This window comes from Pongo pygmaeus, chromosome 7 (assembly GCF_028885625.2).
Source record: "Pongo pygmaeus isolate AG05252 chromosome 7, NHGRI_mPonPyg2-v2.0_pri, whole genome shotgun sequence".
In the NCBI taxonomy this organism is placed as follows: Eukaryota; Metazoa; Chordata; class Mammalia; order Primates; family Hominidae; genus Pongo; species Pongo pygmaeus.
In genome coordinates, this window is record NC_072380.2 from 18,450,784 (window position 1) to 18,522,872 (window position 72,089).

At 40.1% G+C, this 72,089-nt stretch overlaps 1 protein-coding gene and 1 pseudogene across 1 annotated transcript; one reads left to right on the forward strand and one right to left on the reverse strand.

Moving 5' to 3' along the window:
- Positions 1–68: 68 nt before the first annotated feature.
- Positions 69–948, reverse strand: LOC129043090 (large ribosomal subunit protein uL1-like; annotated as a pseudogene).
- Positions 949–8,353: 7,405 nt separating this feature from the next.
- Positions 8,354–18,292, forward strand: NAT2 (N-acetyltransferase 2). The gene is made up of 2 exons (XM_054499655.2): positions 8,354–8,417; positions 17,082–18,292. The coding sequence occupies exon 2, from the start codon at positions 17,088–17,090 to the stop codon at positions 17,958–17,960; it is 873 nt and encodes a 290-aa protein (XP_054355630.2). The 5' UTR covers positions 8,354–8,417; positions 17,082–17,087; the 3' UTR covers positions 17,961–18,292.
- The last annotated feature ends 53,797 nt before the right edge of the window (positions 18,293–72,089 follow it).

Below are 72,089 nucleotides of genomic sequence, written 5' to 3' on the forward strand. Positions count from 1 at the left end.
ATGAAGGAAAAATTACTAAATCAATAGTTATGATTTAACTGGCCGAGTGTCATATGAAAGCAGTTTATTTTGACTGTCATCTTCTCCCAGGTCTGAAGATAAAGCTTTGGTTAACTTGAATTTAGTGTCAGATAACAGGGTTGACATTTAAGATTCAATAGAAGTCAAGTGTCCCTTTTTAGATGAGATAGGTGTACCCAGGGGTCAAAGCCTCGTAATTTAACAGCACAAAGATTAGTTAACGAGATTTGATAGAGTTTTTTTTTTTTTTTCTGGTAGCAGTAGAGTTCATTCGAATGTGCCTTAATATAGGCGCTGGGGCTTGCCCACGGTGCTTTTGATATATAAGGCCCAGACATTCTGCCAGTTTTTCTTGAGCAATGACACCAGGAAGTTGACAGCCAGGTGAATGTTTTACACAAACTCATCGTCTGTCATCTTCACAGTGGCCAACAGTCACAGCCAGATACAACACCTTCTTCATTTGGAACTTGATTGTGGACTTCGCCTCATCCCCTCTGGCCACCATGTTTTCGTGGTGTGTGAGCAGAGAAGGGAACTTTCCTACCTTATTTAGGCCTGGGCCGAGGATTCGTGGGATCTGCTTGATCAGAGACTCTGAAGCCAAAAATGCATCATACTTCTTGGCCAGCTTTTTGACCAGTTTCTTATTCTCGTTGAGTTTTTTCATCATCTCGATGTTCACGTCGGGGATACCCACGGCCTTTGCGTCGTCACAGTGCTGCTGGTCCCCCAAGGAACAGAGGGAGAACTTGGAGTGCGGAGTGGACTTAAGACTGAGAAGCATTTGTCCTTCTGGGGATCATAGTTCTTCAAGCTGATCTGCAACTCCACCGTCTCCAAAAACATCCGGCACTTGTGCTGGTTCCCTCGCAGGACTCTCTGCACTGCCTGGTACCAAGTGTCGCCAGAGACCCTGCTGTTCATGGCTTCTCGCACAGCACTAACCAGAAAAGAGCAAGACCTCTTTTTCATGGAGGGAATCTCTCAAATGATATCTAATCATCCAGCTGAAGGTGGTGATATTGGAGTTTATGACTCATTTGGAAGCTGTAGAAAGATTTTGTAACCTCAGGGTGATTCATTTTTATAATTTTTTGGGGGGCACTACAATCTTTGTCTCTTTGGAGAGTCAAAAGACTTTTATTTACAGCTTTATTATTATTTACATGCCACCAAAATTCATCTGAGTTTAATCAATTTGCATTCATGCTGATTGCCCATAGATTTGGATTTAATTCTTCCAACATAGTTTGTATCTTACATTCACCTCACTTAGTTCCTAGGTTTTATTCTTTCTTTCTCTCTGCCCTCCTGATGGATTGAGATCTTTCTACCTCATTCCATGTTTTTCCCTTTTAATTTATACTGTTTCTATCTTTTGGTGGTTATCTTAGAATACCCATATTTAAATACTAATTTTTATTCCTTACAAATAAAACACCTGAGAATAATTCAATTCCAGCCACTTCTATAACTTACGTATCATATTGTCCAATATTCTAGATATACCTTGATTTTTAAGCCAACAAATTACAAAACATCGTTTTACACCAGCATTGACCAATAACTTTCTTTGATACATAAATGTTCTGTATCTGTGCTATCCAATAGGTTAATCACTAGGGCTACTGAGCACTTAAAATGTGGCTAATACAACCCAAGAACTGAGTACTTAATTTAATTAATTCAATTTATTAAGTGATAAATAATTTATTTATTTTGAGATGGAGTTTTGCTCTCTTGCCCTGGCTGGAGTGCAGTGGTGTGATCTTGGCTCACTGCAGCCTCTGTCTCCCAGGTTTGTGATTCTCCTGCCTCAGCACCCCAAGTAGCTGGGATTACAGGCGGCTGCCACCACATCCAGCTGATTTTTCTATTTTTAGTGGAGATGGGTTTCACCATGTTAACCAGGCTGGTCTCAAACTCCCGACTTCAAGTTGATCTGCCTGCCTTGGCCTCCCAAAGTGTTGGGATTACAGGCATAAGCCACCGTGCCCGGCCAATTTTATTTAATTTAAATAGCCACTGATGGCTGCTGACTACCAAAATGAAGACCAGTTTCATGCAATGGGCATGTTTAAATTCAAAACATCCCCCTTGTCTGTGCTCACCATTTCTTTGTAAAATCATCTTCCTTCTTAAGTTTCATTTTCTTAAGAGATAGGATGACACAAAGGGATTTTTCAGCAAGCAAAAATAATTAACAACTGACACTCAAAGTGAAAAATATTTACAGGGGTATTGAATTCTAGACTTCTTGCTTCCTCAGTAATTTTCATTTTTCCAGCTTTCATTGTTGCTGTTGAGAAATCAGCTGTCAATCTGTCTTCCTTCTCAAGGTACCTGTTTTTCTTCTCTGGCTAAGGATTGTAAGATTATTTGATCCTGTTTTTATGTTCTGCAGTGATGTGTAGATACCCCAGGGTGTGTGTTTAAAACTTACTTGGAAGTTGTTGGAAGCTTGTCACTTTCATTCCTCCAGATTCAGAGACTAAGTGACGAGTGTAAAAGGGCTATCAAGGGCTAACACCTGTGAAAGACAAGGGCAGGAAGCAGAATGGCTCACACCATGATGCAGAGTGGACAGTCTCAAATAACTCACGGGGAACCATGGAGCAGTCTGCCTATTAAAGGAGCGCTTAGTAGCTGGGTGGAGGCCACCCACACAGTGCATGTCCTTAGCTCAATGGCTGAAGCAAATGCAGAAGGCAATGGTCTGGACTGTCAACAATCTACACTCCTTGTAGCTGAATGGCCAGTTATTTCTCAAAAAAGATCAAGAGGTGCACCTCCATGGCTGCCACAGGTTTCCCACATCTCAAGACTGTTGTTCTCTTTCACCAAGCTGGGAAAGTCTCAGCCCAGTCATGTCTTCATTTCCCACCAACCCAGTCAGTTGTTAAATAAATTCTATCAAGCATTTTCAGTTCAGCCACACCAGAGAGGCTTCTGAGAACATCTAGCATGCTACAATGCCAATTAGAAGTCTGTTTTAAATTGTGTACCCTGGGAAAATTACCCATTTTATTAAATATTTAAGGAGTGACGGGCCTCATGTGTGAATAGCTGCTCAACAAGTGTGATTTCCTCACTCCAAGACACTTAGAAAACACCAGCTACAATGGACCACTTCTGCAACAAAGCACTCACCTGGGACAGAAGCCATCTGACATCCGCTGTCTGTCCTCACCTCTATCCCTCTCATTAGGTAACAGCAAACTTCCCTCTACCCCCACTCAGCTCCACCCTCTGCCAGGAAACTTTTCCTTCCTGACTCCAGGAGGGTAGTGAGGCATGACAGTCACTGCCCCACAATTGGAGCCAGCAACAGGTTCAGAGGTGGCCATGTGGCCCAACTTACATCCACGATCTGGAAAGGTACAGCTCCCTTCCACCCTTTGAATTTTGAGCTGCGGAATGCTGCCCAGGGCTACTAAGGCAGAGAAAAGAATGAGACTCAAACAGGCAGAAGTAGCCATAGTGTTCTGTCCCGGACACACGGTGCCTGGATGGGCTCCAGCTTCTCCCGAGTGCCAGGTGAGCATGCACCCCACCCCGGGGTTGTCCTCCCTTCCAGTGAGTTTTGGACTAAGGCGGATAATTGGCAAAGGACATTCTCTTCCTGTCCTGTGACCCCTGTGAACACGGGCAGGGGAAGAAGGGCCAGTGACGGTCTCACCCCAAACTCCTTCCAGCCACCCCTACCAACGTTCCTCTTCTCTAACTCTGCAAACCTCTGGGAAGCTCTCAGGCCTCACAGAGAAGACGGAAGGGCCGGATCTGGTTCACTCTTTCCCTAGGGTCTGAAGGATCTGCACCCTGTGTTCAAGGACGACGCTGAAACATTCTTTTCTGCGTGCCTGATCTGAGGCCTCACAACTCAGGTAAGCAAGACTGTGTCCCTTTCACATGGAGAAGCCGAGTTCCACAGAGGCTGAGTGAGGAGCCGGCATCACACAAGGACTCGGAGGGGCTCCTCGAGACTCTCAGGACAGAGACGGCAGCCCCAGGTGGGAAAGGCCCAGGCCAAGGACACGCTGGGCCTGGGGTGGGGGAAGGGGGAGCCCTCGGGCGCCCCCACGAGGCCGGCGCGCTCCAGGTCCTGGACTGGATCGGACGCTCCTTGCAGGCCCAGTGCAGGGAGCGCGGGGCGCTGGCCGCCTTCTTCCTGCGCAGGTTTTGGCGCCGCCGCTTCTTCTCCACCTCGTCCGCCCCGCGTTCCTCCCGCGCTTCTCCCTGCGCCTCAAGTCCTAGGGCAGGCGCTAGACGTTCCAGATTGTCGCGCCCTCCGCCTGGGTCGGCAGGTCTGCCCGCGGCCGCTTCACATTGGCCTCCAGCTCTCGCGCCTTCCGCTGGTCCCGGCCCCGGAGTTCCGCAGCGTCCGGAGTTCCGCAGCGTCCGGAGTTCCGCAGCGTCCGGAGTTCCGCAGCGTCCGGAGTTCCGCAGCGTCCGGAGTTCCGCAGCGTCCGGAGTTCCGCAGCGTCCGGACTTCCTCCCTTTCGGCTGCGCGAGGCTCCCCCTTCAACTCCTGCCTCTTCCTCCTCTTTGCGCCTTGCTGGCCGGCTCGTGCTCATTCACCTCCACCTTGTGGACGACCAGCCCCGACGGCTCCTGCGGCTCCTTGCAGGCCACCTCTGGGTGGGTTTGGTCGCTGCCCTGGCCCTCGGCCCTTTCGGCCTTGGCCTGTGCTGCCTTCCCTTTTTGCCGCAGCTCTTTCGCTTCTTCTTCCGGTCCCGCTCCTTCTGTCGTCGCCTTTTCTCCAAAGCGCTTGGCCTCAGCTCCTTAGCATTGTCCTGGCCCCGGGCCTCCTGTATTTTCTCCTGCAGTCGCAGTGGTTTTAATGTATGGGGGAAAGAGAACCATTCTATAGTCCTTTGATGAGGTCGCTATCTTCTAGTGAGCATTTGCCCTGGGATGGGACCTTCGAAAGTGCTTCTCAGCATCCATTCCCCCCTCGCCTCCACTTAGGTCTGAGACAGGAATGCTAGAGGGGTTGGAGTTGAATGTTTCTCTTACCTCACTTCAGTTAGGCCCTTGTAATTTCCCTTAAGGGAAGGAGGACCAGAATGCTCTGGACTTATATCACAATGGTTATTTTTCTCCACCTTCTGCCAGGAGCATGAAGAGACTCTTCTCCAGTATGCACAGTGAGAACTTGGTGGGCATCCTGGAGGTAAAACACAAAAGCGTGAAGACCTCCTGAGACCGAGCACCCAAGAGTTTTAAACTGTCAAGCTTGTCTACACTGAGTCTCAACAATTCATGAATTATTACGTGTTTGTATGTTGCTAAAAATACTGGCTTCATCTGTGGTCCTCTAAACCTGGGCTTTAGTTCCTAGAATTGAGAATAAATTGTGATTATCTGTCTTTAACTGTTTGTCTCTTTTCAGGACAGCACTTTGCTGTGTTACTTCAATTCTGTCATGGATCTGAGAGGATTTATTTTCAGTTTGTTTAGTTTTCTCATTGATGAGAAGATGGGAGGGATTATCCCAAACTTTACTTGTTAAAGTGAAAACCAGAAGTTATGCTAAATGTTAAAATAGATCATAAGCAAAAAAAAAAAAAATTAGCTTGGATATAGAGCCCTTCTTCAGACAAGATCAGGAAAGGAAGAAGATTTATTTCTTTCTCTGCAAAAATGTAAGTTTTGTTGTTAGCAAGGAAACAGAGTCAATTATCAAACTTTAGAATCTTGACATAAAAGTGAGTTAGCACATGTGAGAATCTGTAAACTGGACATAACTAACTCTAATGCTTTTCTTTAAAGACACAAACCACATGCTTTCTACGTGTATAAGTCACAGTGAAGAAGGAGCTTTTCTTTATGGTATCACTATTGTTGCCCAGCCCATCTCTGTATCTCTTACTTGTATGGTGAGGAAGTACTCAATGACAGCTCAGGTATTCCCCAATTCTGCTCTTCTTCCACGTAAAAAACTTTGATGAAGTCGCATTTTGGCTTGAAGGTCTTGATGACCACCCTGTGGGAGGCTGTAGGGTACTGTCAAACTCTCTGACATCTCAAACCCCCAGCCTCAGGTGTTTCTTCCCTTGGCCACCAGGATCCTTGACTCTGGTCTTACTCTCCCTTAGTCACAAGTCTCCTCATCTCATAGTTTCCCATGATGGTTCTTGCTGGACATCCTCAAGGATCTCTGTCAAACTGACAATAATTAGAGGCAATCTCAGAATTACACATGTGCCAATCTGGATTGTAACATTTTAATTCCAGGTCTCAAGTTTCCAACAATCAAGGAGAAAAATGACCATAATCTATTGACAATTCTTCTCCCATACTCGGTCAAAAATGGTCCAGATCACAGTCCTACATGCTGGAATTATTTCCTCTGCTTCTCTCTCACCCCACCTTGGCCAAAGATTTTCTAGCAAGATCTGAATTTTAATCCATCTCTCTTTGCCTGTGTGTCCTGACTAATTTGGCAGAAGGAGTTCTTTCTTAAAACCTTGCCATTTAATTCACAAATGGAAATGTGAAGGGTCAATAGGTATGCGAAAAACCTATTCACCCGTATTCACTGAGAATCAGAGAAGTGAAAATGAAAAGAACACTGAGCAATCATCTTAGATACATAAAACTGTCAAACATTTGAAGGTGGCTAACACCAAGTGTCAATCAGGATATGAGGAAAGTAGGAATTCTTCTACACAAGAGGACAGAAATCTGGCAGTGCCAAAAGAAAAAGTACATCTATGATCTGCCCCTCTGCAGATCCCATTCCTAGTACATATATCCCAGCGAGTTCTGCTAATCTACAGAGGATGTCTAGAAAGGCATTCATCACATCAGTGTTTATAATAACCAGGAGTAGGAGGCAGTCAAATGTCCTTCACAAGTGGAACTGGTAAGTTAAAGAGACTTAGGTTGGGTTTCTCTAAAACCAGGCCCCAAGACAAAGATTTGTATTCCAGTGGCTTATTTTGATTTAGGAGATGATTTAAGGAATCACCAGTGCAGGAGTATAACAGTGAACCCAGGACACCTTGAGAATCAATAAAAAGGTGCATTGTTGGCAGGTTGCCTGCAAAGAAAGGGAGCATAATCCCAGTAGACAACATCAGGAGGCAGTTTTGTACATGCCTAAGAGTGATCCCACCTTAGCATGCAGAACACAGGATATTTAGTCTCCAATTCCCATCATGTGGGCTGAGTGGTGGTCCCAGGTGCTTTAATTTGTAGTCCATCTGCCCAAGCACAGGCCAAAAGAAAGCTTCCCACAGAGAGTCCCGACTTCATATGGCAGGATGCCAGAGGTATGTACTGGAACAGTAGGTGCTGAAGGCAACAATTACATCATGAAAACTGCAGATCTCATACGTGGAATCTAAAAATAATTGATCTCATAGAAGTTAAGAGTAGAATAGTTAGAGTAGTAGAAATTTAAGAGTTGTTACTGGAGAGAAAAGAGGGTATGGAAGCTAGAAAAAAAGCTAGAAGGAAGGATTTTGAATGTTCTCATGACAAAGCGATGATAAATGTTTGAGGTGACAGACATGCTAATTACCATGATTTGATCTTTACACAATGTCTGCATGTATCAGAACATCACGCTCTACCAAATAAATATATACAATTGTTATGTGTCAAAAAACATTATATACAATGTTTATATTTTAGATTAATATTAATGTAAATAAAAATTTACACAAATCTTTTCATTGAAAATGGTGTGGATAATTATATTATCTGATGATACCCATGCCACAGGCTAGGAGAAATAAAAATTTACATTAATGTTAATTAAAAAACAAGCAGAAACAAAGCCATATGATACATGTGACACTTATACCACATGCATAGAGTTATTTCAGACACATTGTGTGTTACCTTTGGGTAGAAAAGTGAATGAGAGCAAGGATGAGAGATGAAAAGAGGCAGAAGAAAAAGAGAGGCCTTACAGGAACTGATGAAAGTGTGCCGTAAACTGAGAGTGTGACTAAAACCTTTCATCTTCCTCTTCTGCCTCTTCTAAGTTATTGGTTCTGCTTTTCCTTGACCTATTTCAAGCTCTCACCTTCCATATCACACATGGGAAGTCTGGCATCAGACTTCCAGAGAGCAAGAACTAGGTGAAATACAAGGGCACAGCTTGTACCATAGCACGTGGCATGGGTATCATCAGATAATATAATTATCCACACCATTTTTAATGAAAATATTTGCGTAAGACATTCACAGAGGCAACCTGAGGCCCTGCAACTACATTTCCCAGACATCCCTGAGGTGATCCTAACTAGACTCTGGGGTCAGGGTGATAAGGAATTCCAGTGAGATCACTTCCCTTGCAGACTTTGGAAGGGAGAGCACTTTATTACAGACCTTGGAAGCGAGAGGGTTGCATTCAGCCTAGTTCCTGGTTGCTGGCCAAAGTAAGTAGAACTTTGAAAGTAATTTGCGGTGTGCTTTGAAAGTAGGGTATAAATCAAAAATAAAATCAAGTCCCCCTACTGACTGAATGGATCCCCTCTTGTCCTAGGCGACCCCAGAGAAACCTGGAAAACTAAATTCCAGGCCATAATGGAAAGGGAGGTCAGACACTCCTCATTATACACTCCCTTTTGGAGTTCAGGCACAACTGACTGGCATTAACATTGAAACAGTGATCATAAGACTGGCAAAATGGACTGTTTGTGGGAACAAGATACCAAATTCCAATCTGACTCTGGTTTAGCATCACATGACAAGAGCAGACCCTGAAGGAAATCAATATATTTAATCCCCAAAATATAATTCTTTGACACATATTGAAATGGTCTTGCAAAACCATCTTTTTGGGGAAATTTGCTGGTTTCTGGCTCTGCTCTGATTGAGGAGAGATTAAATGAGAGTCTGACACCTTAAAAATCTGAAAAGAGATATTTACCATCTGTTTTCTCTAAGGCTGCTAGCTGGAGGTTTCATCAACATGACATAAACCATGGTTCCCACAAGCCCCTTTAACTCAAGCATTTCATTGTACTGACTGCAAGTCTGTAGACAAAGCTTAACTCTTCAACAAATTGCCAATCAGAAAATCTTTGAATCCACCTTTGTCCTGTAAGCTCTCGTACTTCAATATGTCTGATTTTCAGGCAGAGCCAATGTATACCTTATGTGGGGGCCACAGGCTGTTGGCCCCCTAACGCTTCACTAAAAGTCACTGACATGTGACAGGTTGATTAATAGGAGAAAGGGAGTACAAATTTATTTAATGTATATACATGGCCTATTAGCCAGGACCCTTTAGAGGGCCAGAACTAATAGGATAGATGTATACATAAAGGGGAGTTTATTAAGGAGTAGTGGGTCACATGATCACAAGGTGACATCCCACAACAGGCCGTCTGCAAGCTGAGGAGCAAGGAAGCCAGTCCGAGTCCCAAAACCTCAAAAGTAGGGAAGCCGACAGTGCAGCCTTCAGTCTGTGGTCAAAGGTCCAAGAGTCCAAAAGCTGAAGAACTTGGAGTTAGATGTTTGAGGGCAGGAAGCATCCAGCACAGGAAAAAGATGTAGGCTGGGAGACTAAGCCAGTCTAGTCTTTCCACATTCTTCTGCCTACTTTCATTCGGGCTGTGCTGGCAGCTGATTAGATGGTACCTACCCGGATTGAGGGTGGGCCTCCCTTTCCCAGTCCACTGACTCAAATGTTAATTTCCTTTGGCAACACCCTCACAGACACACCCAGGAACAATACTTTGAATCCTTCAATCCAGTCAAGTTGACACTCAATATTAACCATCACACTTGGGAAACTTGAGAATGAAGACCCAACTTCCTAATAAGTTACAGAAACTCATGTACTATTCCGAGGCCACAGTAAAGAGTGGAGACTCAAAGCATGGCCAGAAACACGTAAATTAGTTTTAGTGGCAACACAGGTTAAGAGAGAGAGGAACGAAGAAGCTTGGCTAGCAAAGGTGGCCTTGTTATGTGGACGAACCTTTTCTCAGAAGCAATAGATGGTAAATGTTTCTATCCAGATCTTTAAAGGTGTCAGACTGTCAATCTCTCTGGATCCTGGGAAAGGCTTAGAAACAGGAGGGGGCATGGCTGCATTAATAGACATTGTCCACAAACACAAATTTTCCTCAGTTAAGACAGTTCTGCAATGCCACTTCTGCTTGTTGGCCAGTGGCAACCATTTTTAAATATGTCAAAGAAATATATTTGAGGGTAAAATATTCTGATTTTCTTCAGTCCCCACTTTGAAATTTAAAACAAGTTTCACATACTAAAAGCCAAAGTAATAGCTTTGGAGAGATTTGGGTTAGAGGTATTTAGATAGAGACAATCACAGCAGTGGAAAAACACATTTGGGATATATATAAATGAGCAAATTTAAATATATCATTCCATATCTTATTTAGGCAGTCTCTTGGTTTTGAGGTGAGATCAGTTCAGTTAAATATCTATGTCCCATTCCAGGAGGTGGCACTGAAAATGGTTTAGGCCTCTAGACATAATGCAGGCAATCAGATTTCTAGTAGGAGGCATTTCTATAGAAACAGGAAAAATAAATAAATACACGTTACTATCTGGAGTAGTCTATATATCTAGAAAAGCTAGTCTATAGTTTTTTCTCTGACGCATCTTCATATTGCAGTGGCAAACTCCCAGATTTCCCTGGAAGTTCAAACCAAGTGTTCAAGTGAACTTTCTGAGAAGGCCTTGCATCACCAGATATGCATGAAGGTTGTTTATAAGTTACTGTTACTTTCTCCTGATACCTTCAGTTTGCAAGACTTTAAGAAAACCCCAGTTTTAATTTCTAGTAAATTCAATTAAGAAAAATGGGAGAAAACATTGAAAATGTTATTTTGGAGACGTAGCCAGAAAAAAATTCAGGATTTGATCTAACTTGTAAAAAATAATAAAAACTGAAAAAACAATGGACAAGGCTAGAAGATAATAACAGATATATTTTAGTTTTTGAAATAGATTTTTTCTGCTTCCAGTTCTTCAATTTTATGAAAGACATAGTTTCATGCACGTCCGTGTGAAGAGACCACCAAACAGGCTTTGTGTGAGCAACATGGCTGTTTATTTCACCTGGTACAGGCGGGCTGACTCCGAAAAGAGAGTCAGCGAAGGGAGATGGGGTGGGGCCGTTTTATGGGATTTGGGTAGATAAAGGAAAATTACAGTCAAAGGGGGGTTGTTCTCTGGAGGGCAGAGTGGGGGTCACAAGGTGCTCAGTAGGGGAGCTTTTGAGCCAGGATGAGCCTGGAGAAAGAATTTCACAAGACAATGTCATCAGTTAAGGCAGGAACAGGCCATTTTCACTTCTTTTGTGGTGGAATGTCATCAGTTAAGGCAGGAATCGGCCATCTGGATGTGTACGTGCAGGTCACAGGGGATATGATGGCTTAGCTTAGGCTCAGAGGCCTGACACATAGTAGAACTGATTTATTTGCAAAATAAGTTTTGTTACTATACTTGGTCTGATTATTTGCATAAAGTGCAGCAAGAATAATTATTTACTATATAGACTCCTTTTTAAAAAATGGCTTTGCTGGAACATTCTCTTTTATAAAGAATCTCAGATTAGACCTCTTAAAAGCATCCTGAGCCCAACCAAGGATTTATCTGTTTCTACGAGATACCTGTATGAATTAAGTGAATTCCCCCTCAAGGTCGCAAAATAACTTGGGGCTCCTGGGCCTGTCAGAATGTGACCTTCTTTTACCCATTACAGGCCAGAATCCTGTAAAGGAACCTGTAAAGGAACTGCATAGACAAGGTGTGAGGCCAGTTTTATCCACAGGGCTATTATCAGCTTTATAAAGTCCCAATGTCAATTTCTTAAAAATATGCCATTCCTGTCAAATCCTTGATTTTTGTCTCCACTTGTGTCCTGTTACAAAAGAAAATAGATTCTAATTGAATTTATGCAAATAATTATATTTCCATAAATTAGCAATAATCACTAAGAGTTTCCAAATTTCAGAGAAATCAGGCAGATAGAAGGAAATATGCTTCAAATTTTGCTCACAAGAGTATACTTTACACAAATATTAAAAGCTGTAAAAGTCTAAAAACAAAAAAATTTTCTTGAAAAACAAAAGTAGCAATGTCTCAACAAAACCCATAAAAAGATTATTTCAGTCTTCTATTAGTTCAGTCCATGCAATTAACTCCTATTCTGTTAGATATTGGGTGAGCAGTCCTCATGAACGTATTAGTTGTCCATGAGAGTCCTGGGAGTTTTTCTTTCTCTATACCAGTGGCACAATCTCCAAAGTTATCATAAAGCTTCATTCAAAAGCACCCCTTAGAGTCCTATAGCTAATTGCAAATCACCTTTTTAAAAGCATCAAAGTAGAACAACTGTCAGTGACAGAAGTCTTAGGACAGCCATGGTCAAGGACACACTTAACAAGGAAATTTGGTTATTTCTGTGGCATATAACAATTTAACTATATGTTATATATGTTATTATAATACTAATAACATATATGAAGACATCAGAATGATAGGAATATCACACGATATTGAAAAACATACAAGTAACAGGTTTGATATAAATGTAGCCCAAATAAATTTGAACACCATTTCGTATTTGACAATGTTTCCTATATGATTTTAACATGCCAAATACACCGAATGTGTCTGTTTTTGGCTTCAGGGGACTTAATATCAAAAAAGATAATGAGGTCAACAAGACTGAATTTAGAATTTGATTTTGGAAAGTTTGATTTTCTTCAATCCCTACTTTGAAACTTAAAACAAGTTTCACATATTAAAAGCCAAGGTAATAGCTTTGGAGAGATTTGGGTTAGGGGTATTTAGATAGAGACAGATATCGCGGTGGAAAAACAAATTACAATCACCAAACAGGTCATTGTAAAATAAGTCATTCATTTAGGCAAAGTGATAACTCAAAGATTTCAAAAAGTAAAAATCTTCACTCTTTGAGAGAGAAGACTCACTTTCACAAACAATAAGGCCTAATAAAGACAGCGTGAGGCCAACTAAATTTGTCTCTCTTCCCCAACCCCTCTTTTTTTTTGCAGTTTTCTCAAAAGGTAAGCAAAAATCTTTCACTATCTCTTAATATTAAAAGAAAATCTTATTCAAGAGAAATCTAAATTTTATCATTGCATAGCTTATTATTAATGCTAAAGTTAACATTAATAAAATCTTACAAACAAATTTACTTAATTTTAATTAGTTGTAACACAAGCTAAGATTTTTATAAATCTTTTACAACATTTTATAATGTTCTATAAAAGAGCAGATTAGTACTCTAAGAAAACCCTAATATTTTGACATAAGGGCCTAGATTCTGGCCCTGCATTAGTATGCTTTTTATTTTAAGGTTTAATTTATGCAAAAACTAAATAATCCCTTTCAAATTTTAGCCAGCTGGCTTATATATATAATTCCTTTTACAAGATCAGTGATCAATCTTTCATAAACCTTTAGTTTTGTCCACATTTTTAACTTAAAACAATCTTTAAAATCTAAAAAGCTTTTTTTGTTTTGTTTTGTTTTTTGTTTTTTTGAGACCGAGTCTCACTCTGTCAGCCAGGCTGGAGTGCCTGCCTCCAGGGTTCAAGTGATTCTCCTGCCTCAGCCTCCTGAGTAGCTGGGATTACAGCTGTGCACCACCACACCCAGCTAATTTTTGTATTTTCAGTAGAGACGAGGTTTCACCACGTTGGTCAGGCTGGTCTCGAACCCCTGACCTCGTGATCCGCCCACCTCGGCTTCCCAAAGTGCTGGGATGACAGGCATGAGCCATTGTGCCCAGCCTGTAATTTTTTTAATAAACAAGACTAGCTTAATATTGTTCGTTTCATAAAAACGGCTAAATCTTGAGCTATCTGTAAAAAAAATATGTTTAACATTAAGGTTTATACTTGGGTGAACATCTGATATTCACAGGCTATAAAATAGCAAGGAAATAACTTTAAATGTGACTACTTTTGTCTAATGTCTCAGTTCTCAAAGCAATCTAGGTAAACTGCTAACAATGAATAAATTGAATAAATATAAATGGGATGGATAAATGCTTGTTGGTAAACTTTTATGTAATTTAAAATCTTAAACTTATTTCGGATTAAAGAATAGCTACTCATTAATAGTTTGGCTCATTTCCAATTAACTAGAGATATGGAGAAACCTAAAAATTGTAGAGTGATTTCATCTATAAAGTACTAATACCTGACATGCAGTTTAGGATTTCATGTTTCCTAGGTTTAAGGTCACTAAAAATAAAAATTCCACTTAATATATAATTCTGTATATAAAGTCTGTCAAAGACATGTTTTTGATGAAAAAAATAATATAAGACAAATAGAAAAATGTGTTCTAATTAAAAAGAAAATCATTTTTGTCTAATTCAAAGGTTATTTATGAAACAAAGTAAAAAGGAACCAGTAAGTAGGGGAAAGAGATGTAAAGAAAGTTATAGATATAAAGATGTATTTGTGATAAGAGAGATTAAAAAGAAAAGAGAATTATTTTGTATGATAAATAATTTTATATTTTTTTCTGAAGTAAGATGACTGGTAATCTAAGAAAGAGGGAAATTTAGGATACAACAGACAGTCCAATCATGTTGGAAGTGGCATATGATTCTTTTAATCAAATTCATAAAAGAAATTTTGTTTGTGGTTATGTTGGCTTTAATTAAAATTGAACTATTTATAGTCGTCTTTCTGGAAACTGAGCTTTGACCAAAAAAACACAATACAAAACCAAAACATTGATTAGAACAATAAGGGTTTCTTAAAGTATTGATTTGCTCTTCATTAAATTCCAAGAAGTTTTAATGTTTAACGCTATTTTTTTCTTTTTGAAACTTCTCAGATAGATATCTCAGAAGTTCAACTTCTGGTGTATCCTGCTGCTTTTAGCCTTTTCTTCATTTGAGAGAATAGCTGAGATGTTAACTCTCTCTTTCAACTTTTTGTTGGCTCTGGCAACTTTTTTTTTCTTCAGGTCTAAATCTGTTGCTATAGCCTGATGCTGAAGTGTTTCATCTTAAAGCTTCAAAAAAATCAATGTTTTCTTCCATTATAACTTAATTCTGTGCTGTTGGCTTTTCTTCCTATGAGTAAGGGCCAGAAACCCTCTGAAGGATTACTGAAAAATCAACTCACAAAAGATAGATCAGTTGAAGAGAAGGCATGCAGATTTGTTTGGAGTGTGTATGCTGGAGTCTTCAGAATAAAGATTCAAACACACAGGGGAAATTGTCCTTTTTATGCTTAGGTGCAACAAGGTATGGGCACATATAAAAATATGACTGAGCCAAAAGGCATAACCTAATGCCAATAGACTGGGGAAACCCAGCAAGACCTGTCTGTCTAGATTCCTCTTGACCTCTCTGAGCATGTACTCCTTCCTTCTGGGTATAGGGATCTTATGATCTACAATCCAACAAGGTAAGTTGGATAATTTCTTTACGGCTAATTCATACACAGAAAAGGAGACAGCAAATTAGAGCAATAGTTTTAGGCTTTGTAGCTGGTTTTGAGAAAAAGGAGTTATGATTTCTAGGTTCTGCCTTGGGCAAAGAGATTCTAGTTTGTATGGCCAGCTTTGAGGAATAATGGGACTGAGAGGAGGCCAGGAGAAGGCCAAAGAAAAACTGACTTCTGAAGCTTTTACCTTGTGGCACTGTCTTCTGAGCTACAACGTATATTTAAAGTCTTCAACAAAACCATGAAACTTCCTATGCTGTTACTAAGAGTCACATATTCCCCTGCTCAAGCTACTAGTAAATTCTTTGTTAGTGTTGTTCTTCAGTGGATTCTCCCCAGTAGCTTTGGGTTGATATCCTCCCAGCTTCTAGCCTTGCAGCAGAATATATGTGCTTAGATTTAAGCAAAAATGCCTCAATAGAGTTTCATTGATCTACTTAGGTCACATGCCACCCATCAGCCAAGCTTTGGTCGTAGAGCTGTTATGTTTGAATTGGTCCTACATAGTTCATGTGACTGCCTGTAGAGCTCAATATGGGCAGCCTATTGTCCACACAGTAGCTAGAGAGATCACTTTGATTAGGCAAACACTGTTCCCCTTATAACCCTTTTCTCATCCTGTCTCACTTTGATTTCTCATCTCGTTTGGAATAAAAGCCAAAATGTAAGCATTGGCTCCAAGGCCACTGTTACTTGTCAGATCTCATCTCAATCCAGTCCCCTTCTCACTGACTGTGCTCCAGTCACCCTGGCTTCCTGGATGTTTCCTGAACACTCGGGAGAGGTTCCCGCTAAGGATCCTGGTACTTTCTGTTCCACTGCATGGAACAATCCTCCTCACACATATCCACAGAACTTATTCTCTAGCATCCTTAAAGTCTTAGTGAGCCTTTCTTTAACCACCTTATTTGAAATCAGTGCTCTCCCTGTGCACCCACTAACCCCTTTTTTTGTTTTCACCAGGCACTTACCACAATCTAACAGACTGCATGTTTTATCCATTTATTCAGTTTCCTATTTGTGTCACTTCAACTCCCATTAAAATATAAGATTTTTGAGGGCAAGCAAGCACTAGATCAATAGGAAACACATCAAGAGTATTCTGTAAACTATTTCTTGAATGAATCAGTGAATGAATGAGTTAATCAATATATTTTTTGAGTGAGGAGCTTTGTGTTAGGCACAGCTAAATGGGAAATCAAGTGGGTCATGTACCATGAATACCATATACTCTATTGTATAATTCTCCTGCTTATATCAGAAACTGTTTATAAGCCTATTATAATTGATACCAATTGGAATCTCTTTTTTACTCATCACCAAGAAAACCACAAACAAGTTGTTTACCATTTGGCTCCTTATTTATTCTGGATTTCCAACTCCTCATGCTTGAAAGATGGAAGATACAATAATACTTTCCTTAGAGGGTTCTGAGACTACTAAGTGAACTTATGCATATAAAAGGGATTCATGTAGTAGAAATACTAACAAAAGAATTACTATGACAGATACTTATAACCATTGTGTTTTTACGTATTTAAAATACATTATACCTATAATTAGCCACACAAGGAAATCAAGTGCTAAAGTATGATATGTTTTTGTTTTGTTTTTCTTGCTTAGGGGATCATGGACATTGAAGCATATTTTGAAAGAATTGGCTATAAGAACTCTAGGAACAAATTGGACTTGGAAACATTAACTGACATTCTTGAGCACCAGATCCGGGCTGTTCCTTTTGAGAACCTTAACATGCATTGTGGGCAAGCTATGGAGTTGGGCTTAGAGGCTATTTTTGATCACATTGTAAGAAGAAACCGGGGTGGGTGGTGTCTCCAGGTCAATCAACTTCTGTACTGGGCTCTGACCACAATCGGTTTTCAGACCACAATGTTAGGAGGGTATTTTTACATCCCTCCAGTTAACAAATACAGCACTGGCATGGTTCACCTTCTCCTGCAGGTGACCATTGATGGCAGGAATTACATTGTTGATGCTGGGTCTGGAAGCTCCTCCCAGATGTGGCAGCCTCTAGAGTTAATTTCTGGGAAGGATCAGCCTCAGGTGCCTTGCATTTTCCGCTTGACAGAAGACAGAGGCATCTGGTACCTGGACCAAATCAGGAGAGAGCAGTATATTCCAAACAAAGAATTTCTTAACTCACATCTCGTGCCAAAGAAGAAACACCAAAAAATATACTGCTTTACGCTTCAACCCCGAACAATTGAAGATTTTGAGTCTATGAATACATACCTGCAGACGTCTCCAACATCTTCATTTATAACCACATCATTTTGTTCCTTGCAGACCCCAGAAGGGGTTCACTGTTTGGTGGGCTTCATCCTCACCTATAGAATATTCAATTATAAAGACAATACAGATCTGGTCGAGTTTAAAACTCTGACTGAGGAAGAGGTTGAAGAAGTGCTGAAAAATATATTTAAGATTTCCTTGGGGAGAAAGCTCCTGCCCAAACCTGGTGATGGATCCCTTACTATTTAGAATTAGGAACAAAATAAACCCTTGTGTATGTATCACCCAACTCACTAATTATCAACTGATGTGCTATCACATATCCTCTCTACCCTCACATTATTTTGAAGAAACTCCTACACATCAAATAGTTTCATCCATAAAAATGTCAGCATTTATTGAAAAACAATAACCTTTTAAAGAAACATAAGGACACATTTTCAAATTAATAAAAATAAAGGCATTTTAAGGATGGCCTGTGTTTATCTTGGGAAGCAGAGTGATTCATGCTAGAAAACATTTAATTTGATTTATTGTTGAATTCAGAGTAAATTTTTACTCTAAATGAATAAAGAATATTGCAGAAAAACTCATCATCTCTAAAGTACATGAAAACATTGTTGGCTAATAGATTGCGAATCAAAATTTTTCTTTAGATGACTTAGGATATTATGGGGCTAGGCATTTTTTCCTCAATAGAGTCTTCCTCTCATCCTCTTTCTTGTCTCCTAGTTACGTTCTTTTACTTCCAGTACATACTTTGCCACAAGATAAGGAACATGAGCTTTGTTGTGTAGATCTGATTTGAAATCCTGTGGACACGGGGTGAATTACTTTTAAAATCTGTGGCTCTGATTCCTCAAAGATAAAATGCAAATAATATTTATATAATTCACTGTCAGATATAAATTTTCAAAACTATTTATTATATGGATGAATAACATCATTAATATTTTTGTTATTGGGCCAGCATTTACTGAAAGTTCTCCTTCCATCTTGCTTTATTTTCCTGTAACTTGAAATTCTGGTCCTACTGTCATCTGCCTGCTTCTTCCTTAATTAAATATTGATAGGATGTCAGATGTCCCGGATCCGAGAATGTGCCTTGTGATTCAAAATCTGAATCTTTACTTATCCATAAGTCAGATTTTCTGTTTGTAAATTCCAGTATCAGGGCTATAGTTTAAACTGCAGATTTGTTCTTAACAGTATTCTCCCTCTTCGACTTGTGATGACTATAATAATCTTAAGAGAAAAGCAGACATTAGAATGGATAAATATTCATTAGCAGAATAAATTACATTGAAGCACTAGTATTTTAGGCAGCAGTGTAATAGTTGGGAGATACTGGTGAGTGTAGATATCTTAGGAAGCGGCGGATAGGAGATCTGGCCTCAGTGGGAAGGACAAATGAAACACATATATCAATATTTGAAAGCTTGTCATCTTTCTTACCTATTGGCCTTGTTCAGCTCTGCTGCTATCTTGTTGCAATGCCAGGCCACCACTGGTGCTCCTAGGCAGACCCAATTTTCTCACATTCTGACCAGGATCACCTCACAGGAGGATGCGGTGGCAAAAAACAAAAATGAAAACAAAACAGTCAAACAAAAACCAGATAAAAATGTGGCTCAAGTATGATGATACAGTTGTATACAAATGAGTCAAGTAAATTATATTGCGCAGTAAGTATCCTGAAACCCAATTCAGTTGTTTTGTTCTTGATTATATATAGTACATAATGGAAAAAGCAAAAATATGTTCAGAGAGATTCAGAAATATACAATTTCATCATTCTCAGTAAACTATTGCAAAGACAAAAAACCAAACACTGCATATTCTCACTCATAGATGGGAATTGAACAATGAGAACACATGGACACAGGAAGGGGAACATCACACTCTGGGGACTGTTGTGGGGTGGGGGGAAGGGGGAGGGATAGCATTAGGAGATATACCTAACGCTAAACGACGAGTTAATGGGTGCAGCACACCAGCATGGCACATGTATACGTATGTAACTAACCTGCACATTGTGCACATGTACCCTAAAACTTAAAGTATAATAATAAAAAAAAAAGAAATATACAATTTCGCTTCCAGGTTGAAGACTTCTGCTCTTGTTATGCAATGTTACCTTTTCTCTAATGAAATCTAAATGAGTGAAGAAGAATCTCACCAATTGATTTGGCCAGAGATTTTAAGGTGCCTCTTAATTCTTTGTGTTTGTCCAAACCCATGTCTCTGTTTTTGGTGGCCCCCTGGAGAGTAGGATGTGGCATGTCTTGTTAGAACTCCGAGATAAGTAAGGTAGAAACCAAACCTTCTAGACCTAACTGGGTAGGTAGGGTGTTGGATGTATATTGCAGTTCTTCTGTTTTCAAAGTGAAGCTGAGTGTGTGTGTTTATCTGCCACTCTCTCTGCTGTAAGCCAGGGAGATTATATGGGGCAAGTACCTATACTGGTGTTCAGGCGGCAGCCTCTGATCCTAGGGAGATACCTATTGGAAGTAAGCCTATGGCATATCCACCTATTTGTTTTTTGTGGCCTAGGGACATTCAGGAATGGAAAGCCCCACTGATTTCCAGAGCTAGGTCATTAAGAAGATAGTGCCTTTGGTGGGAGCTATATAAGTTGTGGCTCTTGGTGTGTGAACTAACTCCTTCAAGGAAAATGAATAGGCCTAGATTTATTACTGGGGTGAGCTGGAAGAAAGGCTCAGGAAGTGCCAAGCTGTGGCTCAGATTACTGGAGGGCTACTATCTGCTCACCAATGCAAATTTATTAGAAGCAAGTCTGTCAAATAGTCATGGAAAGAATGTGCAGGAAAATCCTTCTGGAGGGAAAAATGGGAGCTGTGCATTCCAATATTTTTTCTGCACTGCACCCAGAGGATGTAGCCCCTGGAAGTTCTTAGATGCCCATTGAAAAGCACCTCTTTGTCCTATAATCTAGAGAGACTCACACGTGACTTCTTCCATTCTTTGAGCTAGAAGGTATTTAGGATTCAGTTAATCATGGTTGCTATAAAAGTTGCAGCACCTAATGCATGGCATAAATCCTTTCTGGGAAGAAACATGGAGCTGCATTTTTAGAATTCCCTCTCCACACTCCTCCCATAGTATGAAGTCCGTGGCAGTGCATGCAGGCTCATATAAAACTGCTTTTTCTGTGGCCTAGAGAGATTTGCATATGCCTAGTCCCCTCTACCCCAGAGTTGGGAGGTTTAGGATGCAGTCCTAAGAGTGGAAAGAGTGGACAAACTCTTTTCAGGTAGGATTAATAGACCTGGAGTTATCACTGGGGTTAGCTAGGGGAGAAAGCACGGGAAGAGCCATCCTGCTTCTCAGGCTGCTAGTGGGATATTTGTCTGTCTCCTTTCTCCCCAGCGCATGTTGGAAACCAGGCCACCAAGTAGCCACTGGAACAGTGTGCCATAAACCCATTCCAGGAAGTGACAGACAGCTGCATTTTAAAGCCCCTTCTGTACATTGCTTCTGGGGGATAAGGCTCCTGGAAATGCTTATGCACTGTATAAAATCACCTTTTTCCTGTGGTCTGGAGAGACTTGCATATGTCTAATTCCCTCTCCTCCAAGAGGTAGGAGGTTGAGGATGTAGTCTTAGGTGGAAGCAGTAATAGTGGGAAGCTCATCATGTGGACAAACTCTAGGAGGAATCAGTAGACACAAAATTATAGCTGACTAGATTGGGAGAGGCAGTTATCTCATCTAACATACAGAAACTAACATAGAAGGTCAAAGAAAATGATGAAACAGAGATATATATTCCAATTAAAGCGCAAAATAAATCTCCGAAACTGTACCCAAGTGATGTGGAGATATGCAATTTACCTGACAGGGAATTTAGAATAAAGGTCATAAAGATGCTCACTGATCAGGTGACCAATGTAGGAACAAAACTGAGAATTTCAACAAAGAGATTTAAAAAAAGTTTTTAAAACACCAAACAGAAATTATAGAACTGAAAAATACTCTGACTAAAAAATCTAATAGAGATGTTCAACAGCAGGCTACATCAAACAGAAGAAAGAATCAGGGAACTCAAAGACAGGTCATTGAAAGTTATCAAGTTTCTGTTTCAAGAACCAGAAATAGCATTTGACCCAGCAATCCCATTACTGGGTATACACACGAAGGAATATAAATCATTCTGTTCTAAAGACACATGCATGGGTATGTTCACTGCAGCACTATTTGCAATAGCAAAGACATGGAATCAACCTAAATGCCCATCAATGATACACTGGATAAAGAAATGTGGTACATATACACCGTGCAATACTATGCAGCTATAAGAAAGAATGAGATCATGTCCTTTGCAGAAACATGGATGAAGCTGGAGGCCATTATCCTTAGCAAACCAATGCAGAAACAGAAAACCAAATACCACATGTTCTTACTTGTAAGTGGGAGCTAAATGATAAGAACACATGGACACATAGAGGGGAACAACTCACACTGGGGCCTACTGGAGGGTGAAGAGTAGGAGGAGAGAGAAAAGCAGAAAAAATAAATAATGGGTACTAGGTTTACTACCTGTGTGACAAAGTAATCTGCAAAACAAACCCCCATGACACTAGTTTATCTGTATAACAAACCTGCACATGTACCCCTGAACTTAAAATAAAAGTTAAATTAAAAAAATAAGATTAATATCTGCATATAAATCTTTGTTTACAGCTTGTTATATACTGAATTATGTCCGCTCCCCCAACATTCATATGTTGAAGCCCAAAGTTATTGTATTTGGAAATAGGGCTTTTAGGAGATACTTAAGGTTAAATAAGGTTATAAACGTGGAGTCTTAATCTGATAGAATTGGTGGTTTTTTAAGAAAAAGAGATTGCTCTCTCCCCAGTGCAGGTACCAAGGAAAGGCCATGTGAGAACACAGCAGGAAGGCAGCCATCTGCAACCTAAGGAGAGATATCTGTCAAAGGACAAAATTACAACAAATGTAAAGATCTCAATTGGCTTTACTTGTGATTCTGGAATCAGGCAACACTTCATTTCATAAAATAGAATTAGTGCTCCAATGGGCTGAGCAAAAGGGCTTGTTAATTTTATAGACAGAGAAGGACAGAAGAAAGCAGAAATAAAGAATGGAAAGTAGATTGGTCAAATTTACTTTCCTTTTAAGGCAGAAAAATAGAACAATAACTATTCAAGTAATCTTAAGGTTACTTCAGGTTAAGGGTTAAAATAGAAGGAACTTTATCATCATGCTGATTGAAGATTCAAACTGGCCTGTTTGAGAAATTGGCTGTTATCTCTTTCTATCTTTTGTTTTAAGAGGCTTCCTCAGATACCATGCTGGTGGAAGAAGGGGAGTGCCACCTTTCTACTGCCAGGTGGATATAAATATCCAAGTTCCCCATTCAATCTCCTTGCCATTCAAGGCAGGGTGACTTGTTACTGCTCAGTGGAGATGAAAATTTCTGATTTCTCGGAAGGTCAGGTAACAACTTAGTTTTAGTTTAGTGATGTTGATCCTCAGCCTGAGTGACTCCATTGTGATTTTTTAGTCTGGTCTGTTGGGGTGTGGTGTAGAATCTTAGTCCAAAACAGCTGCCTCCTATAATTTTTAATTTAACAGCCCTCACCAGGTAGTGACTCTGCTGGCACATTGATTTAGACTTTTTAGCTTCCACAACAGTGAGAAAATAAGTCTCTGTTGTTTAAGTCAAAAAAAAAAAAGTCACCCAGTTTGAGGAGAGAAAATAGAAAATAGTGAAGCCATTTTAAGAGACTAATGGAATACCATCAACTGACCATCATATGCATTATCGACGTTCCAGAAAAATACAGAAAGTCACATTAAGCCAGAAACTTCTCAAGCTTTTAGAAGGAAACAGAAATCCTGATTTAGTAAGCTCAAAGATGCCAAGTAACATTAATGCACTGAGAAACATCATAATCAAATTGTCAAAGTTAAAGAAAAACAGAGAGTTGTGAAAGCAGCAAGAAAAAAACAAATTGTTATGTACAAAGGAATCCCAATGACATTATCAACAAATTTTTCAGCAGAAACCTTGTAGGCCAAAAAGGAGTAAGATGACATTTTCAAAACTTTGTGGGGCGGGGTGGAGGCGGGTAGTGGGGTGGGAATCCAATTAGGAATACTCTACCCAACAATTCTGTCTTTCAAAAATGAAGGGTGAAAAAGACTGACAAACAAAGGCTTAGATTATCACCACTAGACATGCATTGTAAAAATTCCAAAGGCAGTTCTTCAAGATGAAGGAAGGGGATGATAATTAGTAGCATGAAAGTATAAAGCTTACTGATCAAAGTAAGGACATTTTCAAATCCAAGACACTCTAATACTGTAACGGCAATGGGTAGGTCAATTTAGTATATGTTGAAACGATTTAGTATATGCTCTGCCATTAATCTTTATTGTTTTAACATATACTAAATTGACCTACTCATTGCTGAGGGTTAAAGGTTAAAGGCATAGCCTTTAAACTTAGTATAAAGACTAAAACTCAAAACTATTAAAAATAACTAAAGCTGCAATAATTTAAGGGATATGAATTACGAAAAGAGGTAAATTGTGACATCAAAAGCATAAAACATGGGGGGAAGAGGAGTAAAACTATAGAGTTGGTGTATGTGGAGAGATAGAATGCAAGACAAGAATAGTAGGAGACTTTCACATGGCTTTATGGCAGAGCATGTGATCAATCTTAAAGAATGTTCCATGTGCAGATGAGTAGAATGTATATTCTTTGTGTTTGTTGGCTAAGGTATTCTGCAGATATCTATTAGTTCCATTTAGTCAATTATATAGTTTAAGTCCAGAAGAAAGTTAAAACTGTCAAAAGTTAAAGACAAAAAATAGTCTTGAAAGCAGCAACAGAAATGCAAATTGTAATGTACAATGGAACCCCAAAGACATTATCAACAGATTTTTCAGCAGAACCCTTGTAGGCCAGAAAGGAGTAAGACGATATATTCAAGACCTTGTGGAAAAAGGCCAGCTAAGAATAATGTAACTATATTAAATAAGAACCAAACAGAACTGCTGGAATTGAAATATTCACTACAGAAATTCCAAAATACAGTTGAAGGTTTTTAAAATAGACTAGACCAAGAGGAAGAAAAACACTAAACTTATGACTTATTGTCATTTCTAGTAGAGAATAAGAAAATGCTACTTGGAAAACATATTTGGCGGTGTAATTCAGGAAAATTTTTCCAATCTTGCTAGAGAGGTAGACATGCAGATACAAGAAATTTAGAGAACTCCTGTGAGATACTATACAAGATGACCATCTGCAAGGCACATAGTTTAGTATCTGATATAGTGTTGGCTGTCCTCTCCAAATCTCATGTTGAAATGTACTGCCAAATGTTGGAGATGTGAGGCTTCTTGGGAGGTGATTGGATCATTAGGGCAGATTTTTTCATAATGCTTTTGCACCATCCCTTTGGTGCTATCCTCATAACAATGAGTGAATTCACACAAGAGTTGGTTTTGTAAGTGTGTGGTATCTTCCCCCTTACTCTCTTGGCCACACTTTCACTGTGTGACATGCATTGTACTGCTTCCAACATGAGTAAATGCTCCCTGAGGCCTCCCCAGAAGGAGAGCAGATGGCAGCACCATGCTGGTTCAGCCTACAGAACTCTGAGCCAATTAAATCTCTTTTCTTTATAAATTACTCCATCTCAGATGTTTCTTTATAGCAATGTAAAAACGGCCTAATCCACTATACAAGGTAAATGAAAGAGAAAAAAAAAACGTAAAGACAGCTGAAAAAAGGGTCAAATTACCTATAAAGGGAATCCCATCAGAATGACAGTGGACTACGCAACAGAATCCTTTCTTTCTTTTTTTTTCTTCTTATTATTTATTTTTATTATTATTATTATTATACTTTAGGTTTTAGGGTACATGTGCGCACCGTGCAGGTAAGTTACATATGTATACATGTGCCATGCTGGTGCGCTGCACCCACTAACTCGTCATCTAGCAGTAGGTATATCTCCCAATGCTATCCCTCCCCACTCCCCCCACCCCACAACAGTCCCCGAAGTGTGATGTTCCCCTTCCTGTGTCCATGTGCTCTCATTGTTCAATTCCCACCTATGAGTGAGAATATGCGGTGTTTGGTTTTTTGTTCTTACGATAGTTTACTGAAAATCATGATTTCCAATTTCATCCATGTCCCTACAAAGGACATGAACTCATCATTTTTTATGGCTGCATAGTATTCCATGGTGTATATGTGCCACATTTTCTTAATCCAGTCTATCATTGTTGGACATTTGGGTTGGTTCCAAGTCTTTGCTATTGTGAATAATGCCGCAGTAAACATACGTGTGCATGTGTCTTTATAGCAGCATGATTTATAGTCCTTTGGGTATATACCCAGTAATGGGATGGCTGGGTCGAATGGAATTTCTAGTTCTAGATCCCTGAGGAATCACCACACTGACTTCCACAAGGGTTGAACTAGTTTACAGTCCCACCAACAGTGTAAAACTGTTCCTATTTCTCCACATCCTCTCCAGCACCTGTTGTTTCCTGACTTTTTAATGATTGCCATTCTAACTGGTGTGAGATGCTATCTCATTGTGGTTTTGATTTGCATTTCTCTGATGGCCAGTGATGGTGAACATTTTTTCATGTGTTTTTTGGCTGCATAAATGTCTTCTTTTGAGAAGTGTCTGTTCATGTCCTTCGCCCAATTTTGATGGGGTTGTTTGTTTTTTTCTTGTAAATTTGTTTGAGTTCATTGTAGATTCTGGATATCAGCCCTTTGTCAGATGAGTAGGTTGCGAAAATTTTCTCCCATTTTGTAGGTTGCCTGTTCACTCTGATGGTAGTTTCTTTTGCTGTGCAGAAGCTCTTGAGTTTAATTAGATCCCATTTGTCAATTTTGGCTTTTGTTGCTATTGCTTTTGGTGTTTTAGACATGAAGTCCTTGCCCATGCCTATGTCCTGAATGGTAATGCCTAGGTTTTCTTCTAGGGTTTTTATGGTTTTAGGTCTAACGTTTAAGTCTTTAATCCATCTTGAATTGATTTTTGTGTAAGGTGTAAGGAAGGGATCCAGTTTCAGCTTTCTCCATATGGCTAGCCAGTTTTCCCAGCACCATTTATTAAATAGGGAATCCTTTCCCCATTTCTTGTTTTTCTCACGTTTGTCAAATATCAGATAGTTGTAGATATGTGGCATTATTTCTGATGGCTCCGTTCTGTTCCATTGATCTATATCTCTGTTTTGGTACCAGTATCATACTGTTTTGGTTACTGTAGCCTTGTAGTATAGTTTGAAGTCAGGTAGTGTGATGCCTCCAGCTTTGTTCTTTTGGCTTAGGATTGACTTGGCGATGCGGGCTCTTTTTTGGTTCCATATGAACTTTGAAGTAGTTTTTTCCAATTCTGTGAAGAAAGTCATTGGTAGCTTGATGGGGACGGCATTGAATCTGTAAATTACCTTGGGAAGGATGGCCATTTTCACAATATTGATTCTTCGTACCCATGAGCATGGAATGTTCTTCCATTTGTTTGTATCCTCTTTTATTTCATTGAGCAGTGGTTTGTAGTTCTCCTTGAAGAGGTCCTTCACATCCCTTGTAAGTTACATTCCTAGGTATTTTATTCTCTTTGAAGCAATTGTGAATGGGAGTTCACTCATGATTTGGCTCTCCGTTTGTGTGTTGCTGGTGTATAAGAATGCTTGTGATTTTTGTACATTGATTTTGTATCCTGTTTGTACATTGATTTTGTATCCTGAGACTTTGCTGAAGTTGCTTATCAGCTTAAGGAGATTTTGGGCTGAGCCAGTGGGGTTTTCTAGATATACAATCATGTCATCTGCAAACAGGGACAATTTGACTTCCTCTTTTCCTAATTGAATACCCTTGATTTCCTTCTCCTGCCTAATTGCCCTGGCCAGAACTTCCAAAACTATGTTGAATAGAAGTGGTGAGAGAGGGCATCCCTGTCTTGTGCCAGTTTTCAAAGGGAATGCTTCCAGTTTTTGCCCATTCAGTGTGATATTGGCTGTGGGTTTGTCATAGATAGCTCTTATTATTTTGAGATACGTCCCATCAATACCTAATTTATTGAGAGTTTTTAGCATGAAGGGTTGTTGAATTTTGTCAAAGGCCTTTTCTGCATCTATGGAGATAATCATGTGGTTTTTGTCTTTGGTTCTGTTTATATGCTGGATTACATTTATTGATTTGCGTATATTGAACCAGGCTTGCATCCCAGGGATGAAGCCCACTTGATCATGGTGGATAAGCTTTTTGATGTGCTGCTGGATTTGGTTTGCCAGTATTTTATTGAGGATTTTTGCATCAATGTTCATCAAGGATATTGGTCTAAAATTCTCTTTTTTTTGTTGTGTCTCTGCCAGGCTTTGGTATCAGGATGATGCTGGCCTCATAAAAATGAGTTAGGGAGGATTCCCTCTTTTTCTATTGATTGGAATAGTTTCAAAAGGAATGGTACCAGTTCCTCCTTGTACCTCTGGTAGAATTCGGCTGTGAACCTGTCTGGTCCTGGACTTTTTTTGGTTGGTAAGTTATTGATTATTGCCACAATTTCAGCTCCTGTTATTGGTCTATTCAGAGATTCAACTTCTTCCTGGTTTAGTCTTGGGAGGGTGTATGTGTTGAGGAATTTATCCATTTCTTCTAGATTTTCTAGTTTATTTGCGTAGAGGTGTTTGCAGTATTCTCTGATGGTAGTTTGTATTTCTGTGGGATCGGTGGTGATAGCCCCTTTATCATTTTTTATTGCATCTATTTGATTCTTCTCTCTTTTTTTCTTTATTAATCTTGCTAGCGGTCTATCAATTTTGTTGATCCTTTCAAAAAACCAGCTCCTGGATTCATTAATTTTTTGAAGGGTTTTTTGTGTCTCTATTTCCTTCAGTTCTGCTCTGATTTTAGTTATTTCTTGCCTTCTGCCAGCTTTTGAATGTGTTTGCTCTTGCTTTTCTAGTTCTTTTAATTGTGATGTTAGGGTGTCAATTTTGGATCTTTCCTGCTTTCTCTTGTGGGCATTTAGTGCTATAATTTTCCGTCTACACACTGCTTTGAATGCATCCCAGAGATTCTGGTATGTTGTGTCTTGGTTCTCATTGGTTTCAAAGAACATCTTTATTTCTGCCTTCATCTCGTTATGTACCCAGTAGTCATTCAGGAGCAGGTTGTTCAGTTTCCATGTAGTTGAGCAGTTTTGAGTGAGATTCTTAATCCTGAGTTCTAGCTTGATTGCACTGTGATCTGAGAGATAGTTTGTTATAATTTCTGTTCTTTTACATTTATTGAGGAGAGCTTTACTTCCAAGTATGTGGTCAATTTTGGAATAGGTGTGGTGTGGTGCTGAAAAAAATGTATATTCTGTTGATTTGGGGTGGAGAGTTCTGTAGATGTCTATTAGGTCTGCTTGGTGCAGAGCTGAGTTCAATTCCTGGGTATCCTTGTTGACTTTCTGTCTCGTTGATCTGTCTAATGTTGACAGTGGGGTGTTAAAGTCTCCCATTATTAATGTGTGGGAGTCTAAGTCTCTTTGTAGGTCACTCAGGACTTGCTTTATGAATCTGGGTGCTCCTGGATTGGGTGCATATATATTTAGGATAGTTAGTTCTTCTTGTTGAATTCATCCCTTTACCATTATGTAATGGCCTTCTTTGTCTCTTTTGATCTTTGTTGGTTTAAAGTCTGTTTTATCAGAGACTAGGATTGCAACCCCTGCCTTTTTTTGTTTTCCATTTGCTTGGTAGATCTTCCTCCATCCTTTTATTTTGAGCCTATGTGTGTCTCTGCACGTGAGATGGGTTTCCTGAATACAGCACACTGATGGGTCTTGAGTCTTTATCCAATTTGCCAGTCTGTGTCTTTTAATTGGAGCATTTAGTCCATTTACATTTAAAGTTAATATTGTTATGTGTGAATCTGATCCTGTCATTATGATGTTAGCTGGTTATTTTGCTCGTTAGTTGATGCAGTCTCTTCCTAGTCTCGATGGTCTTTACATTTTGGCATGATTTTGCAGTGGCTGGTAGCGGTTGTGCCTTTCCATGTTTAGTGCTTTCTTCAGGAGCTCTTTTAGGGCAGGCTTGGTGGTGACAAAATCTCTCAGCATTTGCTTGTCTGTAAAGTATTTTATTTCTCCTTCACTTATGAAGCTTAGTTTGGCTGGATATGAAATTCTGGGTTGAAAATTCTTTTCTTTAAGAATGTTGAATATTGGCCCCCACTCTCTTCTGGCTTGTAGGGTTTCTGCCGAGAGATCCGCTGTTAGTCTGATGGGCTTCCCTTTGATGGTAACCCGACCTTTCTCTCTGGCTGCCCTTAACATTTTTTCCTTCATTTCAACTTTGGTGAATCTGACAATTATGTGTCTTGGAGTTGCTCTTCTCGAGGAGTATCTTTGTGGTGTTCTCTGTATTTCCTGAATCTGAATGTTGGCCTGCCTTGCTAGATTGGGGAAGTTCTCCTGGATAATATCCTGCAGAGTGTTTTCCAACTTGGTTCCATTCTCCCCATCACTTTCAGGTACACCAATCAGACGTAGACTTGGTCTTTTCACATAGTCCCACATTTCTTGGAGGCTTTGCTCATTTCTGTTTATTCTTTTTTCTCTAAACTTCCCTTCTCGCTTCATTTCATTCATTTCATCTTCCAGGGCTGATACCCTTTCTTCCATTTGATTGCATCAGCTCCTGAGGCTTCTGCATTCTTCACGTAGTTCTCGAGCCTTGGTTTTCAGCTCCATCAGCTCCTTTAAGCACTTCTCTGTATTGGTTATTCTAGTTATACATTCTTCTAAATTTTTTTCAATGTTTTCAACTTCTTTGCCTTTGGTTTGAATATCCTCCCGTAGCTCGGAGTAATTTGATCGTCTGAAGCCTTCTTCTCTCAGCTCATCAAAGTCATTCTCCGTCCAGCTTTGTTCCGTTGCTGGTGAGGAACTGCGTTCCTTTGGAGGAGGAGAGGTGCTCTGCTTTTTAGAGTTTCCAGTTTTTCTGCTCTGTTTTTCCCCCATCTTTGTGGTTTTATCTACTTTTGGTCTTTGATGATGGTGATGTACAGATGGGTTTTTGGTGTGGATGTCCTTTCTGTTAGTTTTCCTTCTAACAGACAGGACCCTCAGCTGCAGGTCTGTTGGAGTAACTGGCCGGCCGTGTGAGGTGTCAGTCTGCCCCTGCTGGGGGGTGCCTTCCAGTTAGGCTGCTCAGGGGTCAGGGGTCAGGGACCCACTTGAGGAGGCAGTCTGCCCGTTCTCAGATCTCCAGCTGCGTGCTGGGAGAACCACTGTTCTCCTCAAAGCTGTCAGACAGGGACATTTAAGTGTGCAGAGCTTACTGCTGTCTTTTTGTTTGTCTGTGCCCTGCCCCCAGAGGTGGAGCCTACAGAGGCAGGCAGGCCTCCTTGAGCTGTGGTGGGCTTCACCCAGTTCAAGCTTCCCGGCTGCTTTGTTTACCTAAGCAAGCCTGGGTGATGGCGGGCGCCCCTCCCCCAGCCTTGCCGCCGAGTTGCTGTTTGAACTCAGACTGCTGTGCTAGCAATCAGTGAGACTCCGTGGGCATAGGACCCTCTGAGCCAGGTGCGGTCTATAATCTCCTGGGGCACCGTTTCCTAAGCCCGTCGGAAAAGCACAGTATTCGGGGGGGAGTGGCCCGATTTTCCAGGTGCTGTCTGTCACCCCTGAAAAGGGAACTCCCTGACCCCTTGCACTTCCCAAGTGAGGCAATGCCTCGCCCCTGCTTCGGCTGGCGCACGGTGTACTCACCCACTGACCTGCGCCCACTGTCTGGCACTCCCTAGTGAGATGAACACGGTACCTCAGATGGAAATGCAGAAATCACCCGTCTTCTGCGTTGCTCACGCTGGGAGTTGTAGACCAGAGCTGTTCCTATTCGGCCATCTTGGCTCCTCCCCGCAACAAAATCCTTTCAAGCCAGAAGCAATTGGAAATCAATTTTTAGCTTTTTTTTTTTTTTTTTTTTTGAGACGGAGTCTTGCTCTGTCACCCAGGCTGGAGTACAGTGGCGCGATCTCAGTTCACTCCAAGCCCTGCCTCCCGGTTTCACGCCATTCTCCTGCCTCAGCCTCCCAAGTAGCTGGGACTACAGGTGCCTGCCACAGCACCCGACTAATTTTTTGTATTTTTAGTAGAGACGGGGTTTCACCGTGGCCTTGATCTCCTGACCTCGTGATCCACCCCCCACAGCCTCCCAAAGTGCTGGGATCACAGGCGTAAGCCACCACACCCAGCCTTTTAGCTTTCTTAAGGAAAAAAAAAATGCCAGCAAAGAAATTCATATCCCACCAAAATAAGCTTCAGAAACAAAGGAGAAATAAAGTCTTTCACAGAGAAGCAAATGCTAAGAGAAGTTATTACCACCAGACTGACCCTACGAGAAATGCTAAACATGGAAACAAAATAATGGTACTTGCTAACAAAAATGCACATGTGAGTACAAAGCCCATAGACACTATAGAGCAACTATGCAATAGAGACTGCAAAGCAGTTAGCTAACAATGCTATGACAGGAACAAAACCTCTCACATCAATATTAACTGTGAATGTAAACAGCCTAAATGCTCCACTTAAAATTCAAAGAGCGGCAAGTTGGATTTAAAAAAAAAAAAAAAAGCCAAGCCTGCTGTCTTTAAGATACCTGTCTCACATGTAATGACACCCATAGGCTCAAAATAAAGGGATGGAGAAAGACTGATCAGCAAATGAAAACAAAAAAGAGATCACTATTCTTGGGTTAGGTAAAACAAACTTTAAACCAACAACAGTAAAAAAGGACAAAGAAGGACATTCTATAATGATAAAAGTTTCAATTCAATAGATTTATCTATCTTAAAGGTGTATGCACCCAACTCCAGAGCACTGAGATTTATAAAAACTTACTACTGGATATAAGAAAAGATATAGGCAGCCATACCATAATAGTGGGAGACTTTAATACCCCATTGACAGCATTACCATTTCAGTCCAGAATTTCTTTGTTGGTTTTCAGCATTAGACACTGTACAAATTAAAGAAAGATGAAAGAAACATGAAGGGTGGCTCGACAGCCAGGTTTATTTTAGAAAACAGGTTTATTTTAGAAAACAAACCACAGAGGGGCTTCTGGCCAAGTTAGGTCAGAGCCACACTTTCTTAAAGACTAAGAGTTTTTAAGGATTCATGGTGGGAGAGTTTATCATAGGCTTGGACTCTTCTGTGTCTCTTTGTTGTGCTTGTCTGGGAGGGAGAGTTGTGTGTCTGTTCCCATACATCTTCCTGCAGCTGCAGGCATACACCCTACCGCCTACCCTGAGTCTGCTTTTAGCTTCCCTATCTTAGTGCACCTGAAGGGAAAGGAATGTGTTTATTAAGGCCATTGTATGAGAGTGAAGTTTGGCAGTTACCCAAGAGACTTTGCCCCCACCTCCCTCTGTGCCTGAGCTGTCTTATCTGTGTTTTACTGTCTGCTCTTACTGGATGCTTATAGTTAGAAGAGAAGTGATTTCCTTGAAATACATGAGGCTAGAAAGGGAGCAGGAACTTAAAGTGGCAGTGTTTGTCCGAGATGTTGGTGCTCCTGCCCTGTCAGACAGATCATCAACTTTAACAAATTCTGGACTTAAAGTAGACACTTGACTAAATGGACCTAATAGACATCTGCAGAATACTCCACCAGACAACCACATCGTATACATTCTTACATGTGCATGAGAAATTCTATAAGATTGACCACATCCTCTGACATAAAGCAAGTCTCAATACGTTTTTAAAAAATCAAAACTATTTCAAGCATCTTCACAGACCATGGTGGAATAAAATTAGAAATCAATAACAAGTAGAGCTCTTAGAAATACACAAATACATTGAAACTAAACAACTTGCTGCTGAATGAGTTTTGAGTAAACATCAAAATTAAAGCAGAAATCAAAAAATAATTTGAAACAAATGAAAATAGAGACATAACATACAAAAATCTCTGGGATACAGCAAAGGTATTGTTAAGAGGAAAGCTTGTAGTGCTAAATTCCTGCATTGGAAAGATAGAATGATCTGAAATTAAAGCCTAATATTTCCCCTAATGGAACTAAAATAATAATAACAACTTAACCCAAAGCTAGCAGAAGAAAAAGAAATAACTAAAATCAGAGTACAACTAAACGAAATTGTGATTTTAAAAATTATGCAAGGGATCAACAAAATGGAAAATTAGTTCTTTGAAAGGGTAAACAAGATTAATTGACAGCTAGATAAACAAAGGGAGCCAAGATGGCCGAATAGGAAGAGCTCCGGTCTACAGCTCCCAACGTGAGCAACGCAGAAGACGGGTGATTTCTGCATTTCCATCTGAGGTACCGGGTTCATCTCACTAGGGAGTGTCAGACAGTGGGCACAGGTCAGTGGGTGCGAGCACCGTGCATGAGCCGAAGAAGGGCGAGGCATTGCCTCACTCGGGAAGCCCAAGGGGTCAGGGAGTTCCCTTTCCTAGTCAAAGAAAGGGGTGACAGACGGCACCTGGAAAATTGGGTCACTCCCACCCAAATACTGTGCTTTTCTGACACGCTTAGGAAACGGCGCACCAGGAGATTATAGCCCGCACCTGGCTTAGAGGGTTCTATGCCCATGGAGTCTCGCTGATTGCTAGCACAGCAGTCTGAGATCAAACTGCAAGGTGGCAGCGAGGCTGGGGGAGGGGAACCCACCATTGCCCAGGCTTGCTTAGGTAAACAAAGCAGCCGGGAAGCTTGAACTGGGTGAAGCCCACCACAGCTCAAGGAGGCCTGCCTGCCTCTGTAGGCTCCGCCTCTGGGGGCAGGGCACAGACAAACAAAAAGACAGCAGTAACCTCTGCAGACTTAAATGTCCCTGTCTGACAGCTTTGAAGAGAGCAGTGGTTCTCCCATCATGCAGCTGGAGATCTGAGAATGGGCAGACTGCCTCCTCAAGTGGGTCCCTGACCCCTGACCCCTGAGCAGCCTAACTGGAAGGCACTCCCCAGCAGGGGCAGACTGACACCTCACACGGCCGGCCAGGTACTCCAACAGACCTGCAGCTGAGGGTCCTGTCTGTTAGAAGGAAAACTAACAAACAGAAAGCACATCCACACCAAAAACCCATCTGTACATCACCATCATCAAAGACCAAAAGTAGATAAAACCACAAAGATGGGGAAAAAAACAGAGCAGAAAAACTGGAAACTCTAAAAAGCAGAGCACCTCTCCTCCTCCAAAGGAACGCAGTTCCTCACCAGCAATGGAACAAAACTGGACGGAGAATGACTTTGACGAGCTGAGAGAAGAAGGCTTCAGACGATCAAATTACTCCGAGCTACGGGAGGATATTCAAACCAAAGGCAAAGAAGTTGAAAACTTTGAAATAAATTTAGAAGAATGTATAACTAGAATAACCAATACAGAGAAGTGCTTAAAGGAGCTGATGGAGCTGAAAACCAAGGCTCGAGAACTACGTGAAGAATGCAGAAGCCTCAGGAGCCGATGCGATCAACTGGAAGAAAGGGTATCAGTGATGGAAGATGAAATGAATGAAATGAAGCGAGAAGGGAAGTTTAGAGAAAAAAGAATAAACAGAAATGAACAAAGCCTCCAAGAAATATGGGACTATGTGAAAAGACCAAATCTACGTCTGATTGGTGTACCTGAAAGTGACGGGAAGAATGGAACCAAGTTGGAAAACACTCTGCAGGATATTATCCAGGAGAACTTCCCCAATCTAGCAAGGCAGGCCAACATTCAGATTCAGGAAATACAGAGAACGCCACAAAGATACTCCTCGAGAAGAGCAACTCCAAGACACATAATTGTCAGATTCACCAAAGTTGAAATGAAGGAAAAAATGTTAAGGGCAGCCAGAGAGAAAGGTCGGGTTACCCTCAAAGGGAAGCCCATCAGACTAACAGCGGATCTCTCAGCAGAAACTCTACAAGCCAGAAGAGAGTGGGGGCCAATATTCAACATTCTTAAAGAATTTTCAACCCAGAATTTCATATCCAGCCAAACTAAGCTTCATAAGTGAAGGAGAAATAAAATACTTTACAGACAAGCAAATGCTGAGAGATTTTGTCACCACCAGGCCTGCCCTAAAAGAGCTCCTGAAGAAAGCACTAAACATGGAAAGGCACAACCGCTACCAGCCACTGCAAAATCATGCCAAAATGTAAAGACCATCGAGACTAGGAAGAGACTGCATCAACTAACGAGCAAAATAACCAGCTAACATCATAATGACAGGATCAGATTCACACATAACAATATTAACTTTAAATGTAAATGGACTAAATGCTCCAATTAAAAGACACAGACTGGCAAATTGGATAAAGACTCAAGACCCATCAGTGTGCTGTATTCAGGAAACCCATCTCACGTGCAGAGACACACATAGGCTCAAAATAAAAGGATGGAGGAAGATCTACCATGCAAATGGAAAGCAAAATAAGGCAGGGGTTGCAATCCTAGTCTCTGATAAAACAGACGTTAAACCAACAAAGATCAAAAGAGACAAAGAAGGCCATTACATAATGGTAAAGGGATGAATTCAACAAGAAGAACTAACTATCCCAGATATATATGCACCCAATACAGGAGCACCCAAATTCATAAAGCAAGTCCTGAGTGACCTACAAAGAGACTTAGACTCCCACACATTAATAATGGGAGACTTTAACACCCCACTGTCAACATTAGACAGATCAACGAGACAGAAAGTCAACAAAGATACCCAGGAATTGAACTCAGCTCTGCACCAAGCAGACCTAATAGACATCTACAGAACTTTCCACTCCAAATCAACAGAATATACATTTTTTCAGCACCACACCACACCTATTCCAAAACTGACCACATACTTGGAAGTAAAGCTCTCCTCAGCAAATGTAAAACAACAGAAATTATAACAAACTGTCTCTCAGATCACAGTGCAATCAAGCTAGAGCTCAGGATTAAGAATCTCACTCAAAACCGCTCAACTACATGGAAACTGAACAACCTGCTCCTGAATGACTACTGAATACATAATAAAATGAAGGCAGAAATAAAGATGTTCTTTGAAACCAATGAGAACCAAGACACAACATACCAGAATCTCTGGGATGCATTCAAAGCAGTGTGTAGAGGGAAATTTATAGCACTAAATGCCCACAAGAGAAAGCAGGAAAGATCCAAAATGGACACCCTAACATCACAATTAAAAGAACTAGAAAAGCAAGAGCAAACACATTCAAAAGCTAGCAGAAGGCAAGAAATAACTAAAATCAGAGCAGAACTGAAGGAAATAGAGACACAAAAAACCCTTCAAAAAATTAATGAATCCAGGAGCTGGTTTTTTGAAAGGATCAACAAAATTGATAGACCGCTAGCAAGACTAATAAAGAAAAAAAGAAAGAAGAATGAAATAGACGCAATAAAAAATGATAAAGGGGATATCACCACTGATCCCACAGAAATACAAACTACCATCAGAGAATACTACAAACACCTCTACGCAAATAAACTAGAAAATCTAGAAGAAATAGTTAAATTCCTTGACACATACACGCTCCCAAGACTAAACCAGGAAGAAGTTGAATCTCTGAAGAGATCAATAACAGGAGGTGAAATTGTGGCAATAATCAATAGCTTACCAACCAAAAAGAGTCCAGGACCAGAAGGATTCACAGCCGAATTCTACCAGAGGTACAAGGAGGAACTGGTACCATTCCTTCTGAAACTATTCCAATCAATAGAAAAAGAGGGAATCCTCCCTAACTCATTTTATGAGGCCAGCATCATCCTGATACCAAAACCGGGCAGAGACACAACCAAAAAAGAGAATTTTAGACCAGTATCCTTGATGAACATTGATGCAAAAATCCTCAGTAAAATACTGGCAAACCGAATCCAGCAGCACATCAAAAAGCTTATCCACCATGATCAAGTGGGCTTCATCCCTGGGATGCAAGGCTGGTTCAATATATGCAAATCAATAAATGTAATCCGGCATACAAACAGAACCAAAGACAAAAACCGTATGATTATCTCAATAGATGCAGAAAAGGCCTTTGACAAAATTCAACAACGCTTCATGCTAAAAACTCTCAATAAATTAGGTATTGATGGGACGTATCTCAAAATAATAAGAGCTATCTATGACAAACCCACAGCCAATATCATACTGAATGGGCAAAAACTGGAAGCATTCCCTTTGAAAACTGGCACAAGACAGGGATGCTCTATCTCACCACTCCTATTCAACATAGTGTTGGAAGTTCTGGCCAGGGCAATTAGGCAGGAGAAGGAAATCAAGGGTATTCAATTAGGAAAAGAGGAAATCAAATTGTCCCTGTTTGCAGATGACATGATTGTATATCTAGAAAACCCCATTGGCTCAGCTCAAAATCTCCTTAAGCTGATAAGCAACTTCAGCAAAGTCTCAGGATACAAAATCAATGTACAAAAATCACAAGCATTCTTATACACCAGCAACAGACAAACAGAGAGCCAAATCATGAGTGAACTCCCATTCACAATTGCTTCAAAGAGAATAAAATACCTAGGAATCCAACTTACAAGGGACGTGAAGAACCTCTTCAAGGAGAACTACAAACCACTGCTCAAGGAAATAGAAGAGGATACAAACAAATGGAAGAACATTCCATGCTCATGGGTAGGAAGAATCAATATCGTGAAAATGGCCATACTGCGCAAGGTAATTTACAGATTCAATGCCATCCCCATCAAGCTACCAACGACTTTCTTCACAGAATTGGAAAAAACTACTTTAAAGTTCATATGGAACCAAAAAAGAGCCCGCATCGCCAAGTCAATCCTAAGCCAAAAGAACAAAGCTGGAGGCATCACGCTACCTGACTTCGAACTATACTACAAGGCTACAGTAACCAAAACAGCATGGTACTGGTACCAAAACAGAGATATAGATCAATGGAACAGAACAGAGCCCTCAGAAATAACGCCGCATATCTACAACTATCTGATCTTTGACAAATCTGAGAAAAACAAGCAATGAGGAAAGGATTCCCTATTTAATAAATGGTGCTGGGAAAACTGGCTAGCCATATGGAGAAAGCTGAAACTGGATCCCTTCCTTACACCTTACACAAAAATCAATTCAAGATGGATTAAAGACTTAAACGTTAGACCTAAAACCATAAAAACCCTAGAAGAAAACCTAGGCATTACCATTCAGGACATAGGCATGGGCAAGGACTTCATGTCTAAAACACCAAAAGCAATGGCAACAAAAGCCAAAATTGACAAATGGGATCTAATTAAACTCAAGAGCTTCTGCACAGCAAAAGAAACTACCATCAGAGTGAACAGGCAACCTGGGAGAAATGGGAGAAATGGGAGAAAATTTTCACAACCTACTCATCTGACAAAGGGCTAATATCCAGAATCTACAATGAACTCAAACAAATTTACAAGAAGAAAACAAACAACCCCAACAAAAAGTGGGCAAAGGACATGAACAGATACTTCTCAAAAGAAGACATTTATGCAGCCAAAAAACACATGAAAAAATGCTCACCATCACTGGCCATCAGAGAAATGCAAATCAAAACCACAATGAGATAGCATCTCACACCAGTTAGAATGGCAATCATTAAAAAGTCAGGAAACAACAGGTGCTGGAGAGGATGTGGAGAAATAGGAACACTTTTACACTGTTGGTGGGACTGTAAACTAGTTCAACCCTTGTGGAAGTCAGTGTGGCGATTCCTCAGGGATCTAGAAGTAGAAATACCATTTGACCCAGCCATCCCATTACTGGGTATATACCCAAAGGACTATAAATCATGCTGCTATAAAGACACATGCACACGTATGTTTATTGCGGCATTATTCACAATAGCAAAGACTTGGAACCAACCCAAATGTCCAGCAATGATAGACTGGATTAAGAAAACGTGGCACATATACACCATGGAGTATCATGCAGCCATAAAAAATGATGAGTTCTTGTCCTTTGCAGGGACATGGATGAAATTGGAAATCATCATTCTCAGTAAACTATCATAAGAAGAAAAAACCAAACACCGCATATTCTCACTCATAGGTGAGAATTGAACAATGAGAACACATGGACACAGGAAGGGGAACATCACACTTCGGGGACTGTTGTGGGGTGGGGGGAGGGGGAAGGGATAGCACTGGGAAATATACCTAATGCTAGATGACGAGTTAGTGGGTGCAGCGCACCAGCATGGCACATGTATACATATGTAACTTACCTGCACATTGCGCACATGTACCCTAAAACCTAAAGTATAATAATAATAAAAAAAGGAAAAAAGAGAGAAAATCCAAATAAGTATAATCAGAAGTTAGAAAGTTGACATTACAATTGATACCACAGAAATACAAAAGATCCTCAGAGCCTACTATGAACATCTGTATGCAAACAACTGGAAAACCTAGAGGAAATGGAAGAATTCCTGGATACACACAGCCTTCTGAGATTGAACCAGGAAGAATTTCTAAACCTGGACAGACCAATAATGAGTTATAAAGTCAAATCAGTAATTAAAAAACTGCCAACCAAAAAAGCCATGGACCAGATGGATTCACAGCCAAATTTCACCAGATGTATAAAGAGAGCTGACAGCAATTCCACTGAAACTATTCCAAAAAATCAAGGAGGAGTTCTTCCCTCATTCTGTGAAACCTGTATTATCTGGTATTAAAATCTGCCAAGGACGCAAAAAAACTACAGGCCCATATCCCTCACGAATATAGAAGCAAAAATCCTCAAAAAATACTAGCAAACTGAATCCTGCAGCATAACAAAAATATAAATCACTATGATCAAGTGAGATTTATTACTGGATGCAAAGACGGTTTAACATACGCAAATAAATAAATGTGATTCACCACATAATCAGAATTGAAAAGAAAAAACATGATCATCTAAATAGATGAATAGAAAAATCTTTAGATAAAATCCAACATGCCTTCATGATAAAAAGCCTCAACAAACTAGGCATTGAAGGAATACACCTAAAAATCCTAAGAGCCATCTACGACAAACCCATGGCTAACGTAACACTGAAAGGGGAAAAGTTGGTAGCATTTCATCTAAGAACTAGAACAAGACAAGGATGTCCACTCTCACCACTCCTATTCAACTTAGTATTGGAAGTGCTAGCCAGAGAGCAATCAGGTAATCAAAAGAAATGAAAGGCATCCAAATAGGAAAATAGGAAGTCAAATTATTCTATTAACCACTGACATGATTCTATACCTAGAAAACACTAAAGATTCCTCCAAAAGACTCAGACCTGCTAAATGATGCCCAGAAAGTTTCAGGATACAAAATCAATGGACAAAAATCAGTAGCATTTCTATATACCAATAATGTTCAAGCTGGAAACCAATTGAAGACTGCAATCTCATTTACAATAGCCACACAAAAATAAAATACCTAAGAATACATCTAACTAAGGAAGTAAATGATCTTTACAAGTACTAAAAAACACTGCTGAAAGTAATCATAGATGACACAAACAAATGGCAAAATATTCCATATTCATGGGTTGGAAGAATCAGTATCATTAAAATGGCCATACTGCCTAAAGCAATCCTCAGATTCAGTGCAACTCCTATTAAATTGTAAATGTCATTTTTTCACAGAATAGAAGAAAAGCTATTCTAAAATTTATGGGGAACCAAAAGAGAACCCAAATAGCCAAAGCAATCCTAAGCAAAGAGAACAAATCTAGAGGCATAGCATTACCTGACTTCAAACTATAATATAATGCACTATAATTCAGTTGCACTGAAGCCTCAGATTCAGTGCAACTCCTATTAACTTGCCTATGTCATTTTTTCACAGGATCACAACGAAATTATTCTAAAATTTATGTGGAATCAAAAGAGAACCCAAATAGCCAAAGCAATCCTAAGCAAAGAGAACAAATCCAGAGGCATAGTATTACCTGACTTCAAACTATAATATAAGGCTATTCTAACACAAATAGCATAGTACTGGTTAAAAACACACACACATAGATCAATAGAACAGAATAGAGAACCCAGAAATAAAGCTGCACACTGATAACCAATGGATCTTCAACAAACTCAACAAAAATAAGCAATGGGGAAAGATTCGATAAGTAGTGCTGGGAAAACTGGCTGGCCATATGCAAAACAATTTAACTAGACCCCTACCTTTCACCATGTGCAAAAATTAACTCAAGAAGGTTTAAAAACTTAAATATAAACCTCCAACTATAAATATCCTAGAAGAAAATCTAAAAAAACTCTTTTGGACATTGGCCCAGTGAAGAATTTACGAGTAAGACCTCAAAGGCAAATGTGACAAAAACAAAAATTGGCAAATGAGACTTAATCAAACCAAAGAGCTTCTGCATGGCAAAAGAAATGATCAACATTGTATACAGACAACCTACAGAATGGGAGAACATATTTGCAAAATATGCATCTGATGAAAAACTAATATCCAGATTCTATAAGGAAATTCAGTCAACAAGCAAAAAACAAATAACCTCATTAAAAAGTGGGTTATAGACACTTATCAAAAGAATACATACATATGTTTGTTGGCATACAAGTGGCCAATAAACATATAAAAAATGTTCAACATCACTAATCACCAGAAATATGAAAATTAAAACCCCAATCAGATACCATCTGATATAGTTTGGATATTTTTCCCTGCCCAAATCTCATGTTAAACTGTAATCCTTAATGTTGGAGGTGGTGACTGGTGGGTGATGTCTGGGTAGCGGGGGCAGATTCATCATAGATTCATGTTTTCTTACCATAGTGAGTGAGTTCTCATGAGATCTGGTGGTTTAAAAGTGTGTGGCATCCGCCTGCCTTCCTCCTACTTTTGCCAAGTGACATGCTTGCTTCCACTTTGCCTTCCAACATTAGTTAAAAGCTTCCTGAGGCCTCCCCAGAATCTGAGCAGATGCTGGCACCGTACTTCTTGTCCAGCCTGCAGAACCATGCACCAATTAAGCCTCTTTTCTTTATAAGTTACCAGCCTCAGGGTTTTTTCTGTTTGTTTGTTTGTTTGTTTTTGAGACGGAGTCTTGCTCTGTCGCCCAGGCTGGAGTGCAGTGGCGTGATCCCGGCTCACTGCAAGCTCCACCTCCTGGGTTCATGCCATTCTCCTGCCTCAGCCTCCCGAGTAGCTGAGACTACAGGTGCCCGCCACCACGCTTGGCTACATTTTGTATTTTGTGTAGAGACGGGGTGCCACTATGTTAGCCAGAATGGTCTCGATCTCCTGACCTTGGGATCTACCCGCCTCAGCCTCCCAAAGTGCTAGCATTACGGGCGTGAGCCACTGCACCCCCGCCGGTTTTTTTTTAATAACAATGCAAAACAGTCTAACACATCATCTCATACCAGTTTGAATGGTAATTATTAGAAAGCCAAATAACAGATGTTAGAGAGGCTGCAGATAAAACAGAATGCTTACACACTATAGGCAAGAATGTAAATTAGATTAACCTTTAAACAGCAGTTTGGAGATTTCTCAAATAACTAAAATTAGAACAACCATTTGGTCCAGTAATCCCATTACTAAGTATCAACTCAAAGGAAAAGAAATCACTCTCCCAAAGAAACACATGCACTCGTGTGTTCGTCACAGCACCTATTAATAACAGCAAAGTCATGGACTCGACCTAGGCACCCATCGAAGATGGACTGAATAAAGAAAATGTTGTACATATACACCATGGAAACTACCCAGCCATAAAAAAGAATGAAATTACGTCCTTTGTAGCAACATGGACACAACTGAAGGTCATTATCCTAAGCAAATTAATGCAGGAACAGACAACCAAATATTGCATTTTCTTACTTATAAATGAGAGGTAAGCATTGAGTACACATTGATGTAAATGTGGAAACAGTAGACACTGCGGATTCCTAAAGAGGAGAGAGAGGAAAGGGGATGAGGGCTGAAAAACTACTTATCATGTACTGTATTCACTATTTGAGTGATGGATTCAATAGAAGCCTGAACTCCAGCATTATATATATAATATATAATATATAATATATAACCATGTAACAAACCTGACTTGTACTCTCTGGATCTAAAATAAAAATTTAATTTAATTTTTTAAAAGGAAAGAGAACAATAGAAAAAACTGATTGGTTAACATCAGACTACTTCAGGTTACTTTTTTTGTAAGGGTTAGAGCAGAGAAGACTTTCTTATTATGATGGAATCTCCTGTTGCCAGAAGAAAAAAGTCTGTTTTGGGATCTATGTGCTAGCTTAAAGCTTCAGGTTGATTATGTGGTATGTAGCATGAGTGACTCCATTTTGGTTTGCTCCAGTCTGTTCAAGCCTAGTACATAAGCTCAGTCTAAATCAATGGCCTTCCATCATTTTGTTTAACACAAGTAAGATCTTTAAACTACCTGCTATGCCAGAGCCTCATTGGACCTAATTAAAGACTCTTTCCTGACCAATGAACAGTAGAACTTGTTTTAACCAAGATGCAAACTTATGTAATTATTTGTTTCCAGGTAGTCAGAAAATGTCAATGTTAATTCACAGGGCTACCACCAAACTCCCCTTCCTAGCAATAAAAACTTCTGACTTTTCCTCTCCAGGGAGCTACTTGGTAAATTCTTCACTCATATGAGTTCCCTTGTCTGGCAAGTAAATAAACTCAGTGCCTGCTTGCTTTTTCAATATTTGGATTTAGTCTTCCCTTTATAGAAAATAAAGAAACGTTGTATTGTATTCTTGCACACCGAAGTCTGGGGACTACGATTCATTCAGCGCACTGCACAGCGCATCAGGCCATGAGGTGCCTGCTGCTAAAACGACCAGATGCCAATCTGAAACCCGAATATCAGCATGTATGAAATGCCTATTGATGGAAGGAGTTGCTTGCATTCCTAAAGCAAAGTCTTAGTTGTTGTTGTTGTTCCTATCCCCACCATCTCTCGAAATGCTGAGATTCCAGTAATCCCTTGGCTCAGCTTTATTGTTTGCACTGAGAAAAAAACCCATATGAACCTTTTAGCTTTGCAAATGTGAGGCAAAGCTATCTTCCAGAAAGTAAATGTGGAACAGCAGTTCCCTAAGCACAGCAGCTTTGGGATAACAATGGGAACGTGGGAGACCCTCAGAGGAGCCTCTCTCAGGAGAGGAGCAAAAATCAAAAGCTGAAGGATGATTTTCATAATAATGTGGGCATTCACAGTAGCTTCAGGGCCTAAGGGACCATGTGAGGCCCCATATTAAAGAAGCAATGCCCCTTGCTCTCAAGAGCTTTGCTCTGACAACATAGAACTAGTGGCTGTTTTAAATGATAGTTGTCCATTAAATTTTCTAACTGGTTGTATTACTTTGCTAGGGCAGGATACCACAGACTGGAAGGCTTGAACAACAGAAATTTATTTTCTCACAGCTCTGGAGGCTAGAAGTCTAAGATCAAGATGTTGGCAGTTTTGATTTCTCCTGAGGCCTGTCACCTTGGCTTACAGATGGCCAACTGCTCACTGTACCTTCACAGGGCACCCCTTTGTCTGTGTATTGTCTGTGCCCCAATCTCCTTTTCTTATAACGACACAAGTCATATTGGATTATAGTCCACGCACACATATTACCTCATTTTACCTTAATTCTCTCTTTAAAGGCCTCGTCTCCAATAGAGTCACATTCTGAGGTAGTACAGGTTAGGACTTCAACATATAAATTTTGGAAGGGGCACAATTCAATACATAACATTCTGCCCCTCGGCCTCTAAAATTCATGTTTTTCTGTATGCAAAATGCATTCACCTCATCTTAACAGCACCAAAAGTAGCTAAGACTTTCCAGCATCAACTCTAAGTCCCAAATCTCACCTAAATACCATCTAAATTAGGTATGGGTGAGATTGGAGATATGACTCATCCCCCGGCAAAATTCCCCTTCAGCTGTAAACCTGTAAAACCAGACAAGTTATCTGCTTCCAAAATACAATGGTGAGACAGGCATAGAATAAACATTTCCATTCCAAAAGGGAAAAATCAGAAAGAAAAAAGAGGCCGCAACCACGTCTAAAACCAAGGCAAATTTTATTAGATGTTAAAACTCAAGGAGAATCCTCCTTGGCCCCAATCTCAATCCTCCAGACCCACAAGGCTGGCATCCCCAGCCTCTGGGCCCACCAGAGTGATGGCCCCACCTTCTCGGCCTGGAGGCAGCAACTTGACCCAGTGAAACCGAGGAGGTAACCTGCCCTCTGGAACCAAGGAGCAGACAACTCTGTCCCCCTAGGCTCTGCCGTCTGGGCTCATGGTGGCAGCGGTAGTCCTACTAATCTCTACATCACTTTCAGGGTTATTCTTCCCTTTCTTGAAAAATAATGCATGTTTGCAGCCAGATAGCTCTATTGGCCTGTCCTGTAGAAATCCCAGAAGTTAGACAGAATTATTTCATTTCATTCTTTGTCCTCTTCAGTTCAAGCTGATAGCATTTCTGCTGAGATTACTGACTGGATCCATGAGTCACACGCATAATTTCTATATCAAAGCGTGGTCCAGCCACACACTCGGTGTTCTCTCCAGAACACCCTTTCTCATCTTTTTCAATATGGATAAGCTGACATAAAAAAGAATGAAATCATGACCTTTGCAGCAACATGGATGCAGCTGGAGGCCATTATCCTAAGTGAGTTAATGCAGAAACTGAAAATCAAATACCATATGTTCTCACTTATGAGTGGGAGCTAAACCCTGAGCACACATGGGCACAAACATGGAAACAACAGATACTGGGGATTCCAAAATCGGGGAGGGAGAGGAGAGGAAAAAGGTTGAAAAAACATGGAAACAACAGATACTGGGGATTCCAAAATCGGGGAGGGAGAGGAGAGGAAAAAGGTTGAAAAACTACCTATGAGGTACCATGTTTACTATTTGGGTAACAGGACCCAGAGAAGTCCAAACCTCAGCATCCTGCAATGTAACCTATGCAGCAAATCTTCACAAGTATCCCCAAAATTAAAATTTTTAAAAATACAATAATTTTTTTTTTTTGGAGACAGGGTCTCACTGTGTTGCCCAGGCTACAATGCAGTGGTGTGATCTCGGCTCACTGTGCCCTCCGCCTCCCAGGTTCAAGCGATTCTCCTGCCTCAGCCTCCTGAGTAGCTGGGATTACAGGTGCACACCACCATGCCCAGCTAATTTTTGTATTTATAGTAGAGACGAGGTTTCGCCATGTTGCCTAGGCTTGTCTTGAACTCCTGACCTCAGGTGATCCGCCCGCCTCAGCCTTCCAAAGTGCTGGGATCACAGGCGTGAGCCACTGCACCTGGCCAATAAATATTTTTAAATATGAAAAACAATATGCACAGGCTGAGAACTCTAAATCTTCAAGCTCTGGTTCCTCTTTGCCTGACCATTTCTTTTTCTCAATTTATCTCTCTCCTTTCACATTTTACTATAAGCAGCAAGGAGAAACTAGGCCTCCCCTTTCCCCTTCAGCACTTTGTTTGAAATCTCCTCAGCTAAATATCCAGGTTCGTCACTTACAAGTTCTTCCTTCCACAAAACACTACAATACAGTTCATCCAAGTCTTTTGCCACATGATAGCAAGGCTTGCCTTCCCTCCAGTGTTTGAGGCCTTGCCAGAAGCACCCTTAATGTTCTTTTTTTTTTTTTTTTTTTTTGGAGACAGAGTCTCACTCTGTTTGCCTAGGCTGGAGTGCAGTGGTGTGATCTCAGCTCATGGCAGTCTCAACCTCCTGGGTTCAAATGATTCTCCTATTTCAGACTCCCGAGTAGCTGGGGTTACAGGTGCCTGCCACCACACCTGGATAATTTTTGTATTTTTAGTAGAGACAGGATTTCACCATGGTAGCCAGGCTGGTCTCAAACTCCTGAGCTCAAGTGATCCGCATGCCTCCCAAAGTGCTGGGATTACCGGCGTGAACCACTGCACCCAACCTAATGTCCATATTGCTAGCAACAGTCTCTTCAAGGTAATGTAGGCTTTTTCTAATGTGCATGTCAAAAATCTGCCAACCTCTACCCAGGACTCAATTCCAAAACCAACCACTTCTATATTTTTAGATACTGGGAGTTAGGACATCAACATATGAATTTAGAAGTGACATAATTCAGCTCATAAGGATGGTTATTGCTGAATTATTTTTAAAGCTTGATTTTTTTGAGATTAATTTGAATTTATTTTACTAAACTCATGTATCACTTCTAATGGTCTTTCAGTGAATTATTGGTACTCTAGGTGTATGACTATATCTGCAGTGTAGATTCATACTTTTGTTCCTGTGTTTCAGTAATAATCTGAGTACTAGTCTAACTGCTTTATCTAAACCCATTTAACCCTCACAAAAAACCCTATGAGACAAGGTACATGGTCCCTTACCTGAAAAAAATTAAATTAGAAAAAATCTATGAGGCCAGGCATGGTGGCTCATACCTGGAAACCCAGAACTTTGGGAGTTCAAGGCAGGAGAATTGCTTGAGACATGGAGTTCCAAACAAGCCGGGGCAACAAAGTGAGACCTCATCTGTACAAAAATAAAATCAGCTGGCCATGGTGGCACGTGCCTGTAGTCCCAGCTTCTTGGAAGACTGAAGTGGGGGAAATGCTTGAGCCTAGGAGGTTGGGGCTGCAGTGAGCTATGACTGCTCCACTGTACTCCAGCCTGGGTGACACAGTGAGACCCAATCTCAAACACAAAACAAAACAAAAAAAACCTGTGAGGTAAATACCACTATTATCTTTACCTGCTACAGGTGAGGAAACTGAGGCACTGAGAGGTTAATTGCCTTGCCTAAGCTCACAGTGAATAAGGATAGAACCGGGATTGTAATGGAGTCACTCTGCTGTATACACAATATACTCTTTCCTACATCTTATTTCCATTTTTGCTTTTTCACATTAGTGCCAGTGTAGATTCTTTCCCAGTTGGAAAAAGGAAAATAGTGCAGAGTTTGTGAAGAATTATAAGAAGAGCCAGGTGAGCTGGCTTGCGCCTATAATCCCAGCACTTTAGGAGGCTGAGGTGGGCGGATCATCTGAGGTCAGGTGTTTGAGACCGGCCTGGTCAAGAAGGTGAAACTCCATCTCTACTAAAAATACAAAAATTAGCCGAGTGTCTTGGCAGGTGCCTGTAATCCCAGCTACTCCAGAGGCTGTGGCAAGAGAATCACTTGAACCTGGGAGGCGGAGGTTGCAGTGAGCTGAGATTGCACCACTGCACTCCAGCCTGGGGGATAGAGAGAGACTCTGTCTCCAAAAAACAAACAAACAACAACAAAAAACAAAAAAGAATTATAAGGAGGATGAGATGGATTTAGAGGATTTTTTTTGTTACCACCCATGAGTTATTAAATTGTAATGTCTTACACCTCTGATTCAGGAATTTACAGAACTATTCTGTGAGCATTATATGTAAAATCATGTAAATAGGAAATAATTTCATAAAATATATATTCAGATTAATTCCAATAAGCATATATTCTTACTGACACAAATTCCTTAACTTGGAAAGAGGGGCAACAGTTGAAAACATTTTGAACTTGGCATATACACTGGAGACTGAGATAACAGTACAGAACTGTGGGAACCTTCTACCACGGCAGGATTCTCAGAATACAAAGGAAGCCGGTGGAGGTCGCCACGGGGCAGGTAGAGAGGCGGGCAGAGTCACACCTGGTGCCAATAACCCAAGCCTCTAGTTGTCATTGCTTCACAACTACCTTCCTGGCAAAATGCTGAAACAAGCCACTTCAGGATCAAGCCTCTCCATGGACAACTTGCATTTCTGAATCTCCCCACTCTCCTCCCTCCTGTCGGTGATGAACTGTGCAGGTGTGACTCTGCTAAAACAAAACAAGTGCTTGAGATTACAGGCATGAGCCACTGTGCCCAGCCATATTTTCATATCTTATTTTACCCATCCCTGGGAAGCAAGGTGGAACATTTAACAATAGGCATCTCTGAAGGCTTTGGGGCTGGGGGTAATGTGATAAGATCCAGGAAGAGGCATCTGGCTGCGGGAAGATACTGCAGTCCACTCCAGTATCTATGTTGGTACCACTGGTACCAAGTAGAGAGCCTCCAAATCTTTATCCTCTTCCTTCTCTTCTTTCCTGGACAGAGTAGTGAAAGGAAAAGAGCAAAGAAGATGTGTAGAGTCTTCCGGTAACCAGCCATGTGAAGCCATGATTACAAGAACGGATACTGGAACCATACTGTCTGTGCTCAAAGCCTAGGTCCCTAGTCCAAGTTGTGTGGGACTGGACAAGTCATTTCTGTGCCTCCATTTTGTCACCTGTAAAATGGGAATAAAACAGAATATACACCTCAAAGGTTTTAGTGTGCATGTGTGTGTGGTAGGGGATGTAAGTGAGTGTGTGTTTATAGAGTGTGGCATTTTGAGGATTCATCAGCCCTAGTGCCAACCCAAACATCAAGATGCTGATGTAGTTCTCATTTCAATGGCGTCTTTTCTGAGTCTTCCTTAGGGGTTCACTTGAAGGAGCACTAGCTCTTTCAATCCACTCAAGGATTACTAAATGGTTCTATAGCTTCATGACATCAAGGATAAGAGACTCTCAGAAAATATCATCTTGGGTGATCTCTCTGTTAATTAGGATTCCTCCAAATCTGAATGAACCTAAAATACGACTAAGCAGAGTGAAAGAGCCGTCACATGTCTGAACTCTAATTGAACACTAAGTCAAAGGATGTTACATTCCCCCAGGGAGTTAGATGACCCTTAGGCAAGCTTATTAGAAAAAGTTCCTCTGCCCCCCGAATAATTTGCAGTGATCTAGCAATATTGCTGGATGCCAAAGTAGGTTAACATGGAGTCTTTGTAGAGGTCCTCAATTTTGGAGGGGTCCTGCTGCTCAAAAACGTCAGAAGCATCCACAGAGAAGTAGAGAGAGAACCTTATCATGAATTTGTTTGGGGGCCCAGGTATATGACTTTGGTCAGAAACTAAGGACGCTGCACCTAAGCCACACTAAGAATTCAACTGACTTAGAGTTTCTCTTTAGGGCAGAAGGAGAAACTACACTGGAAAACTGCCCTAAATAAATTCTGAATCTGGCAAAGCCAGACTCCTGCAGATATATCCCCTCTGTCATCACTTCAGCTTTGTCCTTCATGGAGACCCATGAAGCAGCCCCGGTGACTCACGGAAGAAATTTTCAATTTGCACTAGGTTTCAGTAACATAATGTTGGACTCAGGAGAATTTGCAGGCTTCTGTAATGGGGACATGTTTTCTGAAAAGGAATAAATTGCTGATAATAGTATTTCTAGCCCTGTACTAGGTTCCAGGGGAAATCTTTTTAGTGGGCTATTTTTACTCCTCAAATTGCACCTTGTGATCCCTAAATTGCATTTTTTTAAAAAGTCTATAACCAAGGATACCTACTTGTACAAGAACTTTATTTGACACCTGTCTGATTTTTTTATATTTGAAATAGAATTCTCTCAGGCTTATTTGTACCTTGGGAAGACATGAATGTTGTAGAAGAAATCAGAATGTACTTATTTCTTATCAAAAAATTTTATGTGATATATAAATGGAGTTCAGGTCAATTTAATGAAGGCAAATTAATCCTCAGGGCTCTCTCATTTTCTACCCAAATATTGGCTTTCTTGTTCCCAGAGGATACATCTGTCCCCTTATCAGAGCCCAAAGTCTCTGAATTTATCCTGAGATTGTTTCAGGGAAGCCATTTAATCCCTGCCTCATCCATCTAGTAAACCTGAATCAGGGTCCTGATGATGTTCCATGCTTCATTAGGAACCACAATGAACAGCAAACTCATGAAGCTACAATAATAGTCAATGCTTACTATAGACACTGTTCAAAGGGCTTACATGTATCAAATCACTCAATCCTCACAATACCCTATGAAGTAGGTGTTATGAACTGAATGTATTCCCCAAAACTTATATGCCATAGCCCTAAGCCCTGTGTGGCTGTATTTGGAGATGGGGGTCTCTAAGGAAGTAATTAAGGTTAAGTGAGGGCATAAGAGTGGGGCCCTGATCCCTTAGGATTACTGTATTAGTCCATTCTCACACTGCTATAAAGAAATGCCCAAGACTGGATACTTTTTAAGAAAAGAGGTTTAATTGGCTCACAGTTCACAGCCTGTACAGGAAGCATGGCTGGAAGGCCTCAGGGAGCTTTTACTCATGGTGGAACGCAGAGCTGAAGCAGGCATCTTCACATGGCTGGAGCAGGAGGAAGAGAGAGAGGCGGGAAGTGCCACACAGTTTTAAACAACCAGATGTCATGAGAACTCCATCACAAGAACACCACCAAAGGGATGTTGCTAAACCATTTGATATGGTTTAGCCATGTCCCCACCCAAATCTCATCTTGAATTGTAGCTCCCACAATTCCCACATGTTGTGGAAGGGACCCTGTGGAAGGTAATTGAATCATGGGGGCGAGTATTTCCTGTGCTGTTTTCATGATAGTGAATAAGTCACGTGAGATCTGATGGTTTTATAAGGGGGAGTTTCCCTGCACAAGCTCTTTGCCTGCTGCCATCCATGTAAGATGTGACTTGCCCTCCTTGCCTTCTGCCATGATTGTGAGGCCTCCCCCACCATGTGGAACTGTGAGTCCATTAAACCTCTTTCCTGTATAAATTACCCAGTCTCAGGTATGCCTTTATTAGCAGCGTAAAAATGGACTAACACATTATTCACTCCTTGCCTCTTAACTACAGAATGAGGATTAATTCTTTTTTTCTGTCAAAGTCTCCTAAAATCTGGCCTTAAAATGATGTAGTGAAATAAGAAACAGACTGAGAGTGGGGAGACCATGATTTAAGGGAACGGCCCAGAGCTTGTCCAACTTTCATGGATCTCAGTTTTCTCATGATCAGAGACTAGCCTCATTCAGCTTTAATCTCCTCCTCGTTAAGTTCAACAAATGACTGTGAACCAAACAATGTCATTGATTCAGCTGAGTCTACCTTCTACAGACAGAGACGACATCCCAGATCATTTAAACACATGTAATATTAGGGCTAGGAGAAATATTAAGACACCTGAATCAACTTCCTTATTTTAACAATAAAGAAATAGACGTTTGATGTGAGGATATGACTTATTTGAGGTCCTGTGGCAGGTTATGGTCAGCTCTAGTATACATTTCTCTACCCAACCCTATTCTCATCTATCATTCCATGCCATCTCTCAGAAGTACCTATTTACTAGCTAGTGGTATGTCAATATCCCACTCATATTTCAAGTGACCCTTCTTTCAAGAAGTCTTCCTAAATTTCTCCACTTGAAATTAACCTAGCCTCTACTCTTTCTGACTGGCCCTAGCACTTCCATTCATTAGATACGTACTGGACACCAACTCTTGTTCCAAGCGTTGGGAATAAAACAATGAAAAGACACTCCTAGTTCCGACCTCATGGTGATATACGCACAAAATCCTGAGAGACCACCAATTAATCATCAACACCTTCAGTAGCCTTTAATTGTAGCTCAAATCTGTTGTTTCTCTTCCATACCCATTACCACTACCGTGTTTCATGTCCATTTTATTCCACCTAGATGACTTTCACAACCTCCTTACCAGGGTTCCTCCCTTTAATTTTAACTCTCCTTTCCATCCTTTGTACCACTCCAGAGAGATCTTGGTGAAATATCAAACTGAATATTCATTCTCTAAGTAGTGAACATCTATTTGGTTGTCCAGTTTTCTTTCTGGTAGCTTTCACCCTCAGGATATTTGGCTCTGTAGGGCTGACTCTAGCCGCAGGTATGTAAGCACCTGATCCAGGCCTGGAAAATCACACTTATTTATCCACATAACACTGTGATTGCTGAGCCATTTGAAAGTAATCATTGTGACACTTTGCCCTTAAATACTTCAGCGTGTATCAAGAACAAAGACATTCTCCTATGGATCAAACTCAAGAAAGTTTACAGTAATACAGTAATATTGTAGTCTATGTTTAATTTTCCCTAACTGTCCCAATAATGTCTATTACTGCTGAGGTGGGTTTTTTTGTTGTTTTTTATTTTTATTTTTTTTGAGACGGAGTCTTGCTCTTGTTGCCCAGGCTGGAGTGCAGTGGCACAATCTCGGCTCACTGCAACCTCCACCTCCTGGGTTCAAGCGATTCTTCTGCCTCAGCCTTCTGAGCAAGTGGAACTACAGACACGTGCCACCCCACCTGGCTAATTTTTTGTGTTTTTAGTAGAGACAGGGTTTCAACGTGTTAATCAGGATGGTCTCGATTTCCTGACCTCATGATCCACCTGCCTCGGCCTCCCAGAGTGCAGATTTTTTTCTTTTATTTTCTTGCCTTTCTGATCTTTTCATGACTTTATATTTTTGAAGGAAAAAGCCAAGTTTTCTTATAGAAGATCTCATATTCTGGATTTGTCTGTTTTCTTGTGATTAGATTCAAACTAAATGATTTCTTGCAACTACTTAGGTTGATATGGTGTCTTTCTCAATGCTTCACATTAGAAGGCGCTAATAGAAGGCACTGGTTTTCTTACTGGTGATGCTGTTTAATTACTTGGTTAATTTAGCATCTACCAGCTCTCTCCATTACAAAGCTATGTTTTCCCTTTGTTCATTAACTAATATTCTGTGGTATAGTACTTTGAAAAATATGTGAATACCGTGTTGCCCATCAAGTTTTAACCCAATGTTTTTTTTGTTTTGTTTTGTTTTTTTGAGACAGTGTTTCGATCTTTTGCCCAGGCCTTAGTGAAGTGGCACTATTTCACCTCATTGCAATCTCCGCCCCTCAGGTCCAAGCAATTCTCCTGCCTCAGCCTCCCCAGCAGCTGGGATTATCGGTGCCTGCCACCATGCCTGGCTCATTTTTGTCTTTTTAGTAGAGACGGGGTTTCGCCATGTTGGCCAGGCTGGCCTCAAACTCCTGACCTCAGGTGATTCACCCACCTCGGCCTCCCAAAGGGCTAGAATTACAGGCATGAGCCACTGCGCCTGGCCATTAACCCAATGGTTTTAACATTTATTAATGAAGTTGCCAGAGTCAATTATTACATTAGTAGCTGAAAATGATAATTTTCAAATTCTATCATTTATTTCACATTTATCAACCATCATTCTTCTGTCAATAAATGCTTACCCTCACTCCCCACCCCCACCCTTTTCTTTTAGTATTGCCATGAATTCACGGATTCTTCTTTTATTTTATATGTTAAAACCAATTATCATCATTATTGTTTGTGATGTCCAGATTGTCTCAAATTTGGGACAACCCAGTGATAGCTCTTTGAAACTGGCTGTGTGTCCTTTTGATACGTTCCATTCATTCTTGAGTGCTTCTTACTTTGGGGAAGACACCAAGAGTACCACGATCACTTCGTAGTTTCTCTGCCTCAAATCTGGAATCAGACATTTGTCCAAGGAACCCTGTTTTGTTTCTTTTCTTTTCTGCCATTGTTGTTGTTTTTTACTGAGAGTGATATTTAGAAAAGAGAATCTGGGCAATAACCATGTTCATTGCTACTGGGATGTCATTGCTTTTAGACCCTTAAAATGGACAGAGCTAGGAAATATTACATGTTATATACATATTTGGCTTTTAGGTATGAGGGAGTATATTAGGCACTGGAGTTACCTTCACACTTGAAACAACTAGAAAACTGGAAAAAAAAATACAAATATATAAAATATGGTTTCCCTGTGTCCCCACTGAAATCTCATTTTGAATTGCAGCTCCTATAATTTCGACGTGTTGTAGGAGGGACCCAGTGGGAGATAATTGAATCATGGGGGAGGTTCCCCACATGCTATTCTCATGGTAGTGAAAAGTCTTGCTAGATCTGATGCTTTTATAAGGGGTGTCCCCTTTTACTTGGCTCTCATATTATCTCTTGTCTGCCACCATGTAAGATGTGAATTTTGGCTGGGCACAGTGACTCATGCCTGTAATCCCAGCACTTTGGGAAGCCAAGGTGGACGGATCACAAGGTCAGGAGTTCGAGACCAGCCTGGCCAACATGGCAAAACCCTGTCTCTACTAAAAATACAAAAATTAGCCAGGCGTGGTAGTGTATGCCTGTAATCCCAGCTACTCAGGAGGCTGAGACAGGAGACTCGCTTCAACCTGTGAAGCAGAGGTGGAAATCAGCTGAGATCATGCCAGTGCACTCCAGCCTGGGTGACAGAGCAAGACTCCACCTTGGAAAAAAAAAATTAAAAGATGTGCCTTTTGCATTCCACCATGATTGTGAAGCCTCCCCAGCCACGTGGAACTATGAGTCCATTAAACCTCTTTTTTTAAATAAATGACCCAGTCTCAGATATAGCTTTATCAGCAGCATGAGAACAGACTAATACAATATGAAACCACTGTTTTCAGGTATTGAACCACAAGCAACACAGGACTGAGATCCCTGAGGGAAGTGAAACAAATAAGGTGAGTGCCATGATTACCTCGGCTCTCTGCCGGGGGCATGTTGTAGACCATGAAACGGTGAAGGGAATCCCAAACACAGCACTGTGGGCTTGCCAAGCAGAGACAGATTTCAGAATTCAGGGAGATGACTGGGAGTTATAAGGCAGATTTTCAGAGAAGAAAGAAACAGCCAGGAAAAGAGATCCAATGATCTTCACTGGAATCCTCTCTAATCTTTTGCTAATACCATGATGTATATAAATAGAGTAAAAGCCCACAAGGCAAAGAGTAACCCCAGCTGGGTTGCTGGGAGTTCCATAGCTCTCAGAGATTACACAGGGCTGGGAATCATTTGAATTCCCACTGGCCATAATGGAGAGTCATCGTGATCTCTCTGATCATTCAGCAGAATAACCAGAGGACCATGCCTAAGTAATAGGGCTAAACTATCTCTACAGTAAAGGCTAATTTAGATATGATCTACCAAAGCATAAAAACAAGCCTCAAAAATGCTCAAACTGGGCCAGGCGCGGTGGCTCACACCTGTAATCCCAGCAATTTGGGAGGCTGAGGCGGGTGAATCACTAGGTCAGGAGATCAAGACCATCCTGGCTAACACAGTGAAACCCCGTCTCTACTAAAAATACAAAAAGAAAATTTGCCGCGTGGTGGCAGGCACCTGTAGTCCCAGCTACTTGGGAGGCTGAGGCGGGAGAATGGCGTGAACCCGGGAGGCGGAGCTTGCAGTGAGCCGAGATCGTGCCACAGCACTCCAGCCTGGGTGACAGAGCGAGATTCCATCTCAAAAAAAAAAAAAAAAGGCTCAAACTGGAAACTTAACTACCTAGCAACAAAAACTAGCACTCTTTAAAGGAAGACAACAAAATTAGATGATCAACCATTCAACCATGTAAGTTTCACAATGCCCAACTGAAAATTACTAGACATGCCAAGGAGCAGGTAAATGACTCCAAGATGACAGAGATGATGGAATTATCAGAGAAAGTGATGGAAATGACCATTTTGTTTTCTTATAGCAAAGGGAAAATGCATGTGTAGTTTATTAGATAGAACCGAATTCCCCTCCATAAGGGCTATATCACTTTGCACTCCCAACAGCTTCTTATAGGAGTACCTGTTGCCCTATAGCCTTGCCAGCAAAGTGTGGGTTGAGCTTTTAAATTTTTGCTAACTTGAAGAAATGAGAAATTATACATCATACCCTAGTTTTAAAACTAGTGATTTATACCTTAGTTTTAACTTGAATGCAACTCTGCTTCTGAACATACCATGAAGAAAAATCTAGAGTCTAATTTACTAATTTTGGAGATATTTACCCTCCCTCATATGCATATCCTAGTTCAAGACTGGCTCTGCCGGCCAGGTGCAGTGGCTCATGCCTGTAATCCCAACATTTTGGGAGGCTGAGGTGAGCAGATCACCTGAGGTCAGGATTTCAAGACCAGCCTGGCCAACATGGTGAAACCCCATCTCTACCAAAAACACACACACACAAAAAAATTAGCCAGGCATGGTGGCGGGTGCCTGTAATCCCAACTACACAGGAGGCCAAGGCAGGAGAACCACTTGAACCCTGGAGGCGGAGGTTGCAGTGAGCTGAGATCACACCATTGCACTCCAGCCTGGGTGACAAGAGCAAAACTCTGATATTATATAGAGATATATATATATACACACACACACACATATATATATATATACACATATATATACACATATATATATACACATATATATATACACATATATATATACACACACACACACACACACACACACACATATATATATAGTCCTGCCCTGAAGAATATTTACCTAATGCTGGGTGTATGGTGCTCTACAACCTTTTCAGGCTATAGTTGTGCTCCACAATGAGCATTGAGGTCTAACTATTTTTTTGGTTCACATTCCCTCCCTCAGCCATAGTTCCCCAAAGCACAATCACTGCGTTGGAATGGGTGCACCCACAGGTGCTTTTGACAGCAGCCACATATGTACCCGAACCATTCCTTTGGCAGGGACCCTCAGGCCATGAGTGTTTGCTTGAATCACCAACTCGAATTCCTCATTGTTTCCTTCAAGTTCTTTGGGGTTCTTTTCTACCAGCAGTTGTTGACAAGACTCCCATCCAAGAAGGCTCCCATCACTGACTTTAAATTGCAGGGGTGGGATTTGTGTTCTACACCCCTAATCTTTGAGAAGTCCCTCAAATGTGAGGTCAAATTTCCACTGGAACTCCCGGACCCCTGTGCCTCCCAAGAGGCTGTGTGTGTGTGTGTGTGTGTGTGTGTGTGTCCATGTATGTGTGTATAGCTGTGTTTATCAAGTCACAATTACATACCCATTATATTTTTTCTCTAAGGCCTACTTGCCTGATACTTGCATGTCTAAGGAGGGTCACAGAAACAATTCTTCTGAGAACAGACCAGTGTTAGGGAACATTTCCTCATTATTAGATCTGAAGCAGCTTACAGCTTAACTCTTCTAAAAAATTTAATCTCTGCCTTATTCAATGTGTTTTTCCCACCAGATTACTCTTGTTGAATATGTGCCCTGTGCAAAAAAAAGATGATTAGAATTCTGAGGAGCACCCAGCATCCCCAGAACCAAGTATAGAATCTCTCTGGCAATCAGCTTTCAGTGAATGCTCATTAAATGAACACACTCATTCATCAATAAACAAAATCCCCAAGCTCCTTAAAAGCTAGAACCATAATCACTGTCGTTTTAAGATACTGCCCCAACTAAATTATAAGCCCCTTGAGGACAACAAATATGCCTTGTATTTCTTCTGTCTAATCTAGGAGTATTTGATAAAGAGCCGAACACACAAAAGAGTTTCAGGATTTCAGATATTTCTGAGTTATTCCCACTACTTAACTATAAACTGACTGAGGGCGAGAACTAGGTCTTATTCATCTTATCGATATCTTACCCGGCACATTCATTCTCTTTCTCTCTCTCTCTCTCTCTCTCTCTCTGTCTCTGTATCTGTCTCTTAATTTTCCTCTCCCAAGTCTACTTCCAAGGTAAAAAGCAAAAGCTTTTTAAAAATCATGAAAACATCTTCTTGGAGTACTGAATTGCTCCTTGACAGAAAAGAAATGAGCTTATAAACAATCCATGGTTTCCTTTTTCTTAAAGGAGCAAGGGACAATTTAATAGCTCCCTTCATGACTCATAATTTCTAAAAATTATGAATCTATTCATTGCTTTAGTTCATAGATATTTTGTGCCTATTTTGTGCATGAAAGATACGCATACAAATTTTCTTTTCATTGAGGGAGTGAGATAGGAAGATAGAATGTGAGGCCAATATCAGGAAAACTCATACAGTATAGTTTGGATATTTGTCCCTTCCAAATGTCAGGCTGAAGTTTGATCCTCTAAAGAAAATGTGGTACATATACACCATGGAACACTACGCAGCCATAAAAAAGGATGAGATCATGTCCTCTGCAGGGACATGGATAAAGCCGGAAGCCATCATCCTCAGCAAACTAACACAGGAACAGAAAACCAAACACCGCATGTTCTCACTTATAAGTGGGAGCTGAACATTGAACATACACGGACACAGAGAGGGGAACAACACACAGCAGGGCTTGTTGTGGGGTGGGGGGTGAGGCGAGGGAACTTATAGGATGGGTCAATAGGTGCAGCCAACCACCATGGCACATGTGTACCTATGTCACAAGCCTGCACATTTTGCACATGTATCCCGTTCTTTTTTTTAAAAAAAGAAATAAAACAAAAACAAAAAAAATCTTTTTTAAAAGAAATTTGATCCTCAGTGTTGGAGGTGGTGCCTGGTGGGAGGGATTTGGATTGCAAGGACAGCTCCCTCATGAATGGATTAACACCCTCCTTTGGAGGTGAGTGAGTTCTTACTCTAATAGTTCCTCCAAGAGTGAGGTGTTTAAAAGGGGCTAGCATTCCTCCCCTCTCTCTGCTCTATCACCAAGTTACACTTCTGCTCCCCCTTTGCTTCCTGCTATGATTGGAAGCTTCCTGAGGCCTCACCAGAAGCAGATGCTGGTATCATGCTGCTTGGAGAGCCTGCAGAACAATAAGCCAGATAAACCTCTTTTCTTTATAAATGACCAAGTTTCAGGTATTCTTTTATAGCAACCCAAAATGGACTAAGAAACCATACACACACACAAAAAAAAGCACAGAGGAAAAGGTGTACACAGAGACACAAATAGTCATAGGGAGACACAATCCAAGGGAAGAAAATGAGACACAGAATTTAACTGGTTACAAGTGAAACCTTGAAAAACCACAAGATGAACATACTAGACACTTAGACTTAGTTTCTCTTTTGCAAATCTGTGTTCATTGGCATTTACCTTTTTGGGTAGAGAAAATTACGTTTAGTGCTGTCAGAGCTGATGGGTTTTCCTTCAGAGGCCCACGCTCTTATCCCAGTTAAAGGATTCAGAAAGAGAGAAATCATATTAATAAATCAAGACATCTGAGATGTCATATTGTATCTGCTACTGATTTTGTGATCTTGAGCACTGTATTTAACACTACCTGGCTAAGTTTCTTATCTCTACAAAAGGAATAGTGGAAAGTGATGCACCTAACTATAGGAATACTGTAAAGGTAAAGTGAGATAATGTATATGAATGTGCTTTGTGGGATACCCGTACCTTTCCTCGAGACCTGCTATGACAGACACTGTGCCAAGAATTTTGTAAGTGCAAACTTATTCATCCTTCAAAACCATCCTGGGAGGTATCAGTACACCTAGTGCAAAGGTGAGAAGATTGAGGGCTAGAGAACCTGAAAGCTTGATCTTAAAGCAGCTAGTAAACTGTAGAACAAGGTTTTGAACTGACCGCAAGTTCCCTCACCTGCCCATTGTTCGGGAAGCCTCAGCAAGGTAAAAAGGAAAAGCTTTTTAAAAATCATGAAAACATCTTCTTTGAGTACTGAATTGCTCCCTGACAGAAAAGAAATGCGCTTATAAACAATCCATGGTATCCTTTTTCTTAAAGGAGCGAGGGAGAATTTAATAGCTGAGCACATGTGATCTGGGTTAAGACATATTTCACCAAAATTTTAGGCAAAGCAGAGGAGGCAGGAAAAAAAGCCACTGAGCCTACAGGTAATGGATGGCCCTCAGCAACTTCCTTGAGTTCTCACGAACCTCATAAATCTTTACCCAAAATAAGTTTCTTGCTGTTTCCTTAGTGTAGGCAATTTGTGATATTTGTGATCCTGTTCATCCATTTTTCTAACAAACCCAAAGCAATGGGGAAAGAGGTGATTTTCAAATTTTCTATTTTTGCCTTCATATTCCAAAAATGGACCTGAAATTAAAAGCATTTTGGTCAAATAGGTATCCTTTCCACAAAGCAGCACTGTTAGAAATTCCGAATGTTCCAGACATTGGCCTGTATTCATCTAAATCCAAACTTAAGTAGAGATGATCTATTAAAATAGAAATTGGGCAAGTCTGCATGCTTTGGTAACTTGTTTTGTGAAATTAAATAGATTTCCAGAAACAGTCAAGCACTGGGGATGTGGAGTTATTGTTTAAATCTGAGATAAAAAGACGCCCACTTGCAAAAGGAAAAGAACTATGAAAAACCTTGTATCTTGAAAGATGAATATGAATCAGAAGAATGAGACAATCTTACCCTTGAGGGGGAGGAAAGGGCTTTTCCTTTCAGGGCTGGAGATGAAACATTTAAAAATAAGAATTCAAAGCTCCAATCCTGTTGCAGGGCTTTGTGACTCAAAATTGAATTTATTAGTCTGACAAATTGGCTTTTACAGATGCCTTGATTTGAAAACCAAATATATTATTTGGCTGATAACCTCACAGAGGCCACACATCTTGCTGAAATGCCTGAGAGCAGCTTCCACTGTGTTTGTTTATACAGGTGACAGAGGACACGGGGGTGGGGGGGTGCTGCCTCCCAGGTAATACAGTCCATCACCACTCTTAGTTCTTATCAATCAGGGGAGGACTGAATCATCCCTACTGCTGTGCACTGGGAACCTCCTTACTGAATTGGCACTTGCTCTATCTCCAAACAAAATGCAAGACAAAAGGAACATGGTAGCAAGACATCATAGAGATTGTGAGATGGAGTCTAAGCCAGAGCTGGAAGCTAGAACACAAAGTCTGTACATATTAGCCATATAATTCTAGAGCTATCACTCTCTCATGCTTCAGCTTCTCATGAGGCCAAAGAGAAAAGTGAGTGAATGCTTAGGCTCTGAAGCCAGGCATATCTGGACTTGAACTTGGATCCTCTCTCTCCCACATGCTGGCTGTGTGTCTTCTCTGAGCCCCAGCTTCTATATATATATATACATATATATATGTGTATATATATATATGTATATATATATATAGAGAGAGAGAGAGAGAGAGAGAGAGGGAATTGTGATAAGGAATTGGCTCACATGACTACAGAGGCTGGCAAGTCTGAAATTTGCAGGGTGGAGATTCAGAGAACAGAGTTTAAGTCCAAAGGCAGCTGCTGTAGAGCCAGGAAGAGTCCATGTTTCAGCTGAAGTCTGAAAGCAGTGTTTGAAAAATTTTCTCTTGCAGGAAAGAGGCCGGACTCCTTGTCCTATTCAGGCCTGATTGGATGAGCCCACCCACATTATGGAGGGCAATCTGCTGTACTAAAAGGATTAAAAGTCCACCAATGTAAATGTTAATCTCGTCTAAAATATCCTCCCAGAAACCCCCAGCCCAGCCTGCTTACCTTACCCCTGGTGTCAATTCCTGCACTTTGTATAATAAAAAATCCCTTCCAATTCTTTTCAGCTTGGTGGGGGCAGCCAGGGAATTCTCTCTCTCGTGCTGTCTGCCTTATGGGCTCCAGTAAAGCCTTATCTGGGAAAACTCTCTTGGCCTCATGTCAACTTTTAATTTTTACTGCATTGACATCCCAAGAACCTGTTGTCGGTAACAAACTCAAATATACACATTTGGTGAATAAAATCCAGGACAGCACTCATATAACAGGTGGAGGAGGTTCCCTTTAGAGAAATAAATACAGAGATCTAAGATGTAGGTACCTGAAAATGAAAAACTGTAGTGAGGGACTCATGGGTGTGGTCAGAACATCCCCTTCATGTCATTGATGTGGTCGTCATTAAGGACTCTAGATTTCCCACTTTTTAAAAGATAGTGAAAAAAATATTTTTGAAATTTTCAAATCTCGAATTTGGAAAATCTATTTATTATTTAAAAGAAACCCTAAGTTCACATGGATGTATGTGAATCTTGGAAACTTTAAAGGAACCTAAACACTTCTTTGTACCAGGCAGATTAGGGGTTAACTAATAGAGATCTAAAAGACTGTCTTCTGCCATCTAAACTGGAGCATTTTGACTGTCACGGATGTAATCAGGCAGAAACAGTCACTACGCCAGGACGTGAGAAATAATGGGAGGAAGAAACCGTAGGAAACACAGTCCATCACAGTATTCACAAAGCTGGTATCCAGGCATCCTCTAAAGAGGTTTGTATCCTAAGATCCTAAAATGACTGGTGAGACACAAAGAAATAAAGCTATTACACAACAAAATGAAAATAAAAGCTGTCATCATCATAAACCTTCAATGTATTTTGATCTATGGATTTAAAAAGGTAAAAAACTTCTAACGTTCAATTACAAATGTCAATTTTTAATGCTTTTCCCATGAGATTAGAAATTTTATTGTCTCCAGTAGAACTCACATTCTTCTTGTTACACAAATATGGGGAGAATCTTAACACAAAGACCAAGGATTTAAGAGAACTGTCATGAGGGATTCTTAATAGGAGAGGCATGCCCTAGGGAGCTTAAACAAACACACGTTTCAATTCAGCTAATATTTTATAGGCAATATTTTAGATTTGTTTTCATCCAGTGTAAAAAAATCAATTCTACAAACACTGAATTTTTCAGCTACAACTTTGCCAAAGGACCAGTTTTAAAGAGTAAAAAAACGTAATCAGGGGAAATGTTGCTTTTAATTTAATTTTAACTAAAAAAAAAAAAAAAAGCAGCATTGAGTTGAATAGAGAAAATGAAGATAAAGGGATCACAGAAAAATCTCATGTTAAATTAATTGTACTTGTTTCATGGCTTACACATCTTTGATTCATGCCAGGCCCCACACTCGGATATTGGTTTATTCTTTTTTGCACTTGGTCTCTAATTCCATTCCCTTTCCCTACCTTTGCAGACCACCACCCTAATGCTTTCAATATGCATAAATGAATCTTTAGTTAGTATTTTAATACACATAGTGTTATGTGTATGTACATCATATTCGCATAAGTTCTATTTTGCTGTATGGAGACATACAGAGTGTGCATCCCATGACATGGAACTTTTTTATCTCTATTAACTCACAGTGACAGACAACTATGTTGCTTGCTTCCAATGCCCACTAAATGCTGCAATGAGCATCCTCATGTATTTGCTTTCAGTTTGAAAATTTCTTTGGGGTACAGACCCATTAGTAAAACTCCCAAGGCACAGGGCATGCACATACTTGATTTGACTAGCTTCACCAGATTGTTCTTCAGAAGGTTGCTCCAGGCTGCACACCCACCAGCCTGTGCATCCACCGGCAGTACATGGAAATTCCTGTTTCTTCCCATGTCCACAGAATAACTTTTCGTTGGGTGGGCATTCTGATGGGTGTAAAGTGATGTTTTCTTGTTTTATTTTGCATTTCTCTGGTAATGGTTTTGGGTTTGAACATCTTCTAATGGAAGTGATGGTAATTAAAGTTTCTTCTTTTATTAATTGCATGTTTAGATCTCTTGCCAATTTAGCTATGGATTTTCAATCTTTGATTTATAGGAGTTACTTGTACATTATATTATTTTTAGTTGTAGATACAGATATTATCTTTCCTCAAATTCCTCAAAGACCTAAAGACAGAAATACCATTGAACTCAGCAATCCCATTACTGAGTATATACCCAAAGGAATAGAAATTGTTCTCTTATAAAGACACATGCATGCATATGTTCACTGCAGCACTATTCACAATAGCAAGGACATGAACTCAACCTAAATCCCCATCAATGATAGACTGGATAAAGAAAATGTGGTACATATACATCCTGGAATACTATGCAACTATAAAAAAGAATGAGACCATGTCCTTTGCAGGAACATAGAGGCCATTATCCTAAGCAGACTAACACAGGAACAGAAAACCAAATACCACATGTTCTCACTTGTAAGTGGGAGCTAAATGATGAGAACACATGGACACATAGAAGGGAACAACACACACTGGGGCCTATCAGAGGGTGAAGGGTGGGAAAAGAGAGACGATCAGGAAAAGTAACAAATGGATACTAGGCTTAATACCTGGGTAATGAAATAATCTGTACAACAAACTCTCATGACACACATTTACCTATGTAACAAACCTGCACATCTTGCACATGTATACCTGACCTTCAGATAAAAAATAAAAAAATAAATAAGATGTTTTCCTTGTATAGCTTTTGGGCACACAGACCATAAACAAACAAAATCACAAATTGATAGGAATAAAATATTTGTGATTCCCATTAGAGCTTAAGTATAATGTAACTAGAACTCTTCTGCCTTTTGCCACAACTTTTCATGAAGTACAAATTTAAAAACAAATAAATTATCTTTCTTCGATCTGCTGTTTGTTAACTTTGTCTATATCATCAATCATTGAATACAAATCCTTAATTGTGGTGTAATCAAATCCATAAATTTTTCACAGAACTTCTGTTTTGTTTTTGGTTCTGTTTTTAAAAAATCTGTGTATATCCTTAAATTGTAAAATCTATTCTTCTGTGGTTGTTCTCATTACCTTTGTAATTCTTCTGCTCACATCTATGGATAAGGATCCAATTTTAATTTTGTCTATATAGTGAGTCTGTTTTGCCCAATTCTACTAACTAATAATCTACCCTTTCCTCATTGGTTTGTAGCATCTTATTTATTTATTTGATACAGCCTCACTCTGTCACCTAGGCTGGAGTGCAGTGGTGTGATCTTGGCTCACTCCAGCCTCCGCCTCCCAGGTTCAAGCAATCCTCATGCCTCAGACTCCCGAGTAGCTGGGAATACAAGCACACGTGTGGCACCTTCTTTAACAATATAACAAGTTGCATTTATATGCAAGTCCTTCCGTGTACTACTTTACTGCATTGATATTTTTGACTGTTTCTATAGCAGTACCAAATTTATTTTCATTTCTATTGCTTTATAATATGTCTGAATCTATGGTGGGATAAACCCTCCTCCTTGTTTTTGTTATTTAAGTTAACTTATTCACACCTGGATATATACTTTAGAATGATTTTACAAGTTGCTAACATGAAAGTGGAGTTTTAATTGGCATTGCATTGAATTTATAGATTACATTGGGAAGAAATGACAGCCTTACAATGTTGTCAACTCAACTATGAACACAAATTTTCCACTTATTCAAATATTTTATATTAGTTAATAGGCTTTATTTTTTCTTATGCATTCTTTGTTTAGAATGAATTATGTGTATTTATAGCTTTCATTACTTTTGTGAATGATATCATATGTTGTAATTTCTATTTTGTTATTGTTGGTGTTGAGAAATATTAATTTTGTAAGTTTATCTTCTATCAACAAATTTGAAAATCTCTCTTACTTGTCCTGAATGTTTTTCGGCTGATTCAGTTAATTTTTCAATCTAAATGATTACACCAAGTACAAATATTGCAAACTTAATCTCCTCTTTCGAGCCTTACAAGCCATATACCTCTTCCTTATTTTTCTTGTTTTAGAGCATTATCTAAGTTTAATTTGGACCACTAAGGTCAGAAATACAGAAAACATTTGAAGAAAGGTGATCACTTTATCATAAAGTTTAAAAACAGACTTATATGCATTCTGGATTTTAGTTGTAACCAGATATAAGTTGAAAACACCCTGTACTTTGAGATTTATACATTATCAACTGAAACCTCTCAGCTTGTGGGAAATCCAATCGAGTCTCCAAGATTTCTATGAATTTTCAGGGGATTACACTCTCATGGCTTTCAGGTCCTTCGCCCCATGAACGTCACTCGCATTTCATTTCCTGCCACTTTACTCTTCTTTCTATTAGCACCAACAATGACATGGAAGTTGGTTCCCATTCTCTGACATCCTAAGGAAGTCATGCGTGTAAGAGGCTTTACTCAAAGTGTGGAGGAATCAAAGATACTTGCATTAGAGTAAGACAATTAATTTAAAATAAAATATTAACATTCTTGTACTTAAAAGTACTTCAGTACATTTCTTGTAAGAATGTGAAATGATACAGCTACTCTGAAAAACAGAGTTTGGCAGCTTTTAAAATAAAACTAAATGTGCAAATACCATAAAGCCCAGTAATTTTACTCTTGGCATTTGTCCCAGAGAAATGAAACGCACAAAAACTTGTACATAATGTTCATAACAGCTGTATTCATAATAGGCCAAACTGGAAATAACCAGGTGTCCTAGATCAAAATATGAAAATGGGGCATAGCAGAAAGGTGAGTGAAATGGTGAAGGCTTAAAGGGTGAATGATTTGAAAAATTGTGGGACATTTACGGCATGGAGTACTATTCAGAAATACAAAGGAACAAACCAATGATGCATGTGACAACTTGGTTGAATCTCCAAGTAATTAGGTTGAATGAAAAAAGGCTAGTCCGCAGTGGTTACACACTGCATGATTCCATTTATATAAAGTTATTGAACTAAGAAAAGTATAGAAGTGGAGAATAGATTTACGGTTGCTGGAAGTTAGGGACAGTGAGGTATGGAGTGTGAGAGAGCTGTGTGTGGTTATAAAAAGAAAGATGAGGAATCCTTATGGTCTTGGAACTGTTCTGTATCTTGACTGTGATGGTGGATCTAGAAGCCCAACTGTGTGATAAAATTGCATAGAACTAAATACACACACACACACACACACACACACACGAGCAATACACACACACAAGAACACAAGGAGAACTGGGGAGTCTGAATAAGATTGGTGGTGTCCATATCCTGACTGTGAAATTGTACTGGGGTTTTGCAAGGTGTTACCACTGGGAAAACTGGTAAAGGGTACACATGATCTCTCTGTATTCTTTCTTTCTTTTTTTTTTTATTAGATACGGGAGGCTTCACTATGTTGCCCAAGCTGGTCTTGAACTCCTGGCCTCAAGTGATCCTCCTGGCTCGACTTCCCAAAATGCTGGGATTATAGGCATAAGCCACTGTGCCCAGCCTCTCCCTGTATTGTTTCTTACAACTGCATGTGAATCTTCAATTATTTCAAAATCATAATCAAAAAAAAAAAAAAAAGAATACTTGAACAATCTCAACACCAAGAAGTACTCATTAGCTGTCTTTCTCTACAGACTTCAGCCCAGCCTTTCCCTCGTCGTTTCTACTCCCTCATTTTCAAATCCTGGCTGGTACTCAAAGCAGCATATCAGGCACTTTCCTAAGCAGTCATAACCTGTATGTTGGCCTCCACATGCAGTTTCTATTTTCACTCTTGCATTTAACATAAAGAGATCACTTGTCCCAGAACATTGGCTAGCAACAAATATATCTGAATGAAAAATTAGGGAGAAGTATGAAGGATGATGCACAGTGTTCATTCCAAGAATCCACACTAGACATCTCTTCCTAATTCTCTTTTCTCATTCTTAAAATGCCCAGGTCTCCTGTCTTTTCACCTTCCACCCAAAGCTTGGCCTGCTCTCTCTCAGCTCCCGCCTCTCCCTTCCTGGTGAGTAATCCCATCTTTGCCTCCGTCCTCCCACCCCTTCTGCCTGATCTCTTCAACTTTCGTCTGCAGCCCAATTTAACTTTCTTCCAGTTTCCAAAAGATGAAGCTGATGAGGGCACCAGATGTCAAAGAATTTAGGGACTGAACACATTTATTCCCTTTTAAAGAAGGCTTAGGAGTGCTAAAGCTGTCAAGAAGCTCACTTTGTATTGTTCCAGAGGGAAGAATTAAGTAGAAATTAGAGACAGCTAGATTTTGAGTTAGTAGAGGAAATATGTTCTAACAAAGATTACTGCCCAGGTGTACCACTTGATGATAGACAAGAGCTACCTCTGACATTGTGAGCATTCTGTCACTTAAAATCTTCAACCAAAGACTAAAAGAATAGTTGAGAGGGTGATGGAAGTATAAATCACTGCAATAGGAAATTGGCATAGATCCAACAAGATGATTCTAAATATAACCTTGAGTCACTGAAATGAGAACAAGAAAAGGGGAATAGAATCATCAACTAACACAGCGATGTCCAATCTTTTGGCTTCCCTGGGCCACACTGGAAGAAAAAGAATTATCTTGGGCCACATAGAAAATACCCTAACACTAATGATAGCTGATGAGCTTTAAAAAATCACAAAAGAAAATCTCACAATGCTTTAAGAAAGTTTACAAATTTGTGTTGGGCTGCATTCAAAGCTGTCCTCGGCTGCATGCAGTCTACAGGCCACAGGTTAGGCAAGCTTGAGCTAACATTTATCCAGTCCTTCCTGTGTTCTGGGCACTATGTTGCTGTCATTATCATTCTTCTTATTGTTGTTATTAAGTAATTGCATGTTAAGTAAAATTTGCCAGTAAACTTGTGCAATGTATAAGCAATATCTTTTGCCAAATATCATATGCATTATACTTCATTTTTAACCTTTTTAAGTGGTTACCCAGAATTTGCAATATACATTTACAAGGAATCCAAGTACATTTTCAAGTAACACTATTTGACTTCAAATGATATGTCACTCTAAATGTGAGTATGTCATAATAATAAAATCATCCTAATTTCTTCTCCTATCCCTTGTATCATTGCTGTCATTCATTTCACTTAAATATAAGGGCATATATGTATTTTTCATAGATAGGAAGACTCAATATTTTCAAGACGTTTATCTTTTCCACCTTGGTCTATAGATTCAATGCAATTCCAATAAAAATCCCAGCAAGTTGTACATAGAAGTAAACCAATTCTAAAGTTCATATAGAGAGGCAAAAGATCCACAATGCCAAATACAGTATTGAAGAACAAAGTCAGAAGACTGGCATTATCCAACTTCAAAATTTACTATAAAAGTACAGTAATCAAGACATGATATATTGGCAAAAGAAGAGACAAATAAATCGGTGGAACACAATAAAGGACCCAGGAATAACCCACATTAAGTAGTCACGCAGCACATAATAACACTTTGGTCAATAATGGATTGGATAAATGACAGTGATCCCATAAGATTATAATGGAGCTGAAAAATTCCTATCACCTAGTGACATCACAGCTGCCACAGTGTCATAGCACATGCATTTTCTGTGTTTATGGTGATGGTGATGTAAACAAATCTACTGTCTTGCCAGTTGTATAAAAGTATAACACATACAGTTTTGTACAGTACACTGTACTTGATAATGAACATAAGTGACTACAGTAGTGGTTTATGTATTTACTATGCTATGTTTTTCATCATTATTTTAGAGTGTACTGCTTCTACTTCTTAAAAAAAAAGTTAACTGTAAAACAGCCTTAGGCAGGTCCTTCAAAAATATTCCAGAAAAAGGCATTGCTATCATAGGAGATGATAGCTCCATGCATGTTATTGCCCCTGAAGACTTTCCAGTGGGGCAAGATCTGGGAGATGGAAGACAGTGATATTGATGATCTGACTCTGCGTAGGCCTAGGCTCTTGTGTGTGTTTGTGGCTTCATTTTTAACAAAAAAGTTATAAAATTAAAAAATTAGAAAGTGTGTAGAATAAGAATATAAAGAAAAGAATTTGGACAGTTGTACCAATTAAAAACTTCATTAAGTAAAAAATTAGAGTAAGGTAAGATTAATTTACTATTAAAGAAAGAAAAAAATTTAACTAAATTTAATGTAGCCCAAGTGTGCGATGTTCATAAAGTCTACAGGAGTGTACAGTAATGTCCTATGCCTTTACATTAATTCACCACTCATTCACTGACTAACTGAGAGTGACTTCCAGTCTTGCAAGCTCTATTCATGATAGGTGCCCTATGCAGAAATGCCATTTTTAATCTCTTAATGCCATATTTTTACTGTACCTTTTCTCTGTTTAGATACACAAATACTTTCCATTGTGTTACAGTTGTCTGCAGTATTCAGTAGAGTAACATGCTATACAGGCTGGTAGCTTAGGAGCAATAGGCTAGATCACATAGTCTAGGTGTGTAGCAGGCTGTACCATCTAGGTATGTGTGAGATCTCTCTATGATGTTCACACAATGACAAAATTGCCTAATGAAGCAATTGCCTAATGATGCATTTTTCAGAATGTGTCCCCCTCACTAAGTGAAGCATGACTGTATAGTCTACTAATTGTTGACAAAGGAGCAATGGCAATCCAACAGAAAAAAGATTTTCAACAAATAGTGCTGAACAATTGGATATCTACATGCAAAAAGAAGAGAATCTAGACAGATACATTACATGCCTCACAAAAATTAACTCAAAATAAGTCACAGACCTAAATGTAAAGTGCAAAACTATAAAACTCACGGACAATAACGTAGAAGAAAATTTAAAGACCTTGGGTTTGGCAATGACATTTTAGTTACAACACCAAAGGCACAAGTCATGAAATAAAGAGTTGACAAGCTGGACTTAATTAAAATTAAAATTTTCTGCTTTGCAAAAGATACTGCTGGCTGGGCGCAGTGGCTCATGCCTGTAATGCCAGCACTTTGGGAGGCCAAGGCAGGTGGATCACCTGAGGTCAAGAGTTTGAGATCAGCCTGACCAACATGGTGAAACTCCCTCTGTGCTAAATATACAAAAATTAGCCAGGTGTGGTGGCAGATGCCTGTAATCCCAGCTACTCAGGAGGCTGAGGCAGGAGAATCACCTGAACCCGGGAGGCAGAAGTTGCAGTGAGCCAAGATCACGCCATTGCACTTCAACCTGGGT

Bases quoted from the DNA above. Each gene is read 5' to 3' on its own strand.
- NAT2 (XM_054499655.2), top strand. From the start codon at position 17,088: ATGGACATTGAAGCATATTTTGAAAGAATTGGCTATAAGAACTCTAGG.